General features: G+C 29.0%; 3 protein-coding genes across 3 annotated transcripts in view; all 3 read left to right on the forward strand.

Moving 5' to 3' along the window:
• The first annotated feature begins 32,812 nt into the window (after window positions 1-32,812).
• On the forward strand, window positions 32,813-36,290 carry LOC123270748. The gene is made up of 8 exons (XM_044736890.1): window positions 32,813-33,209; window positions 33,310-33,352; window positions 33,711-34,011; window positions 34,547-34,776; window positions 34,866-35,041; window positions 35,128-35,296; window positions 35,384-35,577; window positions 35,648-36,290. Exons 2-8 carry the CDS (start codon window positions 33,325-33,327, stop codon window positions 35,993-35,995), a joined length of 1,446 nt encoding a protein of 481 aa, XP_044592825.1. The 5' UTR covers window positions 32,813-33,209; window positions 33,310-33,324; the 3' UTR covers window positions 35,996-36,290.
• On the forward strand, window positions 36,224-38,328 carry LOC123270825. The gene is made up of 2 exons (XM_044736972.1): window positions 36,224-37,966; window positions 38,296-38,328. Exons 1-2 carry the CDS (start codon window positions 36,224-36,226, stop codon window positions 38,326-38,328), a joined length of 1,776 nt encoding a protein of 591 aa, XP_044592907.1.
• Window positions 38,329-67,441: 29,113 nt separating this feature from the next.
• Window positions 67,442-72,089, forward strand: part of LOC123270749 — a 4,780-nt gene continuing 132 nt past the window's right edge. The window contains exons 1-5 of the mRNA XM_044736892.1: window positions 67,442-67,665; window positions 67,726-68,176; window positions 68,250-68,449; window positions 71,427-71,949; window positions 72,017-72,089. The exon at window positions 72,017-72,089 is cut by the window's right edge and continues 132 nt beyond it. Of these exons, the coding sequence (XP_044592827.1) occupies window positions 67,604-67,665; window positions 67,726-68,176; window positions 68,250-68,449; window positions 71,427-71,949; window positions 72,017-72,089 (1,309 nt within the window). The 5' untranslated portion in view covers window positions 67,442-67,603. The remainder of the gene's footprint in view (window positions 67,666-67,725; window positions 68,177-68,249; window positions 68,450-71,426; window positions 71,950-72,016) is intronic.

The following is a 72,089-nucleotide window of genomic DNA, read 5'->3' on the forward strand; positions in this document are numbered from 1 at the left end:
AATATTTCCTGTCAGATATAATAGAGGTACATAGACAGACTAGTAGCCACCTACCGGCTGATTTTCTAATTAATATTTCTTAACTAAGAAATATTCTTTAGTAGTAACAAATATTTGTTTCTATTAAAAAAAGCTTTGTTAGCATTAAAAATATTTATTTAATATAAAGAAGTGACTTATTTAATTTAAATAAATATTTTAAATTATTAAAAAATATATTTTACTCCCAACAAAATCATTAAAAATAATTTCAACAAATCGATTTGTTACTCCGTAAGAAATCCTTCTATCAGTGCAGTGTTAAATAATGTTATATTGACAAAAAAAAAAATGATGTTAATTATTGAGGAGTAAAAAAGTGATTTTAAAAACTTATAAAAAAGTGAGACGTCAAAGGTTTTGGTTTACTGATTGGATTTTAGCTGATATGGAGGGGGATCGCTTATGTTTTAATTAATTTTTAGAGGCCAGTGTACCTCTAATTGAACAGTGTCAAACGCTTCTTGAAATTCCTACGGAAAAATATTTATTTAAAGTTTCCTAAAAAAAAATTCTAAAAGATAAATCTTAGTTAAAATAAAAAAAATTCCTTATGATCCACGATCAAGTTAAAAATTACTTTAGAAACATTTTAGAAAACAATAAATTTTTTTTTAAATAAAAAACTATTTTTTTCTTCTCTCAATTTAAGGAAAATTACGTTAAACTATATTTTTTAATATATTTAGAGCTTTTAGGAGAAAAAAAAATTTTTAGGCAATAATTAATAACCTAATTAGAGCCAGCTTACCTACTGGCCAAAAATAACTCGGGTCATCTTGCCAGGAAGATCTTACGCAACCCGTAACTTGTAATTCGGCCTCCGATTTTTATTGAAAGAATTTAAGGAATAAAAGATACTTTGGGGTAGTTTTTATCCAGCCGTTGCACAATCGTAGTAAAATATCGAGGCTCGAGCTGAGATCGTCCAGTTGTACCAATACACCCGTTTCCCGGAACCGGTGGGTTTCTTTTTGTGGCGAATAAAGGCTCCCACTACCTACTATACTACCTAGCTAGCTAGCTAGCATCAACATCGCATCGCATCAGGTAAAGGTGGAGGCCCGGCAAAGGTAAAGGCAAAGCAAAGCAAGGTAAGCCACTTTGAATACGCATAACGATCGTTCATTGTCGTCGACTGAGCGACACGGCCGAACTCTCAATACTCAATGGGGTTTCTTATATTCATAAGTATAAGCGTACCTTTTTTACATTATGTTGAAAAATCCATTAAAAAATCGCGGCGAATCGTCAATTGTGACGCAATCAGTCGAAATATAAAGGAAAATATATAAAATAAAATTTAGAATATATATCTGAGGATTTTGATTGGGAACTACATTGAAAAATTTTGTTTGGTTTAAATTCGTAGATTTATTTAAAATAAAAATACGAATTTAATACAAAGAAAAAAAGGTTGACTTGAGCCAAGAAAATATTTTTCTTTCTAATTATTTTCTTGAGGAAAAAAAGTTTGTTTTTGACAAGAAATTTCACTTATTCCAATAAAATTAATTCTCTTGCTTTAAGTGAAAATTTATTTAAGTCAAGAAAATCTTTTTGTTTTGAGAAAATTCAGCCTCGAGCTCCAAAAAATTTAGTTCTTGATAGAAGATAATTTTTTTATCAAGAGAAAATTTCTCTCGAGCTCCAAAAAATTAAATATAAAGATAGAAGTTAATTTTCATTAATATTTTTATTGATTAACTTGTCAATTGGGAAGATCAAATAATATTTAATCATTTTTTTTCATTCAATATGTATAATTGCACGGTAAAATAATATAAAATGGGTATCAAATATTCTCGAGAAAAATTTTCTCAAGGTGAGAAAATTTTTTTCTCAGCTGAAGTAGGTGGCGCTGCTTCCTAAAGTATCTAAAAATCTTGATCAAATATAAAAATTTATTGTATCAAGTATTTATGATAATTTAAATTAAGAAAAAATGACTCCCACCAAGAATAAAATTTAAAGAAAAATTTTAACTTCGGCCAATACAACTTCGGTCTTCCTTCAGACACCCGGCAAATTTTCTTGAGCCAAGAATTTTGTTCTCCAATAAAGACATTTTTCTTTCTGTGCTGTACTTTCTTAAATATTGACGTTTTTTAAAATATAACCTCATCCCGGTGTTACACTCATCAAGAGCTTTCATTTGAGTACCCACTTGCATTTTTGATATATTTTTCATATATACATATAGATAACCTATATATAAATACATAAAATATATGAAAAATTGATGTGGGTACGTAAATGAAAGGTCTCGATGAATATAATGTTAGGATGAGCTTATATCTTTAAAAATGTCTATCGTTGACAAGATAGCAATGTCAGTTCTTACTTATTGACATTTTTAAAGATATAAGCTCATCCCGACATAATACCCATTGAGACCTTTCATTTGAGTACCCACATCAATTTTTCATATATTTTATATATTTATATATATACATATTATATATATGTATATATGAAAAATATATGAAAATGCATGTGGGTACTCAAATAAAAGGTCTTGATGAGTAAAACATCAGGATGAGCTTATATCTTTGAAAATGGCAATCATTGACAAGATAGCAAATCAGTTCTTAATTACAGGCATTTTTAAAGATATAAGCTCATCCCGATGTTACACTCATCAAGAGCTTTCATTTGAGTACCCACTTGCATTTTTGATATATTTTTCATATATACATATATATATATATATATATATATATATATATATATATATATATATATATATATATATATAATATATATAAATATATGAAAAATTGATGTGGGTACTCAAATGAAAAGTTTCGATGAGTATAACATCACGATGAGCTTATATCTTTAAAAATGTCAATAGTTCACAAAATAAAAGGTCATTTCTTAATTATGTATTTAGAGATAATTTTCGAATGCAGCCTAAATACTTATCATAATAAATTGATTATCTAGAATTATATAAAACCTTGAAAAGGCACAAATTCAAGTCAAGACCTTTGCAATGACACTAAATTTCACTAAAAAACCGATTTTATAAAAAATTCTTAAATTTATATTTTTAAAATTATAAATGTAGTATTAGAAAATTTCTAAATTTTCCGTAGGAAAATTTATGTATTTTTTTCTATGCAGTATTGGCTGACATTTTTTTTTTTTTTTTTTTTACAATCGAAGCCATTAAATTAGATCTAAGTAGGTTTCTTTGATTGACACACGGTAAGAGGATTATAATTAATTTGTAGGGATTCTTAATATTAGAAATTGGATGTTAGACGGCATATTATTGAGTGAGATACTTAATATTGACTTGTTAATTTATTTTGACCGCTGACCCGAATAATTAAAGACTGTTTTATTACCAAAAAAAAAAAAAAAAAAAAATGAAAAATATTTATACCAAAATATTTTGACGCAATGAAGGAAAATTTTTTACTAAATATCTAACGACGAGAATAAAACAAGGAAGGATATAAAATTTAAAGTAAAATTACGTGTTAAGCTCCAGGTCAAGAGTTGACCATCTGGCAAAGGTGGACACTACAAAAAGACGGTTTAGTATTATTGTCGCCTAAAATGTGGACGCAAAAAGAAGAGAGAAGACAAGAAATGAGTAACCCTAGTAGTGCTACAGCTTATAGTGGACGCATCAGTTACAGTCTTATACAAATGTGTGTGTGTGTGTGTGCACATAAATGGAGGGTGTGGTGAAGAACGGCTGGACTTTAACACGTGGGGTGACGTTACTAGGGGTGGACTGTCCACGTTATGTTTTTATGCTGCAATGGCCGATGACGCCATTGTGTCTTTTTTATTTATGTTTATTGTGTGTTCCGAGTTTAAGATAAGAAAAACGTTGAGAATTATTTAACATTTCCTTTTTTTAATTAACCAGCTTAGCTCCGGGGACAGTTTTTTTTTTTTAAGGGAGTTTCGTTCCAATGGGTAGTCTGTCTCACTAAATATGTAATTGGGGGTTTTGATACCTGTTCAGGTTGTTAGAAGAAATTATATGTTTATATATAAAGAATTATACACGGAAAAAAGTAAACTGTAATAAATAACAGTCGATTTATAATAAGTAATGATCAACTGCTAAAAATTACCATTTCAAACAGTAAAATCGTGATTTTATTATTCACTTTATAATATTTACCATTTAAACGTTACAATTTACTCTTTACATGGAAGAAAATACTATTTCAAACAGTAATAATCGCTATGTAAATGTCTAAAATGTTAAAGTATAATAATTAAGAATTCAGACTTTGATATTTATCATTTGGTACCTAAAAAATGATGTTATGATATGTAAAAAGTATAAAATAAAGTTAGTAAATTTCTAATACAAGCAACGTCAATATTTACAAAGTAAAATGGTAAATTTTAAACGCATCGCTAAAAATCAAACTGTAATTATTGACTTGCTTGGACTGGTAAAATGTATATTTTAAAAGTATAATTTTTACTGTTTCAAATGTTAAATTCTCCCAAAGTGAGACCCCCTTCTCTTTCATCTGAGTTCCCCTTCTCATAATATGGACTATATATTGAAATGGCAATATTTACTGTTTGAATCTGTAATTTTTTAAGATAAAAGAGTCGTTATTTACTATAGTGACAGTTACTAATCACTTATTTTGGATATTAAATTATAAATTGTGGCTTTTATACTTTCTACATTAAGTTCTGTAATATTTATATTTTTGCCATCTCGATGTCCGCTTTACTGTTTGAAACTATAAAAATTAACCGGAATCCAAGTGAATATTACAGTTTGCTTTTTTCCGTGTAAGAATAATAATTATTTTTGAATTATTTTTACTACAAATTAGTCAAGTTGTAATAACAAAGCAGTTTGTTACGTCACTAAATTAATCAGTCCAAAAATGATTTTGTTAGGATAAAAAAATTTACTTTGTTGAAAATTTGGAAAAAAATTATAAAAGAAGGTGGTTTTGTTATAAGTTAGAAACTATTTATTTTTAATTATATTTTAGTGATTTTAGATTTCTTTTTGACAAAAAAAGTATTTTACAATATAGAGGAATCGAACCTGGATCTTTCTGCGTGAGCTAATGGTCCGGCTGGATAAAAAAATCCCGGTTTGTTTACGACTCCGGGAAAATAGTCCGGAGTTTAAATTTTTTTTAAATAAGAAAAATTTATAACCATTTGGTAAAAAAATTGCAAGTATTTTAATTATTTAAAAATATTTTAATTTTGCAACTTATTTTATATTGAAATAGTTCGTAAGCATAAAAATTAGCCAAAATAAAAAATCTATTAGTTTTCTTAATAAAATTAGTCAAGTTGTAATAACAAAGCAGTTTGTTAGATCACTAAATTAATCTGTTGTCCAAAAATGATTTTGTTAGGACTATAAAATAATTTAGCTACCGTTACTCTGTTAATTATTGTTGTAGTAACAAAATCATTTTTTTGCTGTAACAAAGTCATTGTTTTTGGCATAAAAAAATAATTTTGGCAAAAAATAGTTGTAAAATTCAGAGAAGCTTTTCTCGAAAATTGTCATTAAAGTTATAATTAAAAATTTTGTTTATTATTGTAACAATTTAAAAATCCTGGATATGATTAACTCTAATGACAATCCCTGGACATTTTCTGTTATATTAAAGTTAAAAACGCTAAAAAACTTTTATATTGTAAAGTTAGTAGCTTTTGAAGCTAAAAATCCAACTTCGAGCTCGAAAATTTAGTTACTGTCTTGGAAATAATTTTATTTATAAATCAGCTAACAAAATAATTAATTATCGAAAATAATTAACCTATTTAAACAAAATTTGTTATACCAACTGACTGGTTTATGTTGAACCACCAACAAAATTTTTTTCTATCCCAACATAACAATCTTGTTATTTAAAAAAATCGATTTAAAATAAAAATAAATATATACATACATAATTAACCATAAAAAGCATTTTAGAACTTCTTCCGCCTGCTTCTAAAAATTAAACGAAAACTAAAATAATCAACAGCGCCCTTAAAACTTTTAATGGGCCGAAACTTTATTTTTATCATATCCCTTGCGTAAAAAAGTTTATTCACATTTTCCTCTGTTTCTCCCAAGTCCGATAAAGAGTAAGTTATACTTGTAATGTATATTGTATGTTTCTATATATAGTACGGTCGTTATTCACAGTGAGGAGGGTGTTGTTGAAGAACAACTTTCAGGGGTTGTTGTTTGATCCCACAGTGGTTGCAAGAAACGATTTATTGATCAGCCTGGTATCGTCTGTGATGTGTTTAACCAAAACGTTCAGCAAGTCCACTGTCCAATGGCTGCCGCGGTCACTTCTTCGTCCCCTTGCCTTATACATACATATAATTTATACGTATATATGTATAGATAGATGGACGGATGTATATTGAAGCGCAACACGGCCACAGGGGAAGACGAGCTAAGTAAAGTAAAAGTGAAGGGAAAAGTGTAGCAAACTTACCCCTTGCGGATTGTGTGGCTATAACCAACCCCTAGCACGTGACCGTACAACCCCCTGGCGTACTGAGAGGGTTACAACCCTCCCGATCTTGCCAGGCTGTATACTTAGAAATTATTGCGTTTTTTTGGATATCTAGAATAACCGAAAATTCGGTGGAGAAAAATTAGCGAAACGAATGTCCTTAAATTATAATAAAAGAAAAAAAATTATGGATAAATGATAAATTAGGTTTTCTTATTTCGAGTGATTTATAATCACTGATTTAAGCATGGAAAAATTAAATTAATAATTAGGACTAAGGTTTTAAATACCAGACAAATTGCATTATTACAAGACGAAGTCTCAATTATTACAGTATATTGTGTAAAACTTGCAGTTTTTCTACAAGGTACCTCTTTTTACTCTAAAAACTAAATTTTCCACTTTTTTATTTTTTTTCCGTGCCGATAAAATGTCAGGAGTCTTTTAATAAAATTGTCTGTTAATAATTACAACATATTTTCAATTTAAAACCCTTTTTAGTTTATAATAGCAAAATGTTCAAACCTTTTAATTTTCTTCTCACATTTAATATCCCACACTTTTATTTTTATAAATAATTATTAACTTTTGGATAACTGAGCTCGAGAGTTTATCGAATTACAGGTTCACCTGTTGTAATTCACAGTATATTTATTATTATCGATAATTAGTAGCTGACACTTTAAATCTTATTCTTACAATTAACAATACATTTATTCTGATAAAAACTTAAAAATTCATCACCGATAAATCGAGAATTTTGAAAGTTTAAGTTATTAACTATTAATTTATCAATAAATAACTGTTTAAAAATAATAAATAACTTCTAGTTTAAAGTTCCATGCAACTAAAAATACATTAAAAGTTTTAAAATTAGGTATTTCTAATGGTAATTGCATTATTACAAGATAAAGTCTCAATTATTACAGTTTAAAGTGTAAAACGCAGTTTTTTCTACAAGGTACCTCTTTTTACTCTAAAAACTAAATTTTCCGCTTTTTTATTTTTTTTCCGTGCCGATAAAAAATCAGTAGTCTGTTAATAAAATTGTCTGTTAATAATTACAACATATTTTCAATTTAAAACCCTTTTTAGTTTATAATAGCCAAATGTTCAAACCTTTTAATTTTCTTCTCACATTTAATATCTCACACTTTTATTTTTATAATTAATTATTAACTTTTGGATAACTGAGCTTGAGAGTTTATCGAATTACAGGTTCGCCCGTTATAATTCACAGTATATTTATAATTATCGATAATTAGTAGCTGACACTTTAAATCAGGTCTATCAAGCTAGCATGGACTCGTCCATCAGGCATTGACTTATTATTCAAGCAACAAAATTTATTTGTGGTCCTAAATTTTTTGCTTTTTTGTTGTTAATTAGTTGCTTTATTTAGAATATTGTTGCTTGTTTAGATTCCGAGAAATCAATAATAATGACCGTCCAAGATGGGCTCTGCCACTGCTAGCTTGATATGCCTCTTTAAATCTTATTCTTACAATTAACAATACACCCGTGCAAAAAAAAAGTTTCGGAAAAGTTCCTGGTCCGGAACGTTCCTATGATGAGACAATCCGGAACATCCCCGGAATACTTCTGCAATGTTCTCGAAATAGTTCTGGAACATCCGTGGAACACTTCCGGAACATTTCCGGAAAATCTCCGGCTGATTTATAGAATATCGCTGGAATACTTCCAGAATAAATTGGGAATACTTCCGGAACATGTCCAGTACACTCCTGGAATATTCCCGAAATACTTTCGGAACAAATCGGGAATAGTTACAAAATATATTGGGAATACATCGGGGATATGTTTAAAATATCCCTGGAAAAATCCTCGAATGCTTCTGGAACATTTCCGGTAAAAATTTGGATTATGTTCCGTAAGTATTCCCAATTTATTCGGGAAGTATTCCAGCGATGTTTTATAAGTCTGTCGGAGATTTTCCGGAAATGTTCCGGAAGTGTTCCATGAATGTTCCAGAACTATTTCGAGAACATTGCAAAAGTATTCCGGGGATGTTCCGGATTGTCTTATCATAGGAGCGTTCCGTACCAGGAACTATTCCGGAACTTTTCAGGAAACTTTTTTTTACACGGGCATTTATTCTGATAAAAACTTAAAAATTCATCACCGATAAATCGAGAATTTTGAAAGTTTAAGTTATTAACTATTAATTTATCAATAAATGACTGTTTAAAAATAATAAATAACCTCTAGTTTAAAGTTTCATGCAACTAAAAATACATTTAAAGTTGTAAAATTAGGTATTTCCAATTGTAATTGCATTATTACAAGATAGTCTCAATTATTACAGTGTAAAGTGTGAAACTTGCAGTTTTATCTCTTTTTACTCTAAAAACTAAATTTTCCACTTTTTTATTTTTCATACAGTCATTAACATTAAAAAAATCATTTTACCATTTTTTCTAAAAATTTTTAAACAAAGATTAAATATTCTTTCTAAAAATTCAACCCAAACAACAAAATAGTTAAAATCTGACGTATTTACTGATGACTGACCAGCAACGGTTATAAACACATGTATATATTATTCACACATATGGACGTGAATAAAGGAGTCTACAAAAGGGATGCAAAAAAATAATATAGGGATCACTCGTCACATAACAAAGAGAATATTTCAAAAACGGTTACATGCATACAAAAATAAATTATTAAATTTCTTTCCCTCATAGTTATAGCTATATATGAATTGATAAACTATAAGGCCGCATAAAAGCGCCGCCATTTTGCCCGTAACTGGTATATATAACCCGTTCGAGTAAATGAAACTTAACCCCTTGAAAGCCTACCAATCGCCGGTAGAATTAAACCCTTAGCCTGTCCCGCGGTCTCTTTATTGGCCCACGTGGTACAATCCTTTACCAGTGAAAATAATGCGCACTGTAATGAAAGGGTTGCGCTCTTTTTTTATTGGCTGGAATAAATTTTCGGAGAATGGTCTTCGTGAAAAATGAATGCGGTAAAATTCGCTAAAAGTTGAAGGAAAAAAAAAAAGGGAAGAAATAAAAGACCGCTGGCACAAGTGTGGAGGTTCTCTCGCTAAAAAGCTTTTGGTGAATAATTAATTGCGAGGGTGTAACGTCGGTTTTAAAAGTTTTAAGCACTGAGTGCTATTTTTTTTTTTTTTTTTTTTTTTTTTTTTTTTTTTTTGTGAGAACTCCAACTCAAACCGTACGAGCTTTTTCTTTCCATTTATCTTTTGTGTAATGCTAATTCTTTTTTTTTGCTTCACAATGAGTGATTGTATTAATTTAACAGGCTATTGAGCCGAAAGAATCTTCCTTGCTAATTTATTATTCAAATTGCCGGTTAGCCTTGAATTTTAATTAGAGTTTTTAAAGAAAAAGAGGTATCTTGTAGAAAAAACTGCAAGTTTTACAGTTTGTACTGTAATAATTGAGACTATCTTGTAAAAATGCAATTACAATTGGAAATAATTAATTTTATAATTTTGAATGTATTTTTAGTTGCATGAAACTTTAAACAAGAAGTTATTTATTATTTTTAAACAGTTATTTATTGATAAATTAATAGTTAATAACTTAAACTTTCAAAATTTCGATTTATCGGTGATGAATTTTTAAGTTTTTATCAGAATAAATGTATTGTTAATTGTAAGAATAAGATTTAAAGTGTCAGCTACTAATTATCGATAATAATAATTATACTGTGAATTATAACAGGTGAACCTGTGATTTGATAAACTCTTAAGCTCAGTTATCCAAAAGTTAATAATTAATTATAAAAATAAAAGTGTGGGATATTAAATGTGAGAAGGAAATTAAAAGGTTTGAACATTTTACTATTATAAACTAAAAAGGGTTTTAAATTGAAAATATGTTGCAATTATTAACAGACAATTTTATTATCAGACTACTGATTTTTTATCGGCACGGAAAAAAAATAAAATAGTGGAAAATTGAGTTTTTAGAGGTAAAAGAGGTACCTTGTAGAAAAAACTGCAAGTTTTACAGTTTGTACTGTAATAATTGAGACTATCTTGTAAAAATGCAATTACAATTGGAAATACCTAATTTTACAACTTTAAATGTATTTTTAGTTGCATGGAACTTTAAACTAGAAGTTATTTATTATTTTGAAACAGTTATTTATTGATAAATTAATAGTTAATAACTTAAACTTTCAAAATTCTCAATTTATCGGTGATGAATTTTTTAGTTTTTATCAGAATAAATGTATTGTTAATTGTAAGAATAAGATTTAAAGTGTCAGCTACTAATTATCGATAATAAATAATATACTGTGAATTAAAACAGGTGAACCTGTAATTCGATAAACTCTCAAGCTCAGTTATCCAAAAGTTAATAATTAATTATAAAAATAAAAGTGTGAAATATTAAATGTCAGGAGGAAATTAAAAGGTTTGAACCTTTTACTATTATAAACTAAAAAGGGTTTTAAATTGAAAATATGTTGCAATTATTAACAGACAATTTTATTATCAGACTACTGATTTTTTATCGGCACGGAAAAAAAATAAAAAAGTGGAAAGTTTAGTTTTTAGAGTAAAAAGAGGTACCTTGTAGAAAAAACTGCAAGTTTTACACTTTAGACTGTAATAATTGAGACTTTGTCTTGTAACAAAGCAATTACAATTGAAAATCCTTAATTTTACAACTTTAAATGTATTTTTAGTTGCATGAAACTTTAAACTAGAACTATATTTAAGTGGCTATTAGTGACTGGTGGGACATTTGACACTGGAATTCCATCAATTATATATAATTATGTGACTGAAACTTATACTATAGAAGAATAATTAATTAACAAGATCCCTTTGTCACAAACTTCCATTACTTTTTAGTTTCTCATAATTATAATTTGACTGAGTGTGACTGGTGGGACTAACAACAAATCCTTCTCTCTTACCAAAGGTATACTTAAAGTTCAATTTCAGTTCGACCACTAAACTTTTAAAAAATACTTCCCTCTCAATACAAAATTAATCCTACAAACATTGAATATTATGAAGAATTAGACTGATTAGCTACGTAGAAACAATTAAAAAAATTTGTTTTTATTGTGACTGGTGGGACAGGCATTTGTGACTGGTGGGACAAGTACTAAATGTCTACATCAAGTTGTTTATTAAAAAGACTTTTATATTATTTCAACCTTACAACTATTATTGTTTATATATTTAACTATTAATTATTTAGGATAATTAGAAAAAAACTAATTACAAAACACAAATAAAGGATTTAGCATGCTGACAACACGATCTTGATAAACTTAGGTGTTAATTAATAACGAACATAAACAAAATTTTTTCTTAAAACTATAATAATAAATATGTTAGTTAATAACAACCATAAAATGAATTTGCTGTTAAAACTATTAAAATAACATTTAATCCGGATGCAAATTAGTACGGCTGAAAAGTTACTATAGTAACTCCTATAGGAGAGAAAAATCCATTTTCTTATTGATTAAAAAAAAATTAGTAAAATATAAACTTTTAATAATAAATTAGAGAAATTTAAAAATTTTATAGCTATTTTTAAGTAACAAGATAATGATCTATTTAGTTGAATTTTTTTTCTACAATAACAACGATAATAATTGAAGAAAAAATCATAAAAATTCAAAACTAGGTCATTTAGTATCAATTAAATCAATTATTGAGTGATTACCTCCTTTTAATTACCATAATTACCTCTTTAATTATCGCCTGCACTATTTAATAATCAATAAATGACGTACTGAACAAAGACCGCAGGACAATACTTGTTATCGATGACACTAATAGTTAAAACCAATAAAAAAAATTGATAAATCGGACGGTGATTAATCGAGTAATTAGAGTTTAATTTTTTTATCACGAAAAAAACACTTAAGTTCGATGAACTTATAGCTCAAAGCTAAATTTATCGGTTTATAAAACTACGAAAGAGAAAAAAAAGTGTCCGAGGACACCTGGACGACCCTCGAAACCTATAAAATATATAAAATATATCAAATGTATGAATATATATCTACATGTATATAAAAAAATTTTTATTTGTCCACTCAAGTATAAAACTAACGATTTTCATCTTCAGCTTCCTTCGAAATTTAAATATCACTTTTTGAATTCAATACTTCCTATATAATATGTATATAGCGTGCATATGTGTTTATATATTATGTAACGTATTGTATACATTTATAGAAACGGTGAGCTATACTTTTAAGAGAGTTCCGAGGGCACGGAAGTATTGAATTTAAAAATAATTCTTTTATAGAGCTGGAGAAAATTTTTTTGAAAAAAGGAAAATTTTTTGATAATTTTATGTCAATAAAAAGAAATATTTATATAAATAAATTTTATTTACAATTAAGGAGATCCATGCGAAGTAGTCAAATTTTTAAAACTTCTTGAAAATTTGTAAATTCAATCTACGTGAATAATTAATAAAAAAATTAAAAAACAGTAGGTTTCTGGGATATTTAATCAAATCATTACACGGAGAGAAATTTATAGGAACCATTCCAAAAATTATGGGAATGGTTCCTATAATTAAAATGATCATTATAGGTATCAATCCTATGCTCATTATGGGAACCACACCCATAGTTTATTGGAAACATTCCTTATACAATAATGGAATAGCTTCAGTATATTATGGGAATGGTTCCTATGATATTATAGGAATGGTCCCTATATTATTAAAGGAATGATTTCTATAATGTTATAGGAATGGTTCCTATAATATTATGAGAATGATGCACATAATAATAAAAAAATTTTTATGTTCATAATAATGAAGCAATCTCTTCAAAAATATAAAGTAATTATTATATATTTTTTTGCTAATAAATTTTTTTTTGTAAATAAAAATTGATCTTTCACTAGAGTGAAAAAATTTCTTTTTCATAATTTTTATTCACGTGTGTACTTAATCTTAAATTGTTTATTACAACTCAGTTATTATTTTGTTAGATAATATTGAAAAATATTGTAGCAATTCTAAAGTTTCTCTAATAAAAGGGATATTTTCTCACTATACAATTAGAGGAGCAAAGTAGATATGGAAATTCATTGTTTATTTTTACAATTTCATTTAAAAATTTAGAACGTACTTGGTGTGCGTCATTGTGTATTTCAATTTTTTTAAAGTCCTAGTAAATAGATTTTACGAATTTCATTAAAAGTAAAATATTTTGCAACCACGCACACTAAATACGTTCTAAAATTTTTTTTTTAATTTTTAAATTTACAATAAGATTTTTTTTAATTTCCGAAAATCATTAACAATCATATCGGTTATTTGGATTTTTTAATTTTTTTATTTTGTATCTTTTTGTAAAGAAAAAAAATTTTTTTTTTCCTAATAGTCTTACGAACGTGGGCTACGCGATTTTCTTACAGTGAAACTGTTTTTGTTCGGATTTTAGTTAGACAGTAAACATAAATAAATTTTAAGGTTAGGGGCACTCTTTTTGTGTTGTCAAGTGTATAATTATTTATTAAGTAAATTTATCGGAAATTTCCTCAACAAATGTTATTAATTAATTTAAAAATTAATTTTAAGATAACAAAAGTATTTCTACGTATTATTTTTTTATAGACATTTTTTACACTAGGAGGGTACTTAGATCTCCTTATAAGTTCTAGGAACTATTTTTTTCCTATAAATATTTTTTTTATACGGAAAAGAATTAGTAAAAAAGAAAAAAAATTCCAAGAATAAGAAAGACACTGAAAGTGATTATAATTAGCAATTAATCAAACAGGGTAATTAGTTTTCCTTTAAGTTCCTTTCGGTCTCTTTGATTCGGAATATCGAAGTCCTTCCCCTTTAAATTTCTTTCCTCGATCTCCTTAGAAGCTAAAAGGGGGTAGTAAGAAAAGAAAAAATATATTCAAAGAGTCCAAGCTAGGAGCGAAGAAGCCGAGCAGAGAGTTTAATGATATTCGTGATTACGACGGCACGTGGGGTGAGCTTTATAAGGGTATAAAAAAAAGTAAGGATGAGTTTAAAAGGGGTTGGGATCCAGGGGCTCGGAATGAGAAAAAAAATAAGCACTGTACCTTATACTTAGTGTACCTTGCCTATCTTGGGTCTCTTTTCCCCTCTCGAGTCCTCCGGACGGTTTTCGCGCATAAAAAAGTATTGATCTGAAAACGGGTTCTCAGATGGAAGATGAAGAGAGGGTTGAAATCCACCCCCGTGTAACTGCTTTGCCTTTTTATTCATCAGTTCGTCGTAAAAAAGAATCCTGCTGGGTTCCAAGGAGATTCAATACTTTCTTTTAATGTCTTATTGATTTGCAAGAAATGTTCCGAGGAAAATTTAAGGGGAGATCAGATTTCAGTGGAGATACTTTTGAGATCGAGTCAAGCTTTTGAAACAATCATTTGAATTTATTTTTAGATTAGAAGAATTTAAATACTTTAAGATAGCCGGAAAAAAGGTTCGAAGCTGTAATTTTTTATACCTTTAATAATACTGTGCATTAGTTAAGAATATATGAGCTTCGTTAAAAGTCTCTGTAAGCGAGAAAAAATGCGCCATTTCGCCATCTAACGGCAAAACCAAAAACTAAAAATCAATCTTTAAATAAGCCTTCAATAATACTATAAAATAGTTTAAAATACATGAGCTTCGTTAAAAGTCTCTGCAAGCGAGAAAAAAAGCGCTATCTTGCCATCTATCGGTGAAACCAAAAACTAAAAATCAATATTTAAAAAAGCCTACCATGTACCTTTAATAATTTTGTGAATTAGTTTAGAATATATAAGCTTCGTTAAAAGTCTCTGTAAGCAAGAAAAAAAGCGTCATTTCGCCACCTATTGGCGAAACCAGGAACTAAAAATCAAAATTGAAATTCCGGGGCAGTTTTGGATTAATTACAATAAATAATTGTTAGAAACTAATATCAAAACATAATTTGGGGTATAAATTGTATTAAATGTATGAAAACTACCGAAAGATATTGAAAATATGTAAAAACATAGTGGGCATCTTTAGAATAGAAAAAAAATTTTTTATTTAAGGATTGAAGGACAGAATTCAAAGTTTAACTGAATGCTAACTTTGACGGTAACTATTGAACTAATCAACTGATTGAGGCCGGGTTTTTGGTATTCGATTTATAGGTACAATCATGAGAATTTGACGAATTTCGAAGTTAATCGGTCAAGTAGTTTCAGAGTTATCACAAAAAAATAATGGATCAAGAACAATAGTTCATTAATTTTTTCAAACAACTATTTTTTAACGATAACTTTTGAACTAATCAACCGATTTTGATTCAGTTTTCGGCATTCAATTTAATTTTACTCCTCCAACACTCTGATAACTCTTTGAATCACTCAAAAAATTTTTTTTCAAAAATAAATCAAAATTATTGAATTTAAAATTTGAACTAAAATTTTTTTCAAATCTACAAAAGTTGTCAAAAATTCTATTTTCAAATTTACTTAAAAGGGTCCATTCGCCCTTTTATCCTCAACATCTTACAACCTCTTTGTTTTCCCAGAATGATTTAAATAAACGCCCGAGTCTTGTGAAGGAATTCTAACGCTCTTAGTTACGCAATAAATAGTCTTTTGAGCTGACCTGCCAGCCGGGAAAACTTGGAGCTATTGCTTGCCGAACAATTGGCGAAACCGAAACTGGAGCAGAAAATTACGATTTACCATGAAGGGACGTTTTTCCAGGTATAAGGACGAATTTTAGTTAACACTTTGAAAGAAATTTATTTAAAGCAACAACTATTGGGTCTTCTCTTTTATCCTTAGATTTCTTGTGAGTAAGTAACTAATTTTCAGGATTCAAAATTACTTAGTGTTATTTAAGTAACACTTTTTACAAGGTAGTCAATAGATAGAAGGCTCCAAATATTTAAAGGTGGGAGCAGATGGTGGCTAAATTTATGCAGCAATAAATCTTGAGTTACGCGAAACTAGAGCGAAAATTTGAATGACTCGGTGATGTTTTGTGTGGTGTTCACGTGGGTGCAATAAATGTTGCCATACCCGGAGGCTTTTTTCATAGTATTCATATAATAGTCAAGGGTAGAAGCTGAGGTAGTATATGGAGTGGGGAGGGATGGAAAGAGAAAGTGAAGTTCTTTAACAAACGCTTGAGACAAAAATAAAAATTAATAACACTGAAGAAAAATTTTTTTACGATTTCAAGATTTCAACGTTTTGTCACATTAAATCGTATCTTACAATGATATAAAACATAAAATTGATATAAGAAGCACATTATCAGAAAGATAAATCTCAAGATTGTTGAACTTATTAAAATTTTTTAAAATCTATTAATTGCTATTTTTGACATAAAAAATTGGGTTTAATGCACGGAAAAAAGCAAACTGTAATATTTACTCGGATTCCGGTTAATTTTTATAGTTTCAAACAGTAAAGCGGACATCGGGGTGGCAAAAATATGAATATTACAGAACTTAATGTAGAAAGTATAAAAGCCACAATTTATAACTTAATATCTAAAATAAGTTATTAGTAGCTGTCACTATAGTAAATAACGACTCTTTCATCTTAAAAAATTACAGTTTCAAACAGTAAAAATTGCCATTTCAATATATAGTCTATATTATGAGGAGAAGGGGAACTCAGATGAAAGAGAAGGGGGTATCACTTTGGGAGAATTTAACATTTGAAACAGTCAAAATTATACTTTTAAAATATATATTTTACCAGTCCAAGCAAGTCAATAATTACAGTTTGATTTTTAGCGATGCGTTTAAAATTTACCATTTTACTTTGTGAATATTAACGTTGCTTGTATTAGAAATTTACTAACTTTATTTTATACTTTTTACATCTTATAAGATCATTTTTTAGGTACCAAATGATAAATATCAAAGTCTGAATTCTTAATTATTATACTTTAACATTTTAGACATTTACATAGCGAATATTACTATTTGAAATAGTATTTTCTTCCATGCAAAGAGTAAATTATAACGTTTAAATTGTAAATATTATAAAGTCAATAGTAAAATCACGATTTTACTGTTTGAAATGGTAATTTTTAGCAGTTGATCATTACTTATTATAAATCGACTGTTATTTATTACAGTTTACATTTTTCCGTGTATAAGCTCATCCCGATGTTACACTCATCAAGAGCTTTCATTTGAGTACCTACATGCATTTTCATATATTTTTCATATCTTTATATATATAATATATAATATATATAAATATATGAAAAATTGATATGGGTACTCAAATGAAAGGTCTCGATGTGTGTAACATCGAAATGAGCTTATATCTTTAAAAATGTCAATAGTTCACAAAATACAAGGTCATTTCTTAATTATTGTTATTTTTTAAGATATAAGCTCATCTCGATGTTACACTCATCAAGAGCTTTCATTTGAGTACTCACATGCATTTTTGATATATTTTTCATACATACATATATATAATATATATAAATATATAAAATATATGAAAAATTGATGTGGGTACTCAAATGAAAGCTCTTGATGAGTGTAACATCGGGATGAGCTTATATCTTAAAAAATGTTAATAGTTCACGAGATATAAGGTCTTTTCTTGTAATTTATTTATGATCAAAATTATTTAATTTATACAATTCCATTCACCAAAAGCAAACATTATTCGTATAAAATATTTTCTTTTCCGGAATCATTAATCCTTCTCGAGGTATCCCTGAATTTCTATAATTCTAAATATTTTATATAAAATAAATTCCGTAATAGAAAAAAATCAATAAAGTACCTTTTATTCCGGTTGAAAAAATATTTTCACAGTGGATTTAAAAAATCTTACTTTATCAAACATATATAATACATATATGTATCCACGCGTCACCTTCACTCACCATTTCCTCTTTTTTACTTTTAACTCGTCTTTTGAAGTTCGCGTTTCAAATTTATTTACGTCAAGTCCACTACTACTATCGCCTTCACATATATATCAATATATACATTTATAGTATATTTGAGGCCCATAGGGATACTCTTATTTCCATACAAAGCCATACGATTTGGAACCGACCTTTGAAGGACGAGGGTTACGAAGATCTTGTCCCTCAATTTATCCACATTTTTCACCCCCGCTCGCCCCTACCATCCATTTCCAACATTCTACTCCGTTACACACTTCCGTCTCTCTCTAACTTACTTTACTCTTGCTCTACCTTTCGACCTATCTACATATAATACATCTACCTTCACTTTAACAGTTAAACTTTGAATGCTGTCCTTTATTCCTTAAACAAAAAATCTTTTCTCTATTCTAAAGATGCCCACTATGTTTTTATATCTTTTTAATATCTTTAGATATTTTTCATACATTTAATACAATTTATACCCTAAAACATATCTTGATATTGGTTTCTAACAATTATTTATTGTAGTATTACAAAACTGCCCCGTTTTCTCAATTTTAATTTTTAGTTCTTGGTTTCGCCGCTAGGTGGCAAAATGGCGCTTTTCTCTCTCACTTGCAGAGACTTTTAACGAAGCTTATATATTATAAACTAATTCATGGTAATTTTAAAAGTACATTGAAGACTTTTTTAAAATATTGGTTTTTAGTTCTTCGTTTCGCCGCTAGGCGGCGGAATGGCGCTGTTTCTCTTACTTGCAGAGATTTTCAACGAAGCTCATATATTCTTAACTAATTCATAGTATTATTAAAGGCTTTTTTAACTAATTCATGGTATTTTTAAAGGTACATTGAAGGCTTTTCTAAATATTGGTTTTTAGTTCTTGGTTTCGCCACTAGGTGGCCAAATGGCGCTTTTTCTCTCACTTGCAGAGACTTTTAACGAAGCAGATATATTCTAAACTAATGCATAGTATTATTAAAAATATATTTAAGGCTTATTTTTTATAGATTTTAAGAGTAATAAAAAATTTATTTAAAAAAATCAATTTCAGTAGCCAAAAAAATTATAAAACATTTAAAAAATTTTTTTTATTTACTAAATTTTCAAAGAAAAAAGTATATATAATATATAAAAACTCTTTTTCTTGCATTTGTATTTGTATTTTTACTGACCATATCCGGTCTATTTGCCCATTGACAAATTAGAAGGCGTTGCAACTTTGTAGCAAATAGTATAAAAAGGGTTTGACAAAAAAATCAGCTACTAGGCGGAGATTTTTTTTTTATTCAAATTCTATGGGATTGTTAAAGCGTATCCGGTGTATGATCGATCAGTATTTAATTTTGTTAAATTAAATATACAATTTTACGGAAAGTAAAAATTTTTAAAAAATTCGAAGCACGTTTTACTAGCGCCTGAAAAGTGGTTTAAACTAAAACTAAATTCTGACCACAATTTCCCAGGATTTTTTTTTATAAGAACCTGTTCACTATCCAAGATGTTAATCTTAAATACATTACCTGCTTGTAAAAAAAAATAAGATAAAAGGACGAGTAAAAAGGGTTCCTAGTTAATCTACATCTTAACAAAGGACAAAAAGGGTCTGACATATTTCCAGTTTTTCCGTGTCTATACTCAGACAAAGAAACCCTTTTACAGGTTCTAAAGAATTCCTTCATGCTCTTTGACAATCGATTACAGATAATTATCGATCTTATATCTCTCATCTTCTAGCTGAAAGAACACGTAGTGGCGCCCATTGGAATTAATCGAAATCCAATTACTTTGATCTTTACTAGGTATTTCTATGAAATTCGACGCAAGGTCAAAAAAAATTTTTTTTCTCCTAAAAGCTTTAAAAATATTAAAAAATATAGTTTAACGTAATTTTCCTTAAATTGAGAGAAGAAAAAAATAGTTTTTTATTTAAAAAAAAATTTATTGTTTTCTAAAATTTTTCTAAAGTAATTTTTAACTTGATCGTGGATCATAAGGAATTTTTTTTATTTTAACTAAGATTTATCTTTTAGAATTTTTTTTTTTAGGAAACCTTAAATAAATATTTTTCCTTAGGAATTTCAAGAAGCGTTTGACACTGTTCAATTAGAGGTACACTGGCCTCTAAAAATTAATTAAAACATAAGCGATCCCCCTCCATATCAGCTAAAATCCAATCAGTAAACCAAAACCTTTGACGTCTCACTTTTTTATAAGTTTTTAAAATCACTTTTTTACTCCTCAATAATTAACATCATTTTTTTTTTGTCAATATAACATTATTTAACACTGCACTGATAGAAGGATTTCTTACGGCGTAACAAATCGATTTATTGAAATTATTTTTAATGATTTTGTTGGGAGTAAAATATATTTTTTAATAATTTAAAATATTTATTTAAATTAAATAAGTCACTTCTTTATATTAAATAAATATTTTTAATGCTAACAAAGCTTTTTTTAATAGAAACAAATATTTGTTACTACTAAAGAATATTTCTTAGTTAAGAAATATTAATTAGAAAATCAGCCGGTAGATGGCTACTAGCCTGTCTATGCACCTCTATTATATCTGACAGGAAATATTTTTTTTTTCGTATAAAAAATTCACTACTTTTGGACTTAATTCTCATATAATTCTTATATTAATTAATATTACCTCTAGCCAGTGATCCAAAGGATATTCAATTTTATTTTTACCTATTTATAAAACCATTAAAAATTTATTTAATATCAAATGGTTTTTATGTTATTTCTCACCATAGTTTATAATTAAAAATTGTTTTTAATTACAAATTAAATTATTTTTAATGTTAATGTGTGTTTATAATAAAATAATTAATTTTATAATGGTGATTTTAATTATTGACATTCTTTTGCTGTATAAATAAAATGATATATTTGGAAAAAGTTGGATTGTATCTTAAAGTATGCCGATCTATAAATTTATTAAATTTCAATAAATATATCTTCAACCTTAATATATATTTATTAATAATTAAAAATACTTATTACATTTTAAGAATGAATTTATTAAATAATAAAAAATCAAAAATAGATATAGACTTATGTAACACACGCGGTGGTGGAGACGAATGTCTGATGGAGACGAATTAATGGACAGAGCTGTTACATGAATGAACGAGTGATAAAATGATCAATCGGAATTGGAAAGTTGGATTATTAAAGTGGGTCCTTAGGTGACGCGTGAAGAATTCCAACAAAGATCCTCTGGCCCGCAGCTGCACTGGAAATCTTGAGATTCACGTGCACATAAAGAAGGTAACAATAGTTGGGTAGTGCTGCTCCGTACTTTGATGTATAGATTTATTTTACTTTTTTATATTTATTTCGTATGTATTTATATAAACCCGTGGGTGTTTTATATATGACATCCATCGGGCCCGTAAGAATATCTAGCTGATGGTGACGCATTATAAGGTGAAAAGGAAGAGCGCGTGTCCGAAGCACTTTTTTTTATCTCCTTTACTATTTTTTGTCAGATCTTTTATTGAGAGGTAGAAAAAAAGTGGAAATTTTAAGACGCAAGACGATGAAATTTTATTTTTTTTATGTAACATGAAAAATTTCGAGGGTTGATTAATGATTGAAATTTTTTAAAATTCTTCACAATAACTTTCTTTAAAAATAATAACTTAAAATATTGAAAAAGATTGTAATTTTTCGATTTTAATTTTTAGTTCTTGGTTTCACCGCCAGGTGGTGAAATGGCGCTTTTTTTCACTTGCAGAAACTTTTAACGAATCATATATATTCTAAACTAATTATTAAAGGTACACTGAATTATTAGGGGTACACTGAAGGCTTTTTTGAAGATTGGTTCTTAGTTCTTGGTTTTACCGCTAGGTGGCGAAATGGCGCTTTTTCTCTCACTTGCAGAGACTTTTAACGAAGCTTATATATTTTTAACTAATGTATATTATTATTATTATTGGGACATTGAAAGCTTTTTTTATAGATTTTGACAGTAATAAAAATTTTATTTAAAAAAATGTCAGTAGCCAAAAAATTTTGAAACCTATTGAAAAATTTTTTTATTTAAAAAATTTTTTAAGAATTTTTAATCCAGAATAACAATACTATAAACTCTTTTTCTACAAAATATTTAAAAAGATTGGAATTTTTCCAAGAAATCATTTAAAATTTTTAATTTTCAAAAGGGTGAAATCGTTCAGGTAAAAAAAAAAAAGAAAATAATAACCGGTGTTTCAAAAGAATACTTTAGGATTAAAACTGGTCCTGGACTCAACAGGTAGAAGGATTTAAGTCCAAGGATTATATTATTATATTAGGACAAGTCATTTCATCTAATTATCTCGGAAAAACTGTCAAAAATCTAAATTTTCACCTAGAAAAATAAAATTAAATCAAGTAAATAATTTTTCGTGTAAAAAATTGAAAAGTTTTTCCAAGAAGAGAATCAACATGTGTTGTTAGTTCGCTCTGGAAAGACGTAACTCTTCGTTAGGCAACCGGAAGCGACAGTATAACCCTGGAAGACATGTTACATCGATCTGTAGCATGTGTCCTGCACGTAAGGCCCACATAACGCCAGGACAGTAAAAATGTGAGGGACTGAACTTAACTCTGGACACTCGAAATATCACGCAGAGTCTAACAAATGCCGGTTGCGCTTCTAAAAGACGTGAATAATGTACTCAGATGTAAAACCAACTGGTTTCCTTTTTAGTGCATGCACAACCAGACACGAGTTTTAAATTAAGGATAAAAGTCAAATTTTCTAAACGTGCTTACCACAGGGGTCCCGGTTGCTGTCTAGACTCTAACTCTTGCGTGGACTATCTCCAGTGAGATAAAAGAAAATTTATTACACAGTAAATTAATGAAATTTTGGAAAATCTATTCAATTTTTAAGAAAAAAATAAGTCGAACCATTTTAAATATATTTTTTCGTAATATTAAAACCGCTTGTCCCCTTTACTTAACTTACTTTATTTCCTTTACACAATTTAAGAATTTTCATCGCTCGTTTTTGAATCTCGGAGCTTTCTTTGTGTGTACAAATTATGTCTAGTGGCGCAACCCTTTTTTATTTACAATGCTGTACTGTATTTTCCACTTGTCATCATTCGATATTGATCGATGGAATATTACTGTGGGATTTTTTTTTTTATCATTATTGACATTAGTTCGTTGAACTTTATAAAAATTTTGGAAAATCCAAAAGTCCACGCCTCATAATGGTCATTTAATTTTTAAGAACAAAATAAGTCTTACAGACTTGTTCGTATTAAATGGACAATTAAACAAATTGTGCTTTTATTATAGATTCAAATATTTAGCGGTATTTTAATCTCAGATGAGAAAAATAGGGCGCATGCGCACCACTGAACAGATGACCGAGCGCCCATGCGTTGCTTAAGGCTAGTCTTTATTTACATATTTATTGATATACCAAAGGACTAGTCGATTTTATTTATTTATTAATTATAATTAAACGACACCGAATTACACAGCCATTTGCAATAGGAAACTGAGCAAGGTAATTCTCAAGCTAATAAAAATAAAATAGTCTCGATATGTTGAGCTTTAAGGGCGTAATCGTGCCAAATCCACACATACAGACATCCGGACAGGCTCGGAAATTTTTTTTCACTTTTTTTTTACACTAAATAAAATAAATGTCTTTTTAAAATATCAAATCTGTTAAAATCGGTGTTTTTTATTGACATACGTGGATTTATATTATTCTATAAGTGCAATTTTAATTAAATAGAGAGATTTTTACTTCAGAAAGTTGGTTGATTTTGGCAAAGCGAGAGTAGAACACTACCTCAACCGCTTCTCGTTATTAAGCGCACAATTTTTATATAATTTTCTCATTGTATTTTTTATTTTTGTGTAAAATAAAAAAAAAAAAATAAAAATACTTCCGTTAACTACCGTGACACGAGTGATTTATCTTTAAACGCATTGGTTTTGTCCTCATTATGACCGTTGCCGGACAACCCTTACCTAATACAAGACTACAAAAAAAGAATCGAACAAAAAAAAAGCATAAATATAAAAATATAAAAGAAGAAACTTGTATTGTCCACCGCAAATAGTGTTTTCAATTTAGATTCTAACAAGAATTCTTTCCGACTAAGAACTGAGATGATAAAAATTTAAAAGATTATGGAGAAGTTAAATAAGAACATGAAACGGACCAAAGATTGCTTTTAATTCTTCGTACGTTTATTTATGAATGAAAATCATATAAAAAGTCCATTGAAAAAAGGCTATAAAAATCGAGTGACCTGAGCTACGAGATACGACAATAAAATCAAGGTTAATAAATTTTATTTTTTCTTGGAAAATTATTTTTTTCGAGGCCAGTTCGCTCTAACCGACAAAATACAATCCTTTTAAATAAAAAAATTTGGGTTGAAAATTTTTTTTTTTTTTTTTTTTTTTTTTTTTTTTGTGAGTCTGTTTTTATTAGTCATGGTGTGATCAGAGTGATTGTAAGAATTGGTAAATGTTTTTTTTATCTTTTATCGAAATTTTCTTAGGTAGGCCGCATAGTCACCGGATGTTGTTACAGATATAGAAAGGATAGAATTTTAAAAGTCGTTAAAATTATAATTTATTTTTTAAGTTCATTAAATTATTTTAATTTTAATTTTTAACTTTTAATTTTTATTTTTAATTTCAATTTTTTATTTTAATTTTTAATTTTAACTTGTTCAAATTTTCAAAAAATTTCATTTTTTTTTAGCTTAAATTAAAAAACCAAAAAAAGTGTTGAGAAAATTTACATTTTTTTTTTAATTATCATTTTTAAGACAATAAAATTTTACAGTCTATTAGTAACTTTTTATTATCTTTTTTTTCAATCTGTCGAAAATATTTGACGATTTTTTCTATTATGGCGACATCTGACGGAAATTTTTTGGACTATTATTGAGAGTGTTACCAAATGGTAAATTATTTTATAGAATTTTGGTGTTACCGACAGCTAAATAATTAATTTTATTTCTTTATCGATGTTTAATAAATATAAAAATTTACAAATTAAATGAAGGTAAGTAAGTAAAAAATTTGAAACAAATTTCTTTTATAACTAACAGATGGCAGTTTGAATAATAACAATTTTTTTTACAAACTCATCGATTATAATATAAAAAATTTTGTAAAATCCAAAAGTGCACGCCTCATAATCTCATTTTCCTCAATAAAATTCATTAAAATAAAATACAAAAAAACAGAAAACTCTGCTATGGTTTAGTGGCGCCATAATTCTGTGAGGAAAAAAAATACTATAATAAAATTTATATATAGATATACAAATACACAGTCGTATCTTAGTTTTTTATAAAAAATAATAAAACGACAGTGAATTGAACGGTGATATTAATTGAGAAAGTCCTTAGTGTGTTACTTTAGATGAAAAAAAAAAAATAATTCCGGTAGGATTATTTTTTCGAGGAATTTTCCTAGCACATCCACGGATCCATAAACACAGACACACGGACGTCCAGGAAAGATTATTTTTAATTTTATTATTTTAAATGTTAAACAAAATAATTGTTATTGAAATATATTTTACGTGCCTGACAGATTATTTTACTTGATATAAGTGCACTCATATTATCCTGTAAGTGCGATATAAGTAAAAAAAAATCAAATTCAGTTTCGAGAAAACTGCTTTTTTTGTCGAGAGTAGAGCACTACCTCAACGCTTCGCTTATGAGGCGTGCAAAATTTATTTTAATTGCCAATTTTTTAAGAACTGCCTCAATAAAATATTTATCTAAAACTTTAAAGAATTATTTTTAAATTTTTAATTACAAAAATTAATTATGATATTAAAAAAAAAGAATTTAATTATTGTATTTATTTTAAAAATAATTAATGCAATTTTTTGAAAAATTAATAATAGTATTGATTAGCAAGTAAATTAATTTACTTAAGGAAGTCCTTTCGCTCCAGTTGAGTCATAACAACTGTAGTAGTAAATTTTCAATAAATTAAAATACAAAACCCATAAAAATTCCTAAAATTAAAAAATAAATAGTATATGAGGCATTAATCGTTGAAATTTTGAAAATTAAAAAAAAAATAGTTAAATACAAAAATTAATTTGACTGTTGTAAATCAGCTGTTAGTAACCTGTCCGTGATTTTGAACCTGTCCGTTTGTTTGCGACTCCGGGAAAATTCTCCGAACTTTAAATTTTTTTTAAGTAAGAAAAATTTATAACCATTTTGTAAAAAAAATTGCAAGTATTTTAATTATTTAAAATTATTGTAATTTTGCAACTTATTTTATATTGAAATAGTTCGTAAGCATAAAAATTAGCCAAAATAAAAAATCTATTAGTTTCCTTAATAAAATTAGTCAAGTTGTAATAACAAATCAGTTTGTTACGTCACTAAATTAATCTGTTGTCCAAAAATGATTTTGTTAGGACTATAAAATAATTTAGCTACCGTTACTCTGTTAATTATTGTTGTAGTAACAAAATCATTGTTTTGCTGTAACAAAGTCATTTATTTTGGCATAAAAAATAATTTTAGCAAAAAATAGTTGTAAAATTCAGAGAAGCTTTTCTCGAAAATTGTCATTAAAGTTATAATTTAAAATTTTGCTTATTATTGTAACAATTTAAAAATCCTGAATATGATTAACTCTAAAGGCAATTCCTGGAATTTTCTGTTATATTAAAGTTAACAAACGCTAAAAAACTTTTATATTGTAAAGTTAGTAGCTTTTAAAGCTAAAAATCCAACTTCGAGCTCGAAAATCTAGTTACTGTCTTGGAAATAATAAAATAAGTATTAATGGTCACTATAAATTTTTTTCTAATGCTACAATAAATTGTCTATCTCTTTACCAAAACGATAAGAAAGTGGTAACTGATTATAAATATCAATGACATTATTCATAATAGCAGATGTCTATTAAAAGACATCATGATTATTCTATTAAAAGTTATTTTTATTTACTTGTTAATGTTCGACAAGGAAGAAAGCATTTCCTTTGATTGGATTAATTTTAATTCATGTTGCAATAAATTAAGAAGAGATGAGATTTAACAGCCCCAATGAGTATATTCAATATCTCGCGCAAGGAGCTCGTAGCGAAAATGATATTTACAGTTGCGTCCAATTACTCACAAAAGCGTTGGGAAAGAATCCGTTGAGCTGGGACCACGAATTTGGATTCAACGGACTCAATCAAGTTCTAAGAATCCTTTACGAGATTTTTCAGAAGTAAGTACACTAATAAAAAAAATATCTTCATTAAAGAAAAATATTCTCGGATAGCTTAACTGGTAGAGCCCTTGGCGCGTAACCGAAAGATCTGGGTTCGATTCCCAGTCTGGGCTGTCTGATTATTTTTTCAATTACGGAAAAATTCCCACTGAGTAGGTCCCCCCTTTTCCCTATCCGTTCTTTCCCAACTCCCTTAAAAATTTGCTTTGATATGGCAAATTGCTTCAAGAAGATTATTTTGAAGAGAACTAGTTGTCTTATTTAAAGAAATTCTTGTCTTGATTTAATGTTTCTTGGAGTGAGAGATCTAATCACTCCGATCGATAAAATTTTTACGAGGTTCAAGACTATATTATCTTCGATCGGTACAAGTGAATTCTTTATTCAAAAACGATTCTCTTAATAAAGAATAATTTTATTTCATTTAAAGAATTATTGATTGTAGATTCAAGAACAAATTTTTTTATTTATAATGTTATAAGTTTAAGTCAGAAAAAAACTTTGAAGTTAAAAATCTTTTATTTCTCTATTTGCTGAAAAACATTTATTAATACAAAGAATAGCAAAAATACTTAAATTTATATGCTTAAAACAAGTAAAATAATATGTTAATTCTCGAGTGGTGCCATACTTGGAACAAGTCGGTAATATCTTGAACCAATGTTACCGTCTATCTTAATCCAAGAGAAAGAAATTCTTGGGCAAAGTTGTATACATCTTATTTTAAAACAACCGAGTTTCTTGATTTGAGAATCAATTTCTTAAGTTAAGAGAATTTAATTACTTAAAACAACAATGACACTTTGAAGAAAAAATTTTTCTTTAATCAAGTCATTTTTTCTATCAGTATGATGATTATTTTCTAGCTGAGCAGCACAAAAGACTTTGAGAACAAAGAAACATTGATGTATTATCTCGTGAAAACAATTGAAAAAAATTTCCCCGAGTGTCTTAGCTTTGCTGAAGAACTGTCCCATGTTAACAAGGCTAGTCGCATGTCTTTAGAAAACATCAAGGAAACTTTGGCAGATATTAACAGAAGGATCAAGATCTTGGAGCAAGATCTTGCTAATTGGAATGTTCCGCCGAGCGAATTTGATAGATTTGTTGAAGTAATATCACCGTTTGCTAAAGAAACACGCGCTTTTTTTGAAGTTCTGCGAAACATGTTAGAGAAAATGGACGCGCTTTATACAAATCTTTCGGAGTTCTTTACGTTCGATAAAAAGAAGTATGCTATCGAGGAATTCTTCGGTGATATTAAGAAATTTGTTGATGACTGTGGTATGTTTGTTGTCTTTGTTGTATCCTAATTGTTTGTATTGATAAATTATTCGGATACTTCTTATTGGTGTGTTTTAGCAAGCCCAAGTGGAAATTAAAAGAATACGTGAGCGCAATAAGCATAAGCGTCTTCGTGAATCCGGGAAGCAAGCGGCTACTACTGAATCAAAACGTTTGGTACTTGAGAAAAAAGCTCCTGAAACTAAGACGGGAATAATGGATAGTTTGTTGGAGCAATTGCAAGCTGAAACAGCGTTCGATTTACCCTGATAGCCACAGTTTCAGACCAACCAAGTTGGTGTCAGATAGTTGCCACCAACTTAGCGACAACTTGCGGTCAACTTCCGAATTTGTAACTGTTGGCTCCAAGTAGGCTACAAGTTTCTGAGAAAAAAGAGACCAATCTACTGCCGCAATATGTCGCCAAATTTCTTGAGAAACTTGTCGTCAACTTGGTGTGAAAAAGTTTCAGAGCAACTTTTGTTGACAACTTGGTGACAACTTCGTGAACAACCGAGTTCATTTCCACGACTTGCCGCCAAGTTAGTGGCAAGTTGCGGCAGTAAATCGACGGAAAGTCGCGACCAACTTGGCTATCAGCCCTGATAGCCACAGTTTCAGACCAACCAAGTTGATGTCAGATAGTTGCCACCAATTTAGCGACAACTTGCGATCAACTTCCGAATTTGTAACTGTTGGCGTCAAGTTGGCTACAAGTTTCTGAGAAAAACAAGACCAATCTACTGCCGCAATATGTTGCCAAATTTCTTGAGAAACTTGTCGTCAACTTGGTGCGAAAGAGTTTCGAAAGCAATTTTTGCCGACAACTTGGTGTCAACTTGGTGAACAACCGAGTTCATTTCCAAGACTTGCCGTCAACTTGGTGACAAGTTGCGGCAGTAAATCGACGGAAAGTTGCGACCAATTTGGCTATCACCCTGATAGCCACAGTTTCAGACCAACCAAGTTGGTGTCAGATAGTTGCCACCAACTTAGCGACAACTTGCGGTCAACTTCCGAATTTGTAACTGTTGGCTCCAAGTAGGCTACAAGTTTCTGAGAAAAAAGAGACCAATCTACTGCCGCAATATGTCGCCAAATTTCTTGAGAAACTTGTCGTCAACTTGGTGTGAAAAAGTTTCAGAGCAACTTTTGCCGACAACTTGGTGACAACTTGGTGAACAAGTTGACACCAACCGAGTTACTTTCCAAGAGTTGCCGCCAAGTTGGTGACAAGTTGCGGCAGTAGATTGACAGAAAGTTGCGGCCAACTTGGCTATCAGGGGTACTTAATCGAGGTCGCAAGCAGCATACATAGGTCGCTAGTGGTAAGTTATTGATTACTGACTGATCATTCGGAAGTCAACTACAGATCAACGAAAGATATATCACTCATGAAGTCTAAAGTTTCTGTCTTACCATGCTCTGTTGATAAACTCGATGTCGATAACTATGAAAAATGTGTTATCTACTGATCATAAAGTAACTTTCCTTACAGGTCGCTTTCAATAACATAAATTATCGTAAAACTGTATTATCCAATCCAACATAAAGAAAAATCAAACTGCCGTGAAAAATAATGTTTACACAGTTTTTTTTTTTTATTTATTCAACAACAAACTAAGATTTCGTTGATTTATTTGTTTTATAGCTCAAATATGTCTTGTTAAAATAAATCTAATAATAAAATAGCAATGATTTATTTTTATCAACAATCCGTCAATTTCCAGTTTGTAAACACACATTGAATTTACCACGGGTTTCCTTAGTTCAGTCATTTAGCATAGTCTTTCCGGATGTAAGACGTAAACTTAGTGGAAATAAATTTGAATGAAAAAAATCCCAAGTGGTTAGGTACGCTCTTGTACATCAATCCAATTCCACCCAGTGGTAACATTCGAGACGGCTTGTACTCATTCATATCGATATACGGCCCTATTGTTGGAAAGTTATCCATCCTTACACCTTTGCAAGTGTAGAATAGGCCGATAAAATCAATTCCGGGTTCACTCATTTCGTAAGTTTGGGAATTTTGTGTCGTCGCTGGAAGGTAGTCTTGGATGTGTTCTGGTGATCTGACATGTCTGGAATTAAAAGATCAACAATGATTCCAAATTTTTTGCAATGAAGCGTGCTATTGTGCTATTAAATTGACCTTACCTTGAATTTTGATAATTTCAAACCGGATAACGATCGAAAGTTTTCCCTGCATTAGTTTTGTTATCCATGAAGTCATACATTTTCGTTCCTTGAGCAACTAACGATATGCGTCTGGGCTCAATGCGTCCGTGATCAAAGATCTTGAATCCAACGCCTGTGAGGAATTCGCCTTCAGGCAGCACAATATCGTCCAAGTAAAATGAGCTTACTTCCGAACCAAGCTCTATATAATTGGCCGGAAGGTTGTCCCTGCTGTAGTGGTCTCTGTTCCAGGTGTTCCATCTAAGAGTTTTAGGATCGACTTGGCCCTCAACGAAAACTCCACACTGAGGTTCCACGCCAATGATTCCGCCTTTTTCGTAGAATCGGGCACTTGTTACAACTCTAAAGGCAGAAAAATTAATTGATGATAATGTCAACTTAATGTTAGATGCAGTTTAACTTAAAATTAGTGTATTATTCATATTTGGAAGTGTCACAAGATCAAGCATCAAGCTGAATATACTGGGAAGCTCAGTCAGAGTGGGCCTCGACGCTTCACAGTTTGGAACATCTCTACAGGGCTTTGGTTTGAAAGGTTTTACTCTGATGTAATTTTTTCCTGATTAAAGGATAAAAAATAGTTTAAATGTAGAAGGAATTAGTCATCGCAATATGTAATACCTTCTTCCCATCGTTCAGGATCACAAGCGTAAGCAGATTTCCAACTAATGTTGTCTACTGAACGCAAATGATGCTTTGCGACTTCAGTTATCTTGACGATCGCTTCTTATTGTCGATTTTGAAGCACTAATTGCAAGTTTTTGTTAATAAATAAATAAGTTTTCTGTTAGAATGCAATGGGATATAATTAAATAAATGTGCCAAATAGGTACCATTGTGGTCGTGGTCTAGTAATCTGCGGTATTGATAAGTCCATAGAATCATGTTGTAACCTTGAGTGACCATTTTTACTACGTAATCATAGTAAAAGAACAGTTTGTCGTATGCAGAAAGATCATTACACTCCAAATGCTTATCTTTCTAAAATAATAGTATTTTGATTATAGATACTTGTTTATTTGGCCCGTAAAAAATTTCCATATATGCTAAAAAAATGCTGAAAGCTAAAAAAATTTTTTAAATGCTAATTTTAGATTTGATGTGGTTATATAAATCCATATATAAATTTTTGACTAAAAAGTGCTAAAAGTCTCTAACAGATGGCGCATGATCACTGAATTATCTCGCAATAAGCGAGTTAACTTTCAAATTATAAGTAATAAAATAAAAATAATCGCTTTTTATTTTCTTAGGAGCTTATATGACATCGGTTTTTGGTTTAATTAACTATTGTACCAATTTTAGTACCATTAAACATGATAATTGATTTAATTATTTCGAAAAAAATTAATAAATATAAAAATGCAATTCTTATAATACCTGATCTCTCGAAATAATAATCACACTTTCAAATAAATTTTTAGTTCTTTCCCTATGTGTCTTTCCGTGCAATTCCGAACTAAATTTAATATGAATCAGCTTTTCTTCCACAATCCCATTTTCAAGTATCGGTTTAAGATGTTCGTTGAGATCTTCGAGATCATAATTCGTTGTTAGAAATAATCGGAGCAATACTATTCATATATTTAGTTTCGATTTAATTAAGCTCTTCATTCAATTGTTGTCTAAATGTTTTATAACCTTGCAATCGAGTGTCTGCAATAATGCGATCGGTACACGGAAAGAAATACATTGCGGATATCCCTATGTCACTACAGAGCATTGCTATAAGTCCTATGAGTATAGGATTATCTACTATACTGTATGGTACCAAAATCTTTGCGTCTATTACACTGGCACATAGTAGGCTTGACGTGACAGCATTGCCGCCAGCCCCATAGTGCATCGCAGATGTCGCAATGCTACTAGTTTTTCCCGCAATATTACTTGGCGCGACAATCAATACTCTATCGAATTACCGCCAATATTTTATGGGTACAACTACCATACCGACATAAAAATTCATAAATTAGTAAAAAGAAAATAAACGTGTTTACAAGTGCATCGAGTATATGTATATCACAAGCATAAATATAACTCAATAAATAAACGTACAAAATATAATATTTTGTTTTGATTTTGTTGGAATTGTAAGTACTATCATTAAATTAAATACATCGAATAATTAATATAATAAAAAAATCATAGAAATAAGTAAACTAACCTAAATTCACGTAATATTTTTTCTAGGCTGTTTGTTTTGTAATGACAGAAACCAGTTTTCATGAGAATTGTAAGTTTGATCCTGCTGTGTTTCTTTTTTATTTAACATTATTAATTGTAATTGTGAATTTTATTGAATGGGTTTGATTGTTGTCTTGTCTATTAAGGCAATAATGATAATAAATTTATTGATTGAATTGAAAGCTTCTGCATCTGAAAAATAAATGGACAGCTGATTGTCAAAAAATTATCATTGTCACTTCTTTTATTTTAAATGTTGGTAAAAAAAAATTAAAAATTAATTTTCATGATATCTCTTGAATTTATTATCATTAACAATACGATCTTTCAAGTATTTTTTTATAGTTCTGTCTCATGTTTTCAATGTTAAACTATAGTACTTTTATATTATTTTTTCTTCTACACAGCAGTCGCAATTATTCCTGCGACATCAGACACCATCGCACCTGATAATCTCAATGCTTCTTTCGTCAGTCTAATTAATTTATCACCAATAACATTTTGCGACCCTAATGAATCATTAAAAGATTATTTAAGCCATGATATTGACAAGCTTATTGTATTATGCAATTTTGAAAAAAGCCCTAACAAAATTTTATCTGATGAAATGAGAACGGTACTGGTTAAACAAGTAATTGACCGTGAAGTAAATATTGCACTACGGGATGCAAATTTTCAAGTTGGAAAAGAGCCATTAAAAAAATTTGTGTAGGTTTAAAAAAAAATAATTCATCATTAGTCTTTTAAAAAAATTGGTAGGGAATCATTAACATAAAACTGAAACAATGGTATAAAAAATAGTCGAATTCTCCATTATTTTCTTTATTATTTTTACGATTTGTGTTAATCATTTTCTATCAAGTTTTTTCGTCAAAAGAGTAGTTGAACAATGAATAAATATTAAGTAGAAAATTCGTGACTAACTTTTCTTTCTTTTCAACTAAACAATACTACACTTGGACTATATGTCTTTGCTCACTAATCTTCACTGATATTATCTTTAATTAATCCTGTAATATTTTATAATAGACTAATACTAATATTTTGCCTGTAGAGTTTTTATTTAAAGTCTAAAGAACAATTTTTTTATAACTCATCATCTTACTAAATTTATTGCTTACTAATCTTATTGTATACTAATCCTAGTGTACTGCACGAGCTTTTTAATTTTTTTCATATTTTTCTAAATAAATTTGTTTATCATAATCGAAAAAGTAAGACTAACATAATTTATTTTTTGCAGAATTGATCGTTCCCGTTTCCTAAAATTAGCCAATGAAATAGCTACCGTATTTAACGAAGAATCTGGGCTCTATTACACACCATATTATCAAGAAGGTGATGTTAGTGTTAATCCTAGCGGAAAGCTATGGGAAAGATTCAATGAAGTAAAAAAAAAAATGCGAGATGCCGGAATATTACAATCGAATCCTAAACCTGTAAAAAATTCAAAATCTGTAGTTGTAGCTAATGGTATTTATCATGATTTGTTAATTAATGTACACTTTACATAAGTAGATAAAAATGACATCATTTATTTTTATTGTTATTTTTCATTACAGCAAACACTATTGAGAAAATTGAGTGGCTCAAAAAAAACGTTCAACCAGTAGACCAAGTAAAGGATTATTGGCGTGAGACTTTCGACGTGCGGCAAAGCAACTGGAAGAATGAAAATAAGGCAGAGTCAAGCCCTTTTATATACGAGTGCTTAAAGACAGACTTAGGAGTTGATTTGGTAATTAATATTTTAATAATACTATTTCTAGTCAAACAATTATGAAGTATAAGGATTCATCAATTTTCAATTTTGTAAAAATCTAGATTGATATTGATTTTAAAAGAATCCAGCAAAAAGTTAAAGATGACTGTATTGATAGCAACTGGCCAAAAGTAGCCAAATCTATCCGAAAATATTACAGTGTAAATGAGCAATTTGTACCAACCGCGACAGCTAAAAAGTTGCTTGGCTTACATTCAAATATATCTGAAGGTAACATACATTTAAATACATTCTATTGATTTTGACTTATTTACTGATAATAGTTAATATTAATTACTCATTTATTTTTCCTTCTAGATAAGGATGAAATTATTCTTCTTTTATTATTAACTTGCATACTTGACAATACATCAGCAAATTCCGCTACTGTAAAAAAGGTTGGTAAAAAAAGAAAAAATCTGTGTGGTGAATCTCCTCCTCAAAAGGTAACTAAAGATAGTGAGGATTTATCGCAAGTTGACCTAACAAATGACTTTTTGTCAATCGTTAAGGTAAATATTATGATTTTACTTTTATATATTAGTATCAATTTATTTTTAATCTCATTCATTTTATTTTAAGATTGAAACGCAAGTTCAAGAAATTATAGACAAGAAAAAAAGTACAGCATTAGCGGAAAAGAAGACAGTACAACCGTACATGTTATTTGTTGGGACACCTGAAAAGTGTACTAGTTTTTACGTCGTCGTTGATAATTATAAATATAAAGTTGTTGATGCGTTCGCAGCTTTAAAACTCAATTTCCAAATCTTTTTTGTTTGGAATTTACAGTTTCCTAAGTCGTGTAACAACACTTGGGTATTTATTCAAAAATCAATATTTGAGATTTCGACAGTTGGGAATAAATATCCGGCGAAAGTTAATAAAATGTTTACTTATGTGAAGCGCACCGTTGAGGATAAAAATTGATCATCGCTGATAATATTTACTTTTTTGCTCTTGTCGGGTTACGTTTTTATATTTATTATTTCTTACAAATCAGTCTTATAATATACTTTTAAGCTTTAGTCACATCAAAAATAACAAGTTTTAACTTGATTTTACTGTTTTTAAAAAACTGTAATTTTTAATAATTTAAATATGACTTCAAATACAAAATATGACAACTTTTTTAACTTACCGTTTTTAAGCGATTGTATGACGGAACAGTCATTATCATTTATTTCGAATCTTTATAGTTATAATGATTTATCTCGCACTCGTGTACAAAATATCGTCGACAGTTGTTCTGATATTTTTAAGAATTCTCCTATCAATACATTTATTACAGGATTGATACAGCGCTTAGAAGATTTTGGTGAACGAAGAGAAAATTTATATCATTTTAAGAAAATTCAAGATACTTTATTTGATCCCTTTAAGAACTTATCAACTGAATTTAAACGGCTGGCAACTTTTGAACGTGATGGTACATATATTCCTCCGGAAACAATAATGATCGGAGAAAGAGAAGACTACCGAAATAGTGAAGCCACAACAACTCTTGTCAAAATTCCAGTTACCGTTGAATATATTTCACTTAAGAAGACGTTGAAAAATTTTTTGGAACTTCCAAATATTTTGGGCTGTATCACAGAATATTTAAATAGTTTGCCAAATGAATCTCCACTACTTCAGAATGTCGTTCAAGGAACTTTATGGAAAGAGAAAAAAAAATCATTTGGTGACAAATTCGTGTTACCGTTAATAGTATATTATGATGATTATGAAAACAACAATCCTTTAGGAAGTCATAGAGGTTTAGCAAAGACAGGTGCAGTGTATGCAAGCATTCCATGTTTACCTCCAAATCTTCAATCAAAGTTGGAAAACATTTTCGTCGTGTTACTTTTTAATTCTTTGGATGAAAAAGATTTTAGTTTTGGAACGATTTTAAATCCATTGTTAGAAGAATTAAAAGAGCTTCAGACTACTGGGATAACTATATTCAAAGATACTCCGTCACAACAAACAATACACTTTGCATTACTTTCTGTGGTTGGTGATAATCTTGCAGTGAATGCTATTCATGGTTTCATTTGTAGTTTTTCGGGAAATTATTGTTGTAGATTTTGTTTAATTGATCGTAGTCAAATAAAAGATTCTTATGAGGTTAAAGACTCTTTGTTAAGGACGCAAACTCAGTATGATCTTCAAGTAAAGGCGAAAGACTTTGATTCAGCTGGTATTAAAAGTCGAAGTTGTTTCAATGACTTGCCTGGATATAATGTAATCGATTCTATGTGTGTTGACATGATGCATGATGTCTTGGAGGGTGTATGTCAATACGATTTGGGTAAGATATTAAATGTTTATATCTACAAAAAAAAGTATTTCACCTTAGAAGTACTCAATAACAGAGTACGAGGGTTTGATTATGGTCCAATTGAAAAACGCAATAAACCACCTGATATTACTCAAAATCATATGAAAAATGAATGCATTATTATATCATCAGCTGAAATGTTATGTCTGATTCGGAATATACACCTTATATTAGGAGATTTAATCCCTCAACATGATGAGTACTGGTCATTGATCATCTTGTTAAAAAAAATTGTCGATATCACAACAGCTAAAGCTCTCCTTAAAAATACTAGCCTATATTTTAAAGAACTTGTTTCGGAGTATTTAAAGAAATTATTGATATTATTTCCAAACTGCCTAAAATTTAAGCATCATGTACTTATTCATTACCCTTATTTATTTTTGAAATTTGGACCTATTGGAAACATGGAATGCTCTATCTTTGAACGACTACATAAACATGGAAAAGTAACATCTCACAGTGCGATTTGTCGGATTAATGTCAGTCACACAATCGCTGTTAAAAATCAACTAAGATTTAATAATTTACAGCGGAATTCGAAGAAACAAATTGATTCTTTTACAACTGGTCCAGTATCTAAAATTTTAAATATTGAAACTATTCCAAATTTTCATTTATTCGCTCCACATCTTCCTGCTGGTATAAATAACGTTTCATCTACGTCATTTATTAAATATATGGGCAAAGAATTGATGGCAAGTACAATCTTAATGATGCCTTCTGAAAATGGACCATTATTTTACTACATACACAACATACTTTTAAAACCTAATCAAAAATTAATTTTAATTACTACCTGTATTGATGAATATTTTTTTGATGAGCACTACCAAGCATATGAAATTTCTATCGATAATAAGAGATGGTATTGTTTATTTTATCCAGATTTAAAATTTTGTAGTTTGACTCGACCAGTAATAGCTGGGAATGGTAAAACTTACATTCCAAAACGTTGGATTTAATATTAATTCATTATTTAAAAACAAATATTGTAATATATATGTGCTGTATAATAATTAGAAATAAAAATAAGTTTAAAACAATGTTCATTTTAATTGCATACGCCGCTGTTTATTTTTCTCCTTTTACTAAATTATGTTTCATTAATTTGAAATTAATTGTTACATTAAACTAGTTCAATACAAAATTTTTAAATATTTTTCATCGAACACACTGATAGAAGGATTTGTTTACATTTAATAAGCTTTATTAACTGTTAATAAATGATTTTTGAACATAATAAAATTTTATAAATATTTATTGACAGTTAATAAATATTTATTAACAGTTAATAAATATTTATTAATAGTTAATGGATATTTGTTAACTGTTAACAAATATTTCTTTAAAATAAAAAATAAAAATAGCAATTTTCTTTTGACACTTTTTATAACCTTGTAGCTGGAAGACATGATAATAATTAAATTCATTTAATAAACTAACGTTTTTAATATTTAAAAATATAAAAATATAAGCAATTTTTATATTACATGACATTAAAATTTGCGGACGAAACAAATTCACTCTACAAAATATTTATTAACGACTATATGTCATTTGACTGTTAATAAATACTGATTAACTATTAATAAACGTACTTTCCTCCCAAGTAAATATTTATTTAATGTTGAAAAATATTTATTAAAATTTAATAAATGAAATAATTGTTTTCAAATAAATTAAATTATTAATAGTTAATAAATCCTTTTATCAGTGCATAACCTATTTAATCAATTAAACTAACTTTGTTACAACTCCAATATTAGCATAAGAGATATAACAATAATGCATAGACTGTTCTGCCAGGAGCATCGTAAATGTCGCCAGTCACTATGGGGCTGACGCCCATAGTGACATTGGCGCATCGGCTATAACTATTGTCGATATTACTATTCCCACCATAGCCAAATCATCTATGCTGACAATTTTTTGTCCAATGAAAAATCGTCTAAACCATACAGTATGGTGCTCACACCCATAGTGACATAGTGATATCCGCAATGTATTTCTTTCCGTGTACTATGAATCATAAGATTGTGAAGCTTTGTGGTTCCCTGGTTCAAATTGTCCATTCAAGAAATCCTTGAGCTTAGCTTTAACTTCATTTTGGAATTCTTCTTCGCTGTTGTCCTTCTTTATAAGCAGTTTATATATATTTCCGAATATCATAAACAAAGGCACAAATACTGTCACAGTTTCTCCTAATAAAGTACATTAAAAGTGTATGTGGATATAAATCGATAATTAATTGTCATTTCTACTATCAAATTTATCTATAATCAGGAATCCCCGCTTAATTTAAAATGTGTTTTAATTTTCGATAAGAAGTTTGATAAATTGTCGTTAATTAATCATTATCAAAAATTCATGCTGGACATAGATAAAACAATTTTTAATGTGTTCAACAATAGCTCAATTACAAAATACTTTCCTTAGTTGTCAATCGTAATATCTTTGACACTTCTAAAATTTTTTGTGCGAAAAAAATTCAAAAAAATATAAAAAATTTAACAATTTGTTTAAGAGATATTGAAAATTTTTTTGACTTTAAGAGCAAGCTAGTGGAAAATTTTTTAGTAACCTTGTAGGAATGCAGAGAATTTTATTTTTTTTTTTTAATTAATAATACATTAGTGTAATGGATGCAGATAACAGCATGCCGCAATATCTATCTTTTGATAAAGGTAATTAATTTTTTTGATTAGAAAGAGCTTTTATTAAAAATTTATAAAAGTAAAAAACAACATATTTTTTGTAATAGATTTTATTATCGAATGGGATTCCCGTACATCTTATTACAGTCTAATTTAAAAATTTCAAGGTAATATAGGAATAACAAAAAAAATAGCAATTATTATTATTGTTCAGTGAACAGGCCCAGCCGGGATAAAGTCGCCCCTAAGGGACTCCCAATTTCACGAGCCGCACCTGTCTACCGCTAGTTCCCGCGAAAGTACATCTAAAGCTAGCCACTGACTACACTGCTGCCGCCTTCATTGCTTTACTAGTCGCCGAGGTATCTGTCATACGCTATACTCAGACTGTGGAACCAACTTTGTAGGGGCAGATAAAGAGCTAAGATGACTATTCGCTGCAGGATCCCGCACACTTCGAGAACTATCAGTTTTAATCGCTCAAGATGGCACGAACTGGAAGTTCAATCCGCCTGGAGCTCCACATTTTGGAGGAAAATGGGAAGCCGCTGTGAATCTGTTAGTTGTCAATCGTAATATCTTTGACACTTCTAAAATTTTTTGTGCATAAAAAATTTAAGCAATTATACAAAATTTAACAATTCGTTCAAGAGATATTGAAAATTTTTATCGAAATTAATTTTAAGATTTTTTAACTTCAAGAGCAACCTAGTGGAAGATTTTTGAATAAGCTTGAAGTGATGCAGAGAATTTATTTTTCTTTTTAATTTTTTATTGTACCAAGGTTAAATTACGAAAAAGTAGACTTTAATAATACATTAATGTAATAGATGCTATTAACAGTAAATTTTTTATAATAGATTTTATTATCGACCGAGATTTCCATACACAGCCTAATTAAAGAATTTCAAGGTTATATAGGAATAAAAAATAAAAAAGTTTGGAAAATCCAAAAGTGCACGACTCATAATGCTCATTTAATTATGAAATATAAAAAAAAAAAAAAAAACTTGTCGCTCAAAATTAATTGCCGAAAAAACAGCTATAGTAGGAAGGTACTGCACAAGCGCCCCTGGTGGAATAAAATGTACATAATATCTATAGATATAGATATATCACCATCCATGTTAATTTTACATGGATATATACAGATATACAGACTTGTAGTTTTCGTTTTTTATTAATTGTACTTAAACGACACTGAATTAATTAACCATTCGCATTCAGTAACCTACAATCGTCGATTAGAATTAAAAAAAAAAATTTAACTCAAATAATTGATTTTTTTACAAGTTACAGAGTTTCCGGGGTTTCATACATGACGGACAGGAAAATTTTTTGACCTATTTTGATGTTTTTTTCCGTTTCTATTGCAGTAAATCAATTTTAAGAATGTATGGAATTAATCTCCATTAAATTATCTCGACAATAGTATGCAAAATATCTTGATTCCGTGAACTAACAAGGCTATAATACTAAAAATAGTTGCTAAAATGAGGCGAAAAAAATTTTTCGATCGTAAAGCACTCTCTGATGCTTCGCATCACGAGTCGTGCAAAATAACAATTATTATTATTATTTTTAAAAAACATTTATTGTTGGATAAAGTAAGTAACAATACAATCAATAATGCTCTAATTGGAATTAATATTTTTAAAAATTGAATTAAATTAATCTGACGTAAAAAATTTATTGAAGGAAGAGTTTAATAAAATGATATATCATAAAAAAATAATTTTTATAAAAACATAATTATTTGTTGGATGGTTTTACTAAGCAACTGGCTGAGGAAAATCTCTAAAACATCTTTGATAAATACCATCCTCGAAAGTTCTATAGTAGATCAATTGATCAGTAGGACAGTCATAAAGATCGGTATCAATGATACCATCGATAGGATAAAGATTTTTATCCATAAAAATAGCAATTCCTGATAAAATTTGTTTCAAATCACCGCACTGAAAAATAAATTTTTAAACATTATTTTTTATTGATGTAATTGATAATAATATTTGAAAAAATAAATAAGTAACTTACGTTGTACTCAGCAAAGCATTTAACAATCGGTTTTTTGCCGTTAATTTTCTTGGAAACGGCCTCGGATATTTCCTGATAAGTGTAATTCTTCCCAGGAGTGATATTAGCTTGCCGAAGGATCACATCAACGTTGTATTTATCGAATAATTCGAGGGACTTTTTGAAAAACTTGAACTCGCTGTCGAATTTTCCTTTGAAGTAAGTCGAACATTGTCCCTGGTCGTGCCAAATGGTACTGAAGTCTGCTTCTGGGTCAAAAAACTTATAAAAAGATTGTGGATGCCATTTTTCTTCGATTTCACTTTCGATCGACGACAAAGAAGTGAAATTGAATTTTTTGAAGTTGTGAGGATCGCTCCGGAGGAAATTGCACGTGAAGCTTATGTCTTGGTTGAATTTAAAAGTAAATGTATTGATCATCCACGGATACTTCGTTTGACGACAACTAGATGGATCCGCTTTGGGGCACTGATAAGGTTTGGTTTTTTGTAGGAATAAATAATAACCATTATTATCTTCTCTGTAATATAATTAATTCGCATTAATTCTGAGGCCCAACCGTTGATTAGTTAATAATTTTTTATAATTTCCTCTCCTAAATTCTTATAACAAATGAAAAAGTTCTATCGAAAATATTCAATACTTACCGAAGTGTTGGATATTTGTCGAAAGGGTCTTCATAAGGTACCAATTGAGCCTGATCAAATTTGCTCGTATGATTTTTGTAATGAATCAGTAAATCAGGAGAACATTTTCCAGGATAATAGTTTTTCAGTGGGTCAATTAAATTCAATGATTTATCGAAGAATAGTGTTATTCTTTCTAATTCCAGTACGTTTGCAGTCTAAAAAAAAAAAAAATATGTAATCATTCTAACTTACTATTACAGAAAATAAATTGTTTAATACAGTAATATTTTTATCCTCTTTAAATTAATTTAATTTATTTTAAAATTATTTATTATATAAAACTAGAATAATTTCGGTTAAAAATAATATTTTTAAAAGTCAAACTTTAAATGTAAATTTTTATAAAAATAACAATCAAACTTACATAATCCCACAAACATTTGATAATAGGTTTCTTTCCTTGCGTGACCTTGGACACAGCGTCTGAAATTTCTTGATAAGTGTAATTTTTTCCTGGAGTAATATTACTTTGCTGCAGAATATCACTCATGTTATACTTATTGTACAATCTAGTTGCTTCAGACAAATACTTAGAACGATCGCTCAGTTGTTCAATTTCAGTCATGCAACTTCCAAATTCATTCCACCTATTTTCTAATTGTTCTGAAGGATCTAGATTATGGTTTATACCCTCAAAACCGTGAGACAATGACCTTGAAAACCTTTCTGAAGATCCAAAAAAAGATATATCTGTTGCCTCTAATTTTCCGTTCGGTAAACACGATGTTTCAGTCGCGTTATTCAGCTGCGGTAGGAAATCAGAATTGACCCATCGTTTGGCCAAATAATTACATTCAGTCTCGAAAAGCCGATGTTGGTGCAATTTTTCGGAGAAAAGTATTCTTGGCTTAGTTCAAAGTGAAAGTCGCCTTCACTGTAATTTTAATGAATTATTCAAACGAGTTATTATTTTTAATTTAATTTTATATTTACCATTCGATATTTTCCGCCAAAAACACGAAAGTTAAGAGAAAAAATGAACTTTTTAAGACATCCATCGTTATGATTTAATTCTTCGACTGTTCCTGGGTACCAGGTAGCCGCCTAACTGAAGTTTTCGAGAGTTAGAGAGTGTATTTATACTAATATGTTGATTGGAGGACATAGAACTAGCGTTACATCATTGAATGCTGATGTTTATGTTTTTAATCTCTAAACATATTTACCATAAAATTATCGTATTTATTTATTCGAAACTATTCAAATTGAAAGATTAAAATAAAATAAACTTTTTACGGTCAAAAGTTATCTATTATTTGAGCTGAAAGATATAAATTCAAATTAAACGTCATTCCCTTGAATAATCTTTGTTGTACTAAGTAATAATAAATATTTCTTATTGAACGAAAAAATCAGAACAATTTAAAAATTTTTCGAAGAAATAAAACAAAAAATTTTTTATTAACGTCGTATATCTTGAAAATAAAAACCAAAAGCAGGAAATTTCACAGATAGCTTTTAGGGTCAACTGCTTTTTATATTTTTTTTATTATCTAATGGGATTTCATACACAGCCCAATTGGAGAATTTCAAGGTTATATAGGAATAAACAAAAATAGCAATTATTGTTATTATTTTTAAAAACATCAATTGTTGGATAAAGTAAGCACTATTACAATCAACAATGCGTATGATTGGAATTAATATTTTCAAAAATAAATAAAATTAATATGATGTAAACATTTTATTAAAGGATGAGTTGAATAAAATAATACATATTATTTCTTAAATGTTTTTACTAAACGACTGCCTAAGGATTTTTTTTTTCTGAAGACTTTCACGGTCTTTCTGCAAAAAGAACTTCTCAATAGTTGATGATTTATACTATCCTCGAAAGTGTTATAGTAGATCGGTTGATCAGTAGAACAATGAAAATAAGAATTTATTTTATCGGCACTATCAATAGGATCAAGATTTTTATCCATAGAAATGACGACTCCGGATAAAACTTTTTGGAATTAACACCCTGGAAAATGAATTTTTAAATATTATTTTATATTAATTTAATTGAGAGTAATTTCAGAAAAATAAATAAGTAACTTACGTTGCGCTCAGCAAGGCATTCAATAATCGGTTTTTGCCGTTAATTTTCTTGGAAACGGCCTCGAATATTTCTTGATAAGTGTAATTCTTTCCAGGAGTGATGTTAGCTTGTCGAAGGATCGCATCGATGTTGTATTTATCATACAATTCGAGGGACTTTTTGAAAAACTTGACCTCGGTATCGAATTTTCCTTTGAAGTAAGTCGAACATTGCCCCTGGTCGAGCCAAATTTCACCGAAGTCAGCTTTTAGGTTATGAAACAGGCAAAAATTCATTGGATACCATTTTTCTGTGATTTCTTTTTGATGGACAACAAAGAAGTGAAATTGAATTTTTATAGTTGTGAGGATCGCTGTAGTGATTTAAGCACGTAAAAATATGTTTCCGTTGAATTGAAAAGTAAATTTTTGATGATCCACGGATACTTTGATCGACGACTACTAGATAGATCCGCTCCAAGACACTGAACAGGCTGGTGTGTTTGTCCGGAATATGTAATAACCATTATCATCTTCTCTGTAATATAAATCATTCGCATTAATTTCTTATTTGTTGTTTTATTACAATGGAAGGGAAAATTTTTTGACCAAGATTTTTATACGGAAAAAAGTAAACTGTAATAAATAACAGTCGATTTATAATAAGTAATGATCAACTGCTAAAATTACCACTTCAAACAGTAAAATCGTGATTTTACTATACACTATAATATTTACCATTTAAACGTTGAAATTTACTCTTTACATGGAAGAAAATACTATTTCAAACAGTAATATTCGCTATGTAAATGTCTAAAATGTTAAAGTATAATTATTAAGAATTCGGACTTTGATATTTATCATTTGGTACCTAAAAATGATCGCAATGATATGTAAAAGCATAAAATGAAGTTAGTAAATTTCTAATACAAGCAACGTCAATATTTACAAAGTAAAATGATAAATTTTAAACGCAACACTAAAAATGAAACTGTAATTATTGACTTGCTTGGACTGGTAAAATGTATATTTTAAAAAGTATAATTTTACTCACTGATAGAAGGATTTATTTGTATTAAAAAATATTTGTTAGTAGTTAAAAATCATTTATTAGAGACCATTTTTTAGTATCAAACAAATATTTCTTAGTATTTAAAATGATTTGTTTGTATTTAATAAATCAGATATTCATTTATTAAATATTAATAAATCTTTTTAAATACTAAGAAATATTTGTTAAGGACTAAAAAGTGGTCTCTAATAAATGATTTGTTAAATATTAACAAATATTTTTAACTATAAACAAATCCTTCTATCAGTGCTGTTTCAAATGTTAAATTCTCCCAGAGTGAGACCCCCTTCTCTTTCATCTGAGTTCCCTTTCTCCTCATAATATCGACTATAAATTGAAATGACAATTTTACTGTTTGAAACTGTAATTTTTAAGATGAAAGAGTCGGTATTAACTACAGTGACAGCTACTAATCACTTATTTTGGATATTAAATGATAAATTGTGTCTTTTATACTTTCTACATTAAGTTCGGTAATATTAATATTTTTGCCATCACGATGTCGGCTTTGCTGTTTGAAACTATAAAATTAACCGGAATCGAGTGAATATTACAGTTTACTTTTTTCCGTGCAGATACTTTAGGGAAGTAGTGCCATCTACTTTAGCTGAAAAAAAATTTTCTCACCTTGAGAAAATTTTTCTCGATAGTATTTGATACCCATTTTATATTATTTTACCGTGCAATTATCCATATTGAATGAAAAAAATGATGAAATATTGTTTGATCTTGCCATTTGACATGTTAATCGATAAAATATTAATGAAAATAAAATTCTATCTTTATATTTAATTTTTTGGATCAAGAGAGAAATTTTCTCTCGACAAGAAAATTAACTTCTATCAAGAACTTAATTTTTTGGAACTCGAGGCTGAATTTTCTCAAAACAACAAGATTTTAGTGACTTAAATAAATTTTCTTGGATCAAGATACGTATATCTTAAAGCAAGAGAATTAATTTTATTAGAATAAGTGAAATTTCTTGGGTCAAAAAATTTTTTTCGCTTAAGAAAATTATTAGGAAGAAAAATATTTGTTTGGCTCAAGTGAACCTTTTTTCTGTGCAAGCCTCACATTTTCGATAATAGATAAAAAAAAAAAATCGAGATTAAATAAAAAGTTCTATTGAAAATATTCAGTACTTACCGAAGTGTTGGATAATTGATAAAAGGGTCGTGATAAACTACCAATGAATACGGAATAAAAATGTTTGTATGATTTTTGTAATAAATCGGTAAATCAGGAGAACATTTTTCAGCATAGTTATTTTTCGGTGGGTCAATTAAATTCAATGATTTATCGAAGAATAGTGTTATTGTTACTAATTCCAGTATATTTGCAGTCTGAAAAAAAAAAAAAAAAATTAGAAAAACGGTTGACCCTGAAGGCCATCCCTGCAACTTCCCGCTAATTCCATACCTAGGTACTTAAAATTGTACTTATGACGTTTTTGAGCTCTTCGAGCTCAAAAATCTTATCAAAATTCGATGAAACACGATTTTTAAAATTTTCAAACTGCTGTAACTTTTGAATAAATAAACCGATTTTCACGCGATTGGCGGCGATCGATGTGGTTTTTGAGTTCTATAAATAATTCTAAACAAAAATTGATCTGATGAAAAATTTCGGAGTTATTGCAAAAATACTTTTTCGATTTTTTCGACAACAATATCTCACGAACGCATCAACCGATTCTGACGCTCTATGCGGCGATCAATGCGGGATTTCAAGGCTAAGAGCTGATTAGTTTTAAAGTTGATTGGTTTAGCCGATTCGGAGATATTTAAAAAATGAAAAAAACTTTTTATCACTTTTTGCAATTTCTCGAAATCTACTGGTCCGAATCGGTTACAACTTACAGGAAATTTGAATTTGGCGTAGCCCTAGGACCTCAAAACGCCGAGACCGGATGAAAACTCGATTTTCGAAAAACGGGGTAAAACCAATAACTTCCCGATTTTTGAAAATTTTCAATTTTCTTATAAGAAGAGAAAAAATATGGTTAACTGAACTAGAAAAATCTAGTTAAATAGCATCACCACTATTTAATTGCAGTTCTTGTACCTAACATTATCTATATATATATAGGAGACTTTCTATAGATATAGATAGTCACTCATCACGATATCTCTGGAACTATAAGACCTAGAGACTTGAAATTTGGCAGGAATATTCCTTTTGCCAAGTAGAGGTCAGCTAAGAACGGATTTCACGAAATTCCACCCACAAGGGGGGTTGCGGGGGTGTTCACGAAAAAAATTCATATTTTTCAATTATGGCTTTTAATAGTTCAAAATTTGGTCAGAATGTTTCAAAATTACATTTAGAAATTTTTTAAAAACGAATTCTGTGACATTCCACCCCTGGCGTGCCCGTGCGTGGGCGTCAAATTAAGAAAAAATTCGTAAATTTCAATCTATAGCTATTAATACTTTGAAACATGGCCAGAATGTTTTTGGCGTTTTGAGCTGTTAAGAATAAATTTCATTAAATTCTACCCCCACATGTCCGTGCGTGGGCGTAAAATTAAAAGAAATTGTACCTTTTAATCTATAGCAGCTAAAGGATTGAAACTTGGCCAGATTGATTTTTGGAGTTTTGAGCTGTAAAGAATGAATTTTATGAAATGCCACCCTCACAAATCCTTGCGTGGGCGTTAATTAAAAATTATAAAATTCAATTCCTAAAGGATAATAAGAAGGCATTAAATATAAAAAAAATTAAAAATTTTTATATAAGGTAAAAGCCCTAATAGATGATCATGTACCATTATATTGTACGCCACGCGAAGCGGGCGGGTAACGGCTAGTTTATTATATTGAACCCCAATAGATAGTTACTTAAACTATTTTCAGTTAAATATCAGCTTAATAGCCATCTTGATTAACTTTAACTTAGAAAATAGAAAAAATAAGTCGGATAGCCCGGACCGGGAATCGAACTCGGATCTTTAGGTTACGCACTAAGGGCTCTTCCAGTTTAGCTATCTGAGACGTCGTCTGTAAAAACCTTTCAGTCACCTAATAACTTTTTGTTTAACACGATAACAAAAACATATTTATTAAAATATAGTCGATATAACTATTTATCAATAGTTATTTAAACTAATGCATAGTTTGAGTAACTACAAAAAAAAATTCAGTTAACTATGCACTTTTTCTCAGTGTAGCGGGAAGTTAAAAATTGTGTAGTCTTTGTAACTGACCATTACAGAAAGTAAATTGTTTAATACTTGAATAATAAAGTTTAAATTTTTAATTAATTTAATTGAAAATTTAATTATATAAGAAACTAGAAAAATTTTGGTTAAAAATAATATTTTTACAAATAAAACTATTCTGCTCTATGCAATTAATAATTTTTTCTTTTTCTTTTTCCAAGCTTTGTCAATATCCTTTCTTATAACACCCGAAAACTAAACTGGTAAAGAATATAACTATCAGACTTACAGTATTCCACAAACATTTGACAACAGGTTTCTTCCCTTGCGTGAACTTGGACACAGCGTCAGAAATTTCTTGATAAGTGTAATTTTTTCCTGGAGTAATATTACTTTGCTGCAGAATATCACTCATGTTATACTTATTGTACAATCTAGCCGCTTCAGATAAATACTTAGAACGATCGCTCAGTTGTTCAATTTCAGTCATACAACTTCCAAATTCATTCCATTGATTTTCGAATCGTTTTAGATGTGTAATATATCCCCTATTCTCAGTACCGAAATTAGACATTATCTTTAAAACCTTTGTGAAGGTCCAAGAACAGATAATTCATATCTCTCCTTTAATGTTCCGTTAGGTGAACACGATGTTTCAATCGCGTTATTCAGCTGCGGTAGGAAAAAGAGTTGTCCCATCGGTTGGCCACAGGATTACATTCGATGTCGAAATACGTGATTCTAATGCAATTTTCCGGAGAATGATATTGTTGGCTTAGTTCAAAGTGAAAGTCGTCTTCACTGTAATTTTAATGAATTATTTAAACGAGCTATCATTTTTTAATTTAATTTTATATTTACCATTCGATATTTTCCGCCAAAAACACGAAAGTTAAGAGAAAAATGAACCTTTTAAGACGTTCATCGTTATGATTTAATTCTTCGACTGTTCCTGGGTACCAGGTAGCCGCTAACTGAAGTTTTCGAGACTTAGAGAGTGTATTTATTGGGAAATCAGCCGGGGCGTGGCTTCTCCTTGCGGCAGAAGCAGTTACTACTATAAGACGCATTTTTTAATCAGCTGCCGTGTTTTTATATTAAATCGTGTACTTACACGTTGTATTAAAATCGAATTTTTAATAGAAATTTAATAAATAATGAAAATTTCAATTCAAGAAATTTGTGAATTTGCATAATACTGAAATCAGCGGACAACCTGTCAAATTTTTATTTTATTAAAGAAATAAATTAGGACAAAAATATATTTTAGAAAAGTTTCACTTTTAGTTTTAAAATTTCTATACGTGAATTTTATCTATTATTTTTTTTTTGTAAGAATCTGTTTGTTAAAAAATCCGAAAAATTGTCAGATATCTGTTACTTTCAGCATCATGAATTTCCAAGTACTCAGCCCCGTCATAAAAATCCTTAATTATTTAAAAATTATTTATGTAACTTATTCTTATTACTGTAGTTATAAAATTGCAACTATATAATTACAATTCTTTATTTTACAAAAATATTTATTTAGTTATTTAAGTAATATAAACCTGTCGTTACATTGTATTTTAAAAATTTACAGCTTATAATTACTGTTTTTGTGATTACAAAAATATTTATTTACGGTCTATAACTTCATCTTCACCGAATTTATTTTTATCACCACAGAACTAGAATTTGCCGGAGGAAAAGTGTAAAATCAAACTGTATTGTTCTTACTAGACTTGCTAATGACGTTAAAATTAGCCGACGTTCAACAATTTTAGATTTTTTATCAATTAAATTAGAACAAAAAATATATTTACAAAATTGCGCGTATAATTTTTACATGTGAAATTTTCAATTACTTTTTTTCTTAATTTTTCAATAAAAGAAATTCTAAAATTTTTATAGCACTGCGTATCCTAAATTCGTATTAAGGACTCGCTCAACTGTTGACTTAAATAAACAATTATGAAACGAGTAGAGAGGAATTTTTTAGGCTACGGGCTCATATTTACGATCAATTCATACATTTCTGCTCTAAAAATTTGACTTTCACCGCAAAAAAAACGAAAAAATATATTTAAAAACATTCAAAGCCCCGAAAAAATAATAAATAATTAATGATTAAAATTACATCTTTTGTCGGTTATGATTCAGTCTGAATTATGCTAAAATCTCTATTAATGATTCTTAAATGTTTTTATTAACGATTTCGCTCAATCGTAAACATTATTCTGGTGTGAAATATTTTCTGAACATTATTTAATTTAACAACAATCTTATTCCGTAATAAATATGGACAGTGATTACAGTGATTTAGATGATGATTATAATGATTTTGTTCCTGACGAGATAAAAGAAAAGGCGAAGAATATAGCTTTACAATCAATGCCAACAAAATCTAGACGAATGTATGCGGCAACTTATAATGCTTTTAAAGCATGGCGTAAAGAAAATGTTAAATCAAATTTTTTTGCTGAAGATGTAATTGTAGTCTACTTTGATAATCTTTCTCAAAAATATGTCCCTCCCAGTTTATGGGCTTTTCATTCGATATTGAAAACTACTATCAAAGCATTTGATGATGTTGATATTGGTAATTACAAAAAGATGTAAAACAGATAGATTTTTGAATTACCATAATGGTCGCTGTACTTGTCAGCCCATAGGAATTAACAAGTTTGGTTCAATGCCTAGAACCATTGCTGAATTTTTAAAAATTAGAAAATGCAAAGAAATACACAGGACATAGTTTCCGTCGAACATCTGCCACATTGTTAGGTGATGCTGGAGGTGATATGACAGTGATGAAGAGACATGGTGGTTGGAAGTCATCAACAGTAGTTGAAGATTATATTGCCGATTCCGTTAACAACAAAAACGTACTCATTCTATAATCACCGATGGAATTGTTTTGAATAAAAACAAATACTGTTGGATCCACTCCTCCATCTACTAAACCATCTCCTGTAATTACAAACATTACCGTTTTGAATAAATCAACCGATTCAGATGTTTCGACGAAAAAAAATTTTACAAAAATTTCAAATGTTTTACCAGTATTAAATGAAAAATTAATTAAAACAGCAGTCTCAATGTCCAAACCCAAAGATAATGTTTCATCAAACTTTGACCAACCTTGTTCATCAGCATTAAATCAAGTTAAAGTTGATACATTACGCCATCAAAAAAAATTTTAATCTACTTTGCAAGAAAATACTGTTGCAAGAAAGAAAAATTCAACTTCTCAATTCGACGATTGTGAAACTCCTCATTCATTTATCTGTTCTACAGTATTTTATGATCAAGACTTAGGTTTGTGCGTGAAAAAATTTGAAGAGTCTCAATGTATGGTATTCCAAAACTGCCATTTCACCATTGAAGTTCAATCAGAAGAAAGATAAATATTCGTTAAGATTTTAATAATAAATAGAAAGTGGAAATTAACATTTTTAAGAAAATTAAAAAATTATAAAGTGACAGCTAAATTTAATGTTATTTAATTTTATCTATTGATTGTTTCAATATGTGAATTTATTTTTCGTTAATTAATATTAATCACTTTGAATTTATTATTTGATAAATGTTTGTTTTTTAACTTGTTATTTGTTTTTGGGACTGGGGGGCTTCAGGGGATCCCGATTTTGGGCCCACATATATCGCCGCATTTGTAATAAAAAAAGTATGTGCAACTCGTGCGACGTTGTCGATTACTACAATTAGATTATACTATTAGACTATTTTTAAGCAATTATTTATTTTAGCATTCTAAATTTTATTTATTTGGAATGCTTACGGTCCCTACTATGCATGATATACTATTTTTGCTTTTCCTTAATTAATTTTTATATTTAAATTAGAGTAAAACTGAAGACAAATTCAGGACACTGGTGCTACAAAATAGTCTAAGATACTCGTGGCTTAATGTACTATTTTAGTTCTAATTTTTAATTAATAAAAGAATCAAAAATTTTTGAGTGTTGGTTAACTTAATTTTCACACAAGACAAATACATTCATAACAATCACAAGTTAGGTTAGGCATATAAACATAAGTTATAGAGTGAGTGCGACTACCGACTTTCGGACTTTTTGCCGCCTCGAGTCTCGTTGTCAGTGCATGAATGCATTATTTTGGCTCCCCGTTGTAGAGCGCATGCGCGACTCGACCACGGCATAAAAAAGGGTCTTTCTGCCGTGAAATCTCAGCGGGAACCCCGTACTTTCGACCAGCGTAGTAAGAAATAGTATATTACACACCTAGGGAAGTAAAGTAAGAAATGTCTCAGATCACATGTAATTGTCGGCCGAGGCGAAGCCGAGGTTGACAAACATGTGATCTGAGGCTTTCTTATTTACTTCCCGTGGAGTGTATACTATTTTTTTGCTCGACGAAGGCAGAAAGTGACACTTTCGTTTAGCGCAGCGGGCCGAAAGTTGACGCTTTCTGCCCGTCGAGCATAAAATAATATACCACACTTTGTTTGAAAGTATAATAAACTATGGTATAATTGCGTGGGGAGGATGTTATAAAAATGTATTAACTAAATTAGCTAGTATACAAAATAAACTAATTGAAATTATTGTTAAAGACAGAAATTATGAGAATCCCATACCAACGGTTAAAGATACTTTTATCATCGAGTCTATTTGTTACCATTATAATACATGCAGAGAGATTTATATAAACTATCAAGGCAAAACTAGAGCTAAATCAATAATACAACCGAAAATTAACAAAAGCATAGCCTTTAAAAACTCATATGTGGTTGCGGTAAAAATTATAATTTATTACCAAACATCTTTAAATCTTTACACCTTAATAAAAAATTCATAAATTATATATTATGGACGAATAACTTAAAATTTAATATTAAAGTTTTAATCTTGAGAACAGGACAGCCCAGGGGTCTGTTATTTCGGTGGTTTACGAATTTATGGCAAAAACCAAAATTTATTTCATTTTAGTTTTCTATGATCCAAGTAGAAATGTTTTTTACTTTCGTAATAAATTTTTTAGTAACAAAATAACGATTTTTCTAACAAAAAAATCCCTGGGACAGTAAAAAACATCCTTACAGAGAATCACCTATTCAATAAAAATACAGAACAAAGGCAGAATTATTGTCACAGTTTTTCTTGACAAAGAACATTGAAAGTGTATGTGAATATCAATCGTTTATTAATTGACACTTCTACTATGAAATTTATCTATGATCAGGAATTCCCGCTTGATTAAAAATGTGTTTCAATTTTCAATAACAAATTTGATAAATCGTCGTTAATTAATCATTATCAAAAATTCATGCTGACATAGACAAAAGAATTATTAATGTGTTCAACAATAGCTCAACTACAAAACACTTGCCTTAGTTGTCAATCGTAATATCTTTGACACTTTTAAAATTTTTGTGCATAAAAATTCAAACAATTATACAAAATTTAACAATTCGTTCAAGAGATATTGAAAATTTTTATCGAAATTAATTTTAAGATTTTTTAACTTCAACAGCAACCTAGTGGAAGATTTTTGAATAAGCTTGAAGGAATGCCGAGAATTTCATTTTCTTTTTAATTTTTATTGTACCAAGGTTAAATTACGAAAAAGTAGACTTTAATAATACATTAGTGTAATGGATGCTATTAACAGTAAATTTTTATAATGGATTTTATTATCGACCGAGATTTCCATACACAGCCTAATTAAAAATTTCAAGATATAAGGAATAAAAAAAATAACAATAATTATTATTATTTTTAAAAACATTTATTGTTGGATAAAGTAAGTAACAATACAATCAATAATGCTCTAATTGGAATTAATATTTTTAAAAATTGAATTAAATTAATCTGACGTAAAAAATTTATTGAAGGAAGAGTTTAATAAAATGATATATCATAAAAAAATAATTTTTATAAAAACATAATTATTTGTTGGATGGTTTTACTAAGCAACTGGCTGAGGAAAATCTCTAAAACATCTTTGATAAATACCATCCTCGAAAGTTCTATAGTAGATCAATTGATCAGTAGGACAGTCATAAAGATCGGTATCAATGATACCATCGATAGGATAAAGATTTTTATCCATAAAAATAGCAATTCCTGATAAAATTTGTTTCAAATCACCGCACTGAAAAATAAATTTTTAAACATTATTTTTTATTGATGTAATTGATAATAATATTTGAAAAAATAAATAAGTAACTTACGTTGTACTCAGCAAAGCATTTAACAATCGGTTTTTTGCCGTTAATTTTCTTGGAAACGGCCTCGGATATTTCCTGATAAGTGTAATTCTTCCCAGGAGTGATATTAGCTTGCCGAAGGATCACATCAACGTTGTATTTATCGAATAATTCGAGGGACTTTTTGAAAAACTTGAACTCGCTGTCGAATTTTCCTTTGAAGTAAGTCGAACATTGTCCCTGGTCGTGCCAAATGGTACTGAAGTCTGCTTCTGGGTCAAAAAACTTATAAAAAGATTGTGGATGCCATTTTTCTTCGATTTCACTTTCGATCGACGACAAAGAAGTGAAATTGAATTTTTTGAAGTTGTGAGGATCGCTCCGGAGGAAATTGCACGTGAAGCTTATGTCTTGGTTGAATTTAAAAGTAAATGTATTGATCATCCACGGATACTTCGTTTGACGACAACTAGATGGATCCGCTTTGGGGCACTGATAAGGTTTGGTTTTTTGTAGGAATAAATAATAACCATTATTATCTTCTCTGTAATATAATTAATTCGCATTAATTCTGAGGCCCAACCGTTGATTAGTTAATAATTTTTTATAATTTCCTCTCCTAAATTCTTATAACAAATGAAAAAGTTCTATCGAAAATATTCAATACTTACCGAAGTGTTGGATATTTGTCGAAAGGGTCTTCATAAGGTACCAATTGAGCCTGATCAAATTTGCTCGTATGATTTTTGTAATGAATCAGTAAATCAGGAGAACATTTTCCAGGATAATAGTTTTTCAGTGGGTCAATTAAATTCAATGATTTATCGAAGAATAGTGTTATTCTTTCTAATTCCAGTACGTTTGCAGTCTAAAAAAAAAAAAAAATATGTAATCATTCTAACTTACTATTACAGAAAATAAATTGTTTAATACAGTAATATTTTTATCCTCTTTAAATTAATTTAATTTATTTTAAAATTATTTATTATATAAAACTAGAATAATTTCGGTTAAAAATAATATTTTTAAAAGTCAAACTTTAAATGTAAATTTTTATAAAAATAACAATCAAACTTACATAATCCCACAAACATTTGATAATAGGTTTCTTTCCTTGCGTGACCTTGGACACAGCGTCTGAAATTTCTTGATAAGTGTAATTTTTTCCTGGAGTAATATTACTTTGCTGCAGAATATCACTCATGTTATACTTATTGTACAATCTAGTTGCTTCAGACAAATACTTAGAACGATCGCTCAGTTGTTCAATTTCAGTCATGCAACTTCCAAATTCATTCCACCTATTTTCTAATTGTTCTGAAGGATCTAGATTATGGTTTATACCCTCAAAACCGTGAGACAATGACCTTGAAAACCTTTCTGAAGATCCAAAAAAAGATATATCTGTTGCCTCTAATTTTCCGTTCGGTAAACACGATGTTTCAGTCGCGTTATTCAGCTGCGGTAGGAAATCAGAATTGACCCATCGTTTGGCCAAATAATTACATTCAGTCTCGAAAAAGCCGATGTTGGTGCAATTTTTCGGAGAAAAGTATTCTTGGCTTAGTTCAAAGTGAAAGTCGCCTTCACTGTAATTTTAATGAATTATTCAAACGAGTTATTATTTTTTAATTTAATTTTATATTTACCATTCGATATTTTCCGCCAAAAACACGAAAGTTAAGAGAAAAAATGAACTTTTTAAGACATCCATCGTTATGATTTAATTCTTCGACTGTTCCTAGTTACCAGGTAGCCGCCTAACTGAAGTTTTCGAGAGTTAGAGAGTGTATTTATACTAATATGTTGATTGGAGGACATAGAACTATCGTTACATCATTGAATGTTGATGTTTATGTTTTTTTTAAACTCTAAAAATATTTACCATAAAATTATCGTATTTATCTATTCGAAACTATTCAAATTGAAAGATTAAAATAAAGTAACTTCTTACTGTCAAAAAGTTATCTATCATTTGAGTTGAAAGATATAAATTCAACTTAAACGACATTTCTTTGAATAATCTTTGTAGTACTAAGTAAAAATAAATATTTTTTATTTAACAAAAAAATCAGAATTAAAAATCTATCGAATAAAAAGAATCAAAAATTTTTTTAGAAGAAATTTATTTTATTAAAAAATACAAATGCGAAAATACAAATATAAAAAAACTAGCTGTTACCCGCCCGCTTCGCTGGGCGCTTTATAGAATTGCATTTTTAGATCTAGACTTGAAATTTAATTAGAGTATTGTTTTGACTTGCACAGATTCCAAATGAGTATTGAAAGTTTTAGTTAATGTCATTGCAAGTCTCATAAGTAAAGTTGAAGTCTGTCTAGCTTCAAGTGCGAAGAATTTTTTTGTCATTTAAAATTTTCTCAGCGACATCAATTTTTCATAGAAAATAAACTTAACATGTTTTTTACATACCCAGTGTTTGGAAAATGCATTCATTTTAATCAGTAACATTCCCTCGATCCCGTAATAAGAACAATTTATAAGTTATGTAATCAGCAAAAATAACATGTATGTAAAATTCTAAGTTCGTTGACCGAATTACTACATATAATGTTAAGTTTTGGAAACCTTACAATGACTTTTTTCCCGCTGGTAAAGAGACGTTTGTTGCAAGGAAATTTTTAGCAAATGTTATTGAAACTCAATAGACAGGGTCTAAATTTTATGTTTCAAAAAGTCCTAGTTGATAAACAACAACATTTTCAGTAGATTTCATAGATATCTAACTATTTTAATTCTTGAAACCAATTTTACCATAACCAAACATACGATCAGCATATAAATATAAATTTTCAACACTTAGTTCACCAGACATAATTAGCTTCTTTCTTTAACTTTTTTTTTAAATGACGTGAAATCAATCAAATATTAAGGTTATGTAATAAAAACAAAAGAAAATCGTATTAAAAACAAATGAATGAAAAATGAGTCTTTTGTTTTTATTAGCGGGAAAAAATGTATATAAAAATTAATCGTAAAAAAAATGAGAAAGGGTTGATAAAATCCAAAAATAAGTAGCCTATAACCCGAACCATATATGAAAAATTCTGCGTCGAAAGGTAGCAGTCCCATCCCGATAGCTTCAGTAGTTTTGACGTCAACTTTTATCAAAGGAACCCTATTTCGTTATATATGTATATTTTCCACCCACGCATTCGCCCACGCGTAGGTATATATGGAACTAAATTCTCAAAAAAGTAACGTAATAAAAATTATTTCCTTTTATGCCGATAAAAAAAACAAATAAATTAAAGAAAAATGCTCGTCTTTTGTTTTTATGGGCGGAAAAAATGTTTATCTAAGTTAAATAGAAATAAAATGGTGAAGGATTGATGGAATTCAAAAAATAAGTAGCCTATAACCATCTACAATTCATTCCGCGTCGAATGGTTCTAGTCCCATGTCAATATGTTCAGTAATTTTTGCGTGATTGACGGTCTACGAAACCCATTTTCCCTATATATATATATATATATATATATAGATTAAATCTTCAATCGATTAATTATTCATTATGTTTTTGACTCTATTGTTTTAAACTCACCAAATTCTTTTTTTCTCCATTCCTTATCTCTCCTTTGTTCCTCGACAATTAGTAAATTATATGACCGGATGAACAAGGTCTTTTGTTATCGAATTAATTATTCTGGCTTGAAGCTTGTCTTCACATGAAATTGTTTACAATTTGTTTACAATTTACAAATTGTTTACAATAAATATCTTTTTTCCAGAATTTTAAAATCTAATTAAGATTATTTTAATAAGATATTAAATTCTCATTAATTATAAATATTTATCCATTCTCGGCAAAGGAATGCATCAAATAAATGTTTGAATAAGCAAAGTTATAAAAATAAAGATAACTATTTCGAAGAACGTTAGTATTTTAGCTTGGAGCAACATAGATTATAGATTTAACATAAAGATAAGATAAAAAAATAACAAAAACATCATTAATATTCGATGGTCAGACCACTAGTTTTTCCAGCTACTACGCAATCATAGATCATCAAACTCCGTATAAATACAATCTCCGACACACCAAATCTTCAGTTAGCCGCTGTTTGGCATCAAAAATAGTCGAAAAATTTTTTTATCATGGGCTTTATTAAGGTAGTACGGTTATGAAAGCAATATTTCAAGAAATCCTCGAAACTTTGAATATAAGTCATTAAATACATAATACATATGCTGTTAAAATTTGAAGACGATTTACCACACCAAGCTCGAGATAATTGCAATTGAAAATGACATTTTTGTACATGTAACATAGGAGAAGCGTGGGAAAATGACAGTATTTTTAATTTTTTCCATCGAAAGAATTTCAAGACTTTATCAAAAAACTAGTAGATTGAAGAATATGATATTTCGAACAATTAAAAAAAAAATGAAAATTTTTTACCATGTAGTTTTCGAGATTAATTAAAATCAATTTCACTTTTAGAGGATTATTTTTAGGAGAGGGGGTACAAAAAACAGCCGCTAGTCACTGAAACCGTAGTGTGTGTGTATATGTATAGAGAATATAGTAGTGACGAGTACAGTAACGTTAAAAAATCTTAACCTACAACCTTAGCTCTGTCGATACGTATAACATGGATAGCGAGTCAAAATTTTTGATCTGGATTGTCGCGGAGGTACTACCTTAAGAGTTCAGTTTTATTCTTAACATTTGTATTTTTGGCAACGCAAATTGAAAGGTAATTATTAAATTTAATAAAAAAATAATAACTTTTGTAACTACTCTATAAAAATTACAGTGGAGCCGGCCTTTCTGTGCGACCCAGCAGCCCTTATGATAAATATCCGACGATTCGGTGAGTACAGAGTAATTTTTACAAAAAATTGTAAAATCCAAAAGTGCACGCCTCATAATCTCATATTCCAAAATAAAATTCATTAAAATAAAATACAAAAAACAGTAAACTCTGCTATGGCTTAGTGGCGTCATAATTCTAGAATGAGGAAAAAAAATATTTTAATAAAATGTATACATAGATATACAAATACACAGTCGTATCTTAGTTTTTTATAAATAACAATTAAACGACAGTGAATTGAACGGTCATATTAATTGAGAAAGTCCTTAGTGTGTTACTTTAGATGATAAAAAAAAAAAAAAATTCCGGTAGGATTATTTTTTCGAGGAATTTCCCTGGCACATACGCGGATCCATAAACACAGACACACGGACGTCCAGGAAAGATTATTTTTAATGTTAAACAAAATAATTGTTATTGAAATATATTTTACGTGCCTGACAGATTATTTTACTTGATATAAGTGCACTCATATTATCCAGTAAGTGCGATATAAGTAAAAAAAAATCAAATTCAGTTTCGAGAAAACTGCTTTTTTTGTCGAGAGTAGAGCACTACCTCAACGCTTCGCTTATGAGGCGTGCAAAATTTATTTTAATTGCCAATTTTTTAAGAACTGCCTCAATAAAATATTTATCTAAAAATTTAAAGAATTATTTTTTAATTTTTAATTACAAAAATTAATTATGATATTAAAAAAAAAGAATTTAATTATTGTATTTATTTTAAAAATAATTAATGCAATTTTTTAAAAATAGATAATAGTATTGATCAGCAAGTAAATTAATTTACTTAAATTAAAGTCACAAAAAATTGCTAATAAAAATCAAACCACAAATTTCAAGCGATTGAAAGAAATGTGGGATACAAAAATAACGTTGTTGAGAGAAGAGCACTACCTCAATGCTTCACTTATGAGGCGTGCAATTATCGATCAAAACAATTACTATTAATGCATTCGTTTGCATTTCAGGGATGATGATAATGGCTATTACTATCTAATTCAAGACACCTACCCAGCTGAGTGTCCTCAAGGCGATTTAGACAGATGCTATGTTCCTAAGTATCCATGGATCGTTCGTCTTTTTAGCTTTATTTTTGAAGATAACATTGACTTCGAATGTAAGGCGGGTGAGTTTTTTTCTCCCAAAGATGAAGCACACTTCGATTTCTCGTCTCTGTCATCTATCAAGAATGAAATAGTAGACAAGTGGGGGATCGATCGAGTTTCTAAGTATTCCAATGAAAACGAAGTACTTGCTCGATACTGGAAGCAATTTGGAAGGTGTTCAGTTTTCTTCAAAGGAATTGACAGTGGGCTCAAGTTTTACCAGAAATCACTCGAGTTATTTGATAAATATAACATGGATACAATTTTACGGCAATCTAATATCACTCCTGGGAAAAGTTACACTTATCAAGAAATATCCGAGGCCGCTTCGAAGGGCATTGGTGGCAAGCACGTGAAAATGACGTGCGTTTCCTCGTATGGTGTAAGTTAATTATCATTATTATTATTAAGAGAATAAGAAAAATTTTGTGCCCAGAATAGTCATATGATAAAATCGGTTTTTTTAGTGAAATTTAGTGTCATTAAAAAAGTCTTGATTTGAATTTATGCTTTTTCAAAGTTTCATATAATTATCACCGATAGTCAATTTATTATGATAAGTATTTAGGCTGCATTTTTAAATTATCTATTTCTAGATACATAATTAAGAAATGACCTTATATCTTGTAAACTATTGACATTTTTAAAAATATAAGCTCATCACTATGTTACATTCATCAAGAGCTTTCATTTGAATACCCACATCAATTTTTCATATATTTGATATATTTATATATATTATACATATATATGTATGAAAAATATATCAAAATGCATGTGGGTACTCAAATGAAAGGTCTCGATGAGGGTAATGTCGAGGTGAGCTTATAACTTTAAAAATGTCAATAGTTTATAAGATACCAGGTCATTTCTTAATTATTAATATTTTTAACGTTATAAGCTCATCCCAATGTTTCACTCATCAAGAGCTTTCATTAGAGTACCCACATGCATTTTTAATATATTTTTCATACATACATATATATAATATATATGAATATATAAAATATATGAAAAATTGATGGGAGTACTCAAATGAAAGCTCTCGATGAGTGTAACATCGGGATGAGCTTAGATTTTTAAAAACGTCAATATTTAAAGAAGTACAGTGCAATTTAACAAAACTGTAGCATTTGATGATACTGTACATAATAAAATAAGGAGTTCTTTGTACAACTTAAGTACCTAAGGTCATAAAATCGAGCTTTTTTTATTCTAGCTGCACAAATGTGTTTTTTATATTTAAAAAATAGTAAAATAAAATATACTATTTTTCTAAAATAAATATTTTTAAGGACAAAATATCTAAAATATAAAACTAAAAGTTTTTAAATTAGAATTTATTATATTGCGCAAAAAATCCAACAATTATATTCGTGTAACTGTTAGTAGTAACTCATAATACGAAATTGATTATTATTTTTTTTTGCACACCTCATAGCGCGAAGCGCGTGAGGTTGTGCTTTATACTTGACTCGTCAAGGTCAAGCAATTTTGTGATCTTTAAATGTCTCTATCACTACCATATTACACTTATACAATAATATAAGTAGATGTACACCGAAAAAACACTTAAATTAAACCATCTTTTACTTTCTAAAATCATTTCATGTTGCTATTTTGAAAAAAAAAAATGTTTTGAAAAAAATTTTACGTGGACGTCCGGATGTCACCCCATTTTGAATGTACCAACGATTACTACCGAACTAATTGATATTTCAAGACCGGACTTTTTTTATTAGTTTAAGAATTCGATTAACTGGGTCCGTATTTCATATCAGTAGCCTAGTTTACGTATTTTTTTTTAAATTGAATTTTTATTAAAATTCACTACGATACAACCGTACAAACCCAAACAAACTTTTTTTATTTGTCACGTAAAAATTATGGCGCCACTTAATCAAGTTAGATTTTTTTAGACTGCGTGGGCATATGACAAGAAAAAAGGGCGCCGATATTAAAAAAAAAAAATAAAAAATACTCTGTAAGAAATTACTTAATTATAATTTTTTTTTTTTTTTTAAATCAATTACACAATTAATTTTTTTCTTAAAAAATGAATGAGCGTTATGAGGCGTGCACTTTTGGATTTTCCAAACTTTTTTTTTTTTTTTTCAGAACAAACCAAGGAAACAAATTTTGGATAACATCGGATTTTACATGGATAAAAATTTCAATCCCACTAATCCAACTGATATTGAAAGTCCTTCTGACAGATTTTTCACCTGTGATCGTGAAAGAGTTATTTTATATCAGGGCTTAATGGATTATGTCGATAAAGAACGGCAACGCATAGGATCAATCAGACCAATATTTTAGTGGCGGCGTTATATAAACTGATTTATGTGGTGAATACCATAAGCAGAGTGTCTGTCGACAGCCGATTGTATATTTATATTGTAATTTTACATGTAAATATTATTTCGTCGGTTGTTAAAAATAAAAAAACCCAACAACGAATTTTGATATCCACAGATTCGGTAGAATCTGGCGCCAAGTTCCGTTCAAATCCGTTGTAAACGGAGCGCCAGACTACCGACTGTGTTTACTGTAAGCAGAACGGTATTTCGAGGTTGCAAAATTTTATTTAATTATATGGTTCTCCTTTTTCCAAAATAATATATTATAAAAGTAATTTATACTTTATTTTACTGATATTAATTAATTATAATCAATTATAACACTTAATTCACTTAAAATTATTAAATTTTATCAGCACAAACTATAGTAAGCCCAGAAATTTCGATCCTGACTTTTTTTCGATGGGGAATATCAGCGCCACAGACTAGATAAAATAAAAATGTGTAGTAATCCTTCCTATAGACACGCAACTACAGTAAAAAGTGATTCATAGCTTGCATCTATGGCCGCCAGGGTGCACTGGAATTACATCTACATAAACTGTAGCTTTAAGGGGATAGTTTGCAGTAAAAAATGCAGTCAACACGAGATTTAAGTTGTTATCAATTGTAAATTTTCATTATAATTACAAAAATACTAAAATCGAACAAAACAGTTTCACTGTAAAAAGTCGCACCAAGTCCACGTTCATAAGACTATTAGGAAAAAAATTTTTTTCTTTACAAAAAGATACAAAATAAAAAATTAAAAATCCGAGTAACCGATATGATTGTTTATGATTTTCGGAAATTAAAAAATTTTTTGTAAATTTAAAAATTAAAAAAAAATTTTAGAACGTACTTGGTGTGCGTCATTGTGTATTTCAATTTTTTTAAAGTCCTAGTAAATAGATTTTACGAATTTCATTAAAAGTAAAATATTTTGCAACCGCGCACACTAAATACGTTCTAAAATTTTTTTTTAATTTTTAAATTTATAAAAAAATTTTTTTTAATTTCCGAAAATCATAAACAATCATATCGGTTACTCGGATTTTTTAATTTTTTTATTTTGTATCTTTTTGTAAAGAAAAAAAAAATTTTTTTTCCTAATAGTCTTATGAACGTGGACTTGGTGCGACTTTTTTACAGTGAAACTGTTTTTGTTCGGATTGAATATTACTCAATAATATCTTAACCCATTCACTATATGTATATAAATCTATTATAGATTTATCAATGTATCTTTGACACATATTTATATCCTCTAGTTTTACTTGGAATTATATTTAACTACTTAATTTTGATTGTGGTAATTTAACTTGACTCCTCAAATACTTGTGGGTTCCCTAGTGGTCGAAATATAGTAGGGCAAAACAACTAACTCTTTAATGTCCATCCGGACGTAACATTAGTAAATTATGTCATCGGAAGAACGAGGTCTTTTATTATCAAACTTAAATCGAATTAAATATTTCGGCCAAAAGTTATAATTCACTTATTAAATTGTTTACAATTCTTACTATATTTTTTTTTGGATTCTCAAGTTTAAATATTATTATTTTCATTAAGCGACTGTAAAAAAAATCTTTATAGAGAAAAAAAAAATTAACTTAAATCTAGAGAAAAATTCTTGAACCAAGAAAATAATTTAGAAGAGTTTAATTGTTTTGAATCAAGGCCAAAAATTATTAAGTCAACAAAAATTTCTTAGTTGATTTCTTAGTTGGCACATTTGGATGAGAGTAAAATTTGTGAGTTGCACGCACACTATGTGCCAAAAAAGCGACATGATGAAGTTGTTCACAGAATAGAATTAAAAGTATATCGCGTGCCTAAAGGTAAAAGGACATCACAATTTATGCGCCCTTTTACCTTTGCAAAGGTAAAAGGGCGCATATTTTTTTTTTTTATTGCCAATCGAGTAGTAGACACATTCTGCGCTTAAAATTGAAAAAAAAATTACAAAGGTAAAAGGGCGTATGTCTTTAATTATACGCCCTTTTACTTTTAAGAATTTGAAATTTTGGTAATCTAAAGGTGAAAGGGCGTATAATTTTTTTCGGCCGGTCTACAAAAGAACATATTCGTAGTTTAAAAATGTGAAAAAAATGCCGAAAGTACGGTGTTCCGGGCCGCATTTGGCGCCAGGAATAGCGACTTTTGTGGCCGGTGAAAATTGCAGCGCACTTCAGTGCATTATCACTTTTTTGTGGCTCAATACCACTGTCTTTTGTTTTAAATTTTGACATATTATTATTTAGCCTCATATTTATAATATCATAATCCTAACCGCATTTTTTATTGAAAATAAACTACAAAAGAAATAAATAATTTACGTGAAAATTATCAAAAATATTATAAAAAATGAATGAGTCTTCATCGGACGATTCTATGGACGAGGAAGAAGTGCTAAAAAATCTTGATGTGCAAGCAAAAAAAATTGTAGAAAGCGAAACATTAACAAAAAAATCCTCTGATCGATACTTATAAAAAGTGGCGAGAAGAAAATAAAAATTTATTATCTCAATCAGAAGAAAATAATTTAGTTGTTTATTTTGAACGTCTCAAAACAAAACTTCAACCGCCAACATTATTATAGAGTATTTGGAGCATGCTGAAGAAAACTCTAAGTGTCAAGGAAGACATTAATATTGCAAAGCCAAAAGGGCGTAAAATTTTTTTTTTGGTGCCAATCGTTTTGTAAACATGTTCTAAATCTAAAAATGAAAAAAAAAATTCCAAAGCCAAAAGGGCGTATGTATCAAGTTTTACGCCCTTTTGGCTTTAGAAAACTGAAAATTGAGTGATCTAAAACCAAAAGGGCGTATAATTTTTAACTTCACGTTTTGTTTTTCATTCTATATATACATATTATGGATTTTAACTACAATTTTACGCAACGGAATCGGTGGTTTGAATTTTTAGGCAAGAGTAGAGCATATCTACGCTCGCGCTTAAGGTATAAAATTAAACAAAAATATATCTTATTGCAGCTATAGCAGGCAAGAAATTATTATAATTATTCGAAATTAAAAAATACAAGAAAAAACTAATATCAAAATACGAAAAGTTTATTGGGGTATAATTCCTGCTCTTCTCTATCTGCGTCTTCTATATTTTCGTCTGAAAAAAAATAAATTTATAAAAAATATGAACATTTTAGTACGCGAAAAAATTTTTAATTCGTACGCTTTTTTAATCATTGGTCTTGGGGTCTGTCCAAGATGATGAAAATTTAAAGTTACTACTATCGAAAATGTTGACTTTTTCAAAATTTTTTTTTATACAAACCTTCTCCGGACAATTTTGAAGATTGTATTTCGAAATTTTGAAAAATACTGATTTTTTTTATACGCCCTTTTGGCTTTAGACCCACAATCTCCTAAAGCCAAAAGGGCGTATATCTTAAGATACGCCCTTTTTGCGTTAGTACGTCAAAAATTTTTTTTCTACAGATCTTTACGTTTCGAGCAATTCTAAAAAGAATGGCACACTGATAGAAGGATTTATTTGTATTAAAAAAATATTTGTTAATAGTTAACAAATCATTTATTAGAGACCATTTTTTAGTATCAAACAAATATTTCTTAGTATTTAAAATGATTTGTTTGTATTTAATAAATCAGATATTCATTTATTAAATATTAATAAATCTTTTTAAATACTAAGAAATATTTGTTAAGGACTAAAAAGTGGTCTCTAATAAATGATTTGTTAAATATTAACAAATATTTTTAACTATAAACAAATCCTTCTATCAGTGCAAAAAAAAATTTTTTTATACGCCCTTTTGGCATGGAATCCTATCTAACTGCTGTAATACGCCATTTTGGCATTAGGCACGCGAAATGTTCGGATAAACAAAATTATAAAAAATAAATATTTTTAAAAACATCTTAGTATTTGGGTTAATATAATGAATATTTATAGTCTAACATAAAAACAAGATTAAAAAAACATCTATCATTGATATTGCCCATGACACTGGTTTTCCCAGCTATTATTCAATTACAGATAATCAAACCCCTCATAAATACAATTTCCGACCCTCCGAATTTTCAGTTAGCGGCTGCCTGGCATCCGAAAACATTCTATTAGTTTTATCATCACGATGTACTTCAAAAGTTCAGTTTTTTTGTTAACATTTGCATTTTTGGCGACACAAATTGAATGGTAACTATAAAATTTAATTAAAAAATAATTATTTCTCTAACTAATCTATAAAAATTACAGTCAAGCCGACTATCACGTGGAACTAAGCTTGCGACACAATCCGTGGCACAACAATTGGGATATTTACGCTATCGTACCGCAGCTAGACAACGGAGCTGAAATATCATGTTGGGAATCAAACGGAAAATTAGTGTTAGAAAATAACTCACCTTCAGATGGATTGTCAAAGGAAAGGAAGTTTAAGAAAGTAGATCTGACACTACCAAAAAATATGGATCCCTTGGAAGGCGAATGGTACAAATTTGGACGCTGTATTCCTGAATTTAATCAACTAAGCTATCGTTCAAAATACATAGAGGAGGCACTTAGGTTGTTTAAAAAGTATAACGTGGTAGATATTTTGCTACAAAGCAACATTACTTCGGGAAAAAATTACACTTATGAAGAAATTTCTGTCGCTGTCTCCAAGGGAATAGACGGAAAAAAACCTATCGTCAAATGTTTGTTAGATGTAAGTCTATTTTTGGTAATTAACAATTTTAATACAGGTAATTTATAAATATGTTTTCGTTTTTTATATGCAGAAAAATAACCATCTATTATTGGACAAAATAACAATATTTTTTGACAAATCATTGAATTTAATCAATCCAACAAGGCGTCATTATCGTGGAAAGTGTCCAAGTTACCTACCAATTGTCTATCAAAATTCAACAAGCGACCCTAATTTCTATAACAAGGTCAAACTTTACGACGATCCTCTGAATAAATATCCGACTATTCGGTAAGTAGAGTAATTTTTACTTTTTGATTAAAAAATTGGAAAATTATCGATTTAAACAATCATTATTAACGCTTCAATAATTAAAGATAAAGCACCGGGGGGTAATAAAGTATAAATTGATAGAAAAAATAACTTGATTGAAGAAAAATTTTTTTTTAAATGTCATTGTTGTTTTAAGTAATTAAATTCTCTTAACTTAAGAAATTGATTCTTAAATCAAGAAACTTGGTTGTTTTAAAATAAGATATGTACACTAAATACGTTCCAAAATTGTTTCTTTTAATTTTTAAATTTACAACAAAATTTTTTTTAATTTCCGAAAATCATATACAACCATATCGGTTACTTGGATTTTTTAATTTTTTATTTTATATCTTTTTGTAAAGAAACAAAATTTTTTTTTTCTTAATAGTCTTATTATGAACGTGGACTTGGCGTGATTTTTTTACAGTGAAACTGTTTTTGTTCAGATTAGTGTATATTGCTTATATTGTTTCTTGATTTTGAACCGCGTTAATGATTTTGAACTGCGAATATGTGTGAAAAGAGTGTTCTAATGTATTGTTTATATTGTTTAATTTGCTTATATTGTTTATATCGTTTATTAACATGATCAGGCCAATAAAGAGGTTTCCTTTTTCTTTGATTTATTTAAAATAAAGTGTTTTGTTTATATTTTGTTATTGATAATGTGATCCCCGTTTATGACCCTGGACTCCGGCGAGCAAATTTCGAGCTGGGGACTAATTAGATAATTATATTTTGAAAACGTGGACGTTACAGTAAAGAAAATTTTTTTCAATCAATAAGAAAATCGATTTTTCTTTCCTAATAGTAACTTTTCAGCCGTACTAAACTTGTATCCGGGTCAAATGTTATTTTAATAGTTTCAAGAACACATTTTGTTTATGTTCGTTATTAATTAACACCTAAGTTTATCAAGATCGTGTAGTCAGCATGCTAAATCTTTTATTTGTGTTTTTTAATTAGTTTTTTTCTAATTATCCCAAATAATTAATAGTTAAATATATAAACAATAATGTTTCTAAGGTTGAAATAATATAAAAGTCTTTTTAATAAACAACTTGATGCAGACATTTAGTACTTGTCCCACCAGTCGCAAATGCCTGTCCCACCAGTCGCAATAAAAACAAATTTTTTTAATTGTTTCTACGTAGGTAATCAGTCTAATTCTTCATAATATTCAATGTTTGTAGGATTAATTTTGTATTTTCGAGGGAAGTATTTTTTAAAAGTTTAGTGGACGAACTGAAATTGGACTTTAAGTATACTTTTGGTACACGGAAAAAAGTAAACTGTAATATTCACTCGGATTCCGGTTAGTTTTTATAATTTCAAACAGTAAAGCGGACATCGGGGTGGCAAAAATGTAAATATTACAGAACTTAATGTAGAAAGTATAAAAGCCACAGTTTATAATTTAATATCCAAAATAAGTGATTAGTAGTTTTCACTATAGTAAATAACGACTCTTTCATCTTTAAAAATTACAGTTTCAAACAGTAAAAAATGCCATTTCAATAAATAGTCCATATTATGAAGAGAAGGGGAACTTAGATGAAAGAGAAAGGGGTCTCACTCTGGGAGAATTTAACATTTCAAACAGTAAAAATTATACTTTCAAAATATACATTTTACCAGTCTAAGCAAGTCAATAATTACAGTTTGACTTTTAGCGTTGCGTTTAAAATTTACCATTTTACTTTGTAAATATTGACGTTGCTTGTATTAAAAATTTACTAACTTTATTTTATACTTTTTACATATCATAACATCATTTTTTAGGTACGAAATGATAAATATTAAAGTCTGAATTTTTAATTATTATACTTTAATATTTTAGACATTTACCTAGCGAATATTACTGTTTGAAATAGTATTTTCTTCCATGTAAAGAGTAAATTGTAACGTTTAAATTGTAAATATTACAATGTGAATAGTAAAATTACGATTTTACTGTTTGAAATGGTAATTTTTAGCAGTTGATCATTACTTATTATAAATCGACTGTTATTTATTACAGTTTACTTTTTTCCGTGTAAGAGAGAAGGATTTGTTGTTAGTCCCACCAGTCACACTCAGTCAAATGATAATTACGAGAAACTTAAAAAGTAATGGAGGTTTTTGACAAAGGGATCTTGTTTATTAGTTATTCTTTTATATTATAAGATAAATTTTACTGTAGTATAAATTTCAGTCACATAATTATATACACGCATAAAATGATTTTGTTGAAATAACAAAAGACGGGATAACTGAAACATTTGTTCTGGTAACAAATGGGTGTAGTTACAGCAACGAATCCATCAGTTGCTTTAACAAAATGTTTCAAGTTGTACTAACAAACCAATTTGTTAATTCACAAAATCAATTTGTTGCTCTAACGAAATCATTTTGTTGCTGTCACAAAATGACTTTGTTGCTGTTACAAAATGATTTTGTTGCAATAATAAAACTAATTTGTTGCTAAAATATTTTCCGAATCAGCTATAGCTGATTATAGCATATTTTTAAATCATGTATTCACTTTATTACTTTAACAAATTATCTTTGTTACTCCAAAAAATTCTTTTTGTTATTTTAATAGAATAATTTTGCTGTTTCAACAAAAAAATTTGTTATACCAACTAAAGTATTTTGTCGAATCAACTTAAAGATTTTGCTATAGTAACGAAACTGTTTTGTTGTTATAATATATCAATAACTTGTTATAACCTAAATTTTGTTATTTTAACTAATAATTTGTTATCCCTATGTTAACAAATTCATTTGTTACCACAAAATATCTTACGTTATCTTAACGAAATTTTTTTCTGCGTGTATAATTGATAATTGATAAAATTTCAGAGTCAAATGTCCCTCCAGTCATTATGGAATGCCCCAACTATGAGCGGAAGCGGTTATTTAAAATTTCATTTCTGTCTACTTTAATTAATGCAACTTGTTGACATTTCAGAGAAGATGATAATGGCTATTACTATCTAACTCAAGAAGTCAACCCAGCTGAGTGTTATCCTCCACTCCGTCTAGAAACATGTCGTGATCCTAAATATTCGTGGATGGTTCATTCACTTATCTTTGCTTTCAAAAGTAATATAAACTTTACATGTGAGCTGGGTGGAATTGACCCTTGTGATCCTGAAGGAGAATTCAACTTCAAGTCTTTGTCTTCTATAAGATATGAAATACTCGAAAAGTGGGGAGTCAGTAAAATTCTACAGGATTTCAGTGAAGAAGAAGTGCTTTGTCGAAACTGGAGGTACCAAGATATATGTCAACTATATTTAAAAGGAATTGACAGCGAGTTAAAGTATTTCAAAAAATCAATCGAGTTGTTTGATAAATACGACATGGATAAAATTTTACGGCGGTCTAATATCACTCCTGGGAAAAATTACACTTATCAAGAATTATACGATGCCGCTTCGAAGGGTATTAATGGCAAGCAACTGATATTTTCATGCCGTCCATTATTCACAGTAAGTGACTTAGTCAGACAAGTTAATTAATCATAAAAGACAAAATTGTTAATTATTTATTTTTCAGAAGGAACCAGGCAAGCAAATTTTGCTTGGGATTGGATTTTTTATGGATAAAAATTTCAAGCCTACTGATCCAA

The sequence above is a fragment of the Cotesia glomerata genome, linkage group LG8 (genome assembly GCF_020080835.1).
Source record: "Cotesia glomerata isolate CgM1 linkage group LG8, MPM_Cglom_v2.3, whole genome shotgun sequence".
Classification (NCBI taxonomy): Eukaryota; Metazoa; Arthropoda; class Insecta; order Hymenoptera; family Braconidae; genus Cotesia; species Cotesia glomerata.

Excerpts from the sequence above, each read along its gene's own strand:
- LOC123270748 (XM_044736890.1), top strand. The coding sequence starts at position 33,325 with ATGACAGAAACCAGTTTTCATGAGAATT. Across the intron at positions 34,777-34,865 it reads ATCTGTAGTTGTAGCTAATG|CAAACACTATTGAGAAAATT; the intron begins GTATTTATCATG and ends TTTTCATTACAG. Across the intron at positions 35,578-35,647 it reads ACTTTTTGTCAATCGTTAAG|ATTGAAACGCAAGTTCAAGA; the intron begins GTAAATATTATG and ends TTTTATTTTAAG.
- LOC123270825 (XM_044736972.1), top strand. The coding sequence starts at position 36,224 with ATGACGGAACAGTCATTATCATTTATTTCGAATCTTTATAGTTATAAT. Across the intron at positions 37,967-38,295 it reads ATTCTTTTACAACTGGTCCA|TTTGACTCGACCAGTAATAG; the intron begins GTATCTAAAATT and ends AAAATTTTGTAG.